The sequence below is a fragment of the Triticum urartu genome, chromosome 3, assembly GCF_003073215.2.
Source record: "Triticum urartu cultivar G1812 chromosome 3, Tu2.1, whole genome shotgun sequence".
NCBI lineage: Eukaryota > Viridiplantae > Streptophyta > Magnoliopsida > Poales > Poaceae > Triticum > Triticum urartu.
In genome coordinates this window covers 618,893,671-618,965,759 of record NC_053024.1, presented here as the reverse complement: position 1 = coordinate 618,965,759, position 72,089 = coordinate 618,893,671, and the positions used below count along the sequence as shown (strand labels likewise).

Genomic DNA, 72,089 nt, shown 5'->3' with positions numbered 1-72,089 from the left:
AAACCCTAACCGAATCGGTCCTACCGAGTTGCATGTCAGTCCCACCGAAATTCCTAACGGTCACTAGGTTTACTACTTCGGTCAGACCGAGTTTTCTGATTCGGTCCCACCGAGATTGGAAAACTGTGTAACGGTTGGATTTTGTGTGGAGGCTATATATACCCCTCCACCTCTTTCTCATTCAGTGAGAGAGCCATCAGAACACACACATCATTCCAACTCATTTGTTCTGAGAGAGAACCACCTACTCATGTGTTGAGATCAAGACATTCCATTCCTACCATATGAATCTTGATCTCTAGCCTTCCCAAGTTGCTTTCCACTCAAATCTTCTTTCCACCAAATCCAAATCCTATGAGAGAGAGTTGAGTGTTGGGGAGACTATCATTTGAAGCACAAGAGCAAGGAGTTCATTACCTACACACCATTTGTTACTTCTTGGAGAGTGGTGTCTCCTAGATTGGCTAGGTGTCACTTGGGAGCCTCCGACAAGATTGTGGAGTTGAACCAAGGAGTTTGTAAGGGCAAGGAAATCGCCTACTTCGTGAAGATCTACCGCTAGTGAAGCAAGTCCTTCGTGGGCGATGGCCATGGTGGGATAGACAAGGTTGCTTCTTCGTGGACCCTTTGTGGGTGGTTGCTTCTTCGTGGCCCCTGCGTGGGTGGAGCCCTTCGTGGACTCGCGCAACCGTTGCCCTTGGGTGGAGCCCTGTGTGGACTCACGCAACCGTTACCCTTCGTGGGTTGAAGTCTCCATCAACGTGGATGTAGGATAGCACCACCTATCCGAACCACGGGAAAAACATCCGTGTCTCCAATAGCGTTTGAATTCTCCAAACCCTTCCCTTTATATTCTTGCAAGTTGCATGCTTTACTTTCTGCTGCCCATAAACTCTTTGCATGCTTGCTTGAATTGTGTGATGATTGCTTGACTTGTCCTAAAATAGCTAAAATCTGCCAAGAACTAAAATTGGGAAAAGGTTAAGTTTTTATTTGGTCAAGTAGTCTAATCACCCCCCCTCTAGACATACTTTCGATCCTACAAAAACACGCTGCCAGTAGTTACATTAGCAGTAGCGCGGGAGTGAACAAACGCTGCAGCTATTTGCCCTACCAGTAGCGCGTGCGGGCACGCGTTACTGCTAAGTAATAGCTGTACCGCCTTATTAGTAGCACGCCTACCCGCGCTGCTGCTAGCCTTTTCCCTAGTAGTGAGTGACCGCAAGCAATATGTATATACCCACGCCCACAACTCCTTTGTGTTCTACTCATGCATATAACTTCTACGCATAAACCTGGCTCGGATGCCACTGTTGGGAACGTAGTAATTTCAAAAAAAATCCTATGCACATGCAAGATCATGGTGATGCATAGCAACGAGAGGGGAAGAGTGTTGTCCACGTACCGTCATAGACCGTAAGCGGAAGCGTTATGAAAACGCGGTTGATGTATCACGATCGACTGATCTTAGTACCGAAAGTACGGCACCTCCGTGATCTGCACACGTTTGGCACGGTGACGTCCCACAAACTCTCGATCCAGCTGAGTGTCGAGGGAGAGCTTCATCAGCACGACGGTGTGATGACGGTGATGATGATGCTACCGCCGCAGGGCTTCGCCTAAGCACTACGATGATATGACCGAGGTGGATTATGGTGGAGGGGCACTGCACACGGCTAAGGGATCAATGATCAACTTGTGTGTCCAACGGGTGCCCCCCTCCCCCGTATATAACGGAGTGGAGGAGGGGAGGGGCCGTCCCTCTCCATGGCGCGCCCTAGGGGAGTCCTACTCCCGGGAGTAGGATCCCCCCCCCTTCCCTAGTTGGAGTAGGAGAGGAAGGGAAGGAGGAGTAGGAGAGAAGGAAAGCCCCCATGTCGTGGTTCTAAGACTGACAATAGAATAGGGGGGGTAGGAATGTAGAGGAAAGATCCTAGCTATGGAGGAGTTGTACATGCGAGTTTTACGAGTTCAGGCCCTTCTCGGAGGAAGTAATAGCCCTACGTCTCGGAGCCCGGAGGCGGTCGACTGGATATATGCGTGTGAATTACAGAGGGTGCGAACCCTTGTCCCAGAGGAGGGGGTGGCTTATATAGAGTGCGCCAGGACCCCAGCTCCCCTCCGTTACACAGGGTTCAATGTCCATAAAGGAGGAGCGTTACTGGTAATGTCCGGAGTAAAGTGCTATAAATGTCCATAAAGCTATGACTTAAACCCCGACTGTTGCGGAGTGAAGGGCTTCACATCTTCTGGTGGTCGAGTGGTTGTTCGTATGGTCGAGTGTCTTCAAGGCTGTCGAGTGAGCATAGCTTCATGGTCGAGTGGGTGATAATTTCTCTTTGACTGCTTATGGTTCTTTGTAGAGATGTCCTTGGGGAGGGTATGTTGGACAGATCCATGACCCTACCCTAGGTACATAGCTTCATCATTAGCCCCCGAATGGATCAGGGTTTGAGTGAGGAAGGAGTTGGGAACACTTCCGACTCATTCTTTGTGCTATGAGTATACCTTGTTCTGGAACAATGAACTGAGGAGACAACGTCGACTCCTTTTTCAGTCGCCTTGGTCCATTCTTGGTTTTTGTCGAGTGAATTTTCACGGTAGGATTCCGAATGATAATGTAGAGGGCGTTCTCAGTCTGACAAGTTGCTCTGCTCTCCGCGGATTTCGTAGGATTCGAATTTTGGGAGGCACGCCAGACGGGGCGAGACCGTGGTAATCGGGAAGGATTAGGCAAGTCTCCTCGATCTCCGCGCCACCTTTTTCGCCACGTACTGCGCGCGTGACTGTTGCGGGATTTGTTTAGATCATGTGGGTCCACCAGTCAGTCACTCGGGGAACGACCTTATAAAAGGCATCGGGCCAGGCCTCTGCCCCGTGCGCTCCCATTCTCTTTTCTTCTTCCTCCGACCTCTCCGCCACGCTCGCTTCTGCTCTCGTCGCCGGACCCTCACTCGAACTCAATCCGTCGCCATGGGGAAAGAGAAGATGGTGGCGCTGGAGCGCGCGAAGAAGGCGACCGCCAAGGCGAAGGGCAAGCGGACCAGCCGGGGCGGATCCTCGTCGAGATCCGGCCTGCCGCCGGGCTGGATCCAGGGCGACTGGATCCGCTCGATGATCAGCCAGGACGACCTCGACGACCTGGTGGGGGGGGACCGATCCCCCACAAGTCGGCACGGCTCCCGGGGAACGAGACCGAGCCGCAGCCAAGGGAGGGTGAGTGTGTTCTCCTCGCCACCCACGTAGATCGCGGATTCTCACTGCCTCCCCATCCTTTCTTCTGGGCCTTTTTGAACTTCTTTGGGGCTCAGCTCCACCATTCTACTCCAAACACCATAGTCTATCTGGCTGCTTTCGTGTCAATGTGTGAAAAATTCTTGGGCTGTCGACCGCACTGGGGTCTTTTCAAACACATCTTCACCTGTCGCTCCCAGTCGGTCAAAAAGGCCAATCCGAGTGATGAGAGGACGCACGTGATCCAGATGTGCGGGGGCCTGGGGATCTAGATGAGGAACAAGAGCACCTTCCCAGCAATGATCCTTCTCGACTTGGTCCAGGGTTGGCAGTCGACTTGGTTTTACTGTAAGGACCAGCCGACCCCGGGTCAGTCGACTGGACTTCCTCCCTTTTCTTTGGCTCGAGTGGAGAAGCCCTCCCCCTGAAGGTGGTCCTAGAAGAGAAGGCGCAAGTCAAGGTGCTGGTCGATAGGCTCGTCCAACTCGTCCGCGACGGGGTGACTGGGATGGACCTGCTGGAGGTCTTTCTCGGTCGACGCATCCAACCGCTTCAGGCACGTGATCATCCGATGTGGATGTACTCTGGGCTCGAGGACTCCACTCGGATCCACCCAGAGGACGTCAGCGAGGACACCTTGGAGAAGTGGTTGATGGGAATCACCATCAACAAAGACAACCCTCGGGGGTCTAGGAGGGTGATTCCATTCGACCACTCGCGTCAACTGGAGCAGGTATGACTTTGTTTTATCAAGTATCTTTCCGATTCACTGTGTGACACCTTATTGACGGTCGACTGTACTCCTTTTGCTCGTTGTTCTTTCAGGCTCTCATTGACATGTACTCGATGCCCAACGGAGTGCAGGAGCAAGACGCCGAGGAGGGAGCGAGCGAGGGCGAGGGCGGCGAGTGGCACTCGGATGCAGAGAAGGACGAGGAGAGCGACGAATCGAGCGATGACGAAGAAGTCGACTCGCCTCCTCGCAGAGAAAGGAGATCCAAGCACGCACACGACCCGGCGAGCACCCCGGACCTGGCGACCGCGCCGACTGGGCAGTCTTCGAAGCGCCCCCGGACGTCTTCTCCAGCGCCGATTGAGAAGGCCCCAAAGTAGCCCAAGGTTGTGCTGCCTCCAGCTCCAAAAGCACCGAAGGCCACCTCCTCCAAACTGCCCAAGGCTTTGCCCAGGATCAAAGTGACCGTCCCTACCATCTCCGGTTAATCATCTGACTTGTTCTTTTTGTCGACTCGAGCAACAGAACGTAACCGACTGAGTACGGACACTTGCAGAGCTGCTACATCGGGGACCTCTTCCCTCCAGTATCGAGACGAGGAGATGGAAGACGCGGTTACCTCTAACCCAGGTAGAAACTCTTATGATCTTGTTCTTGATTCCTTGGTCGATTGCATTCTAGCGGTTCACTTGGGGTCGAATGATCTGTCTTGCAGCTCCACCCAACGTCATCGATCTTCCAGATGAAGATGAAGATGTGGCTCTTAAACCCAGGAAGAGCAAGAAGGTAGCAGCTGGCAAGATGTCTCGGCAAGGGCCAACAACAACACCACCCGTCCGTCAACCTGAAGACGCGGGCAGGGCCTCTGTAACCTTTGCTACTCCCTTGTCGAGTGAGCACCCCGCGCCGTCGACTGCACCGGTGATTCCTTCAGTCGTCCAACTCCACGCCACGGGAGCTCCAAGCTGCCACACCTGGGTCGTCTGCTCTCTTCTTCACCAGCTACCCCGTCCCGGATAACCAGTCGGAAGCGGTTGCGGAAGCCATCCGATAGGCTGACATGATGATGGAGCGGATGAAGACGGTGCATGAGAATAGCCAGGCTGCCTACAACGCCAGCGCTGCTCTCCGGGCCAATGTCCAGGTAAGTAGACTTTTCGACTGCTCTTGTTCTATCAGGATATGCTACCCGAAAAAATTTCTTCTACACAATCTCCTGTTGTTTGCGTCGAATCAGTGCATCCACTGGGTGTTTTATTGTCTTTGGTAGTTGTGTTCTTCCACTCAGTCTGGGCGAGTAGGATCTGAATCGGTGGGGGCATGCTAAGTGCACCCACTGGGTGTAGTCTCCGAGACCGCGGTCGACTGCTGGCAGTCGACTGGGGTCTGAGTTCTACCTTCCTTTCTTTTCTTCTACTCGACTCGGGCGGACCGGTCGAGTAGGATCTGAACCGGTGGGGGCACGCCAAGTGCACCCACTGGGTGTAGTCTCCGAGACCGCAGTCGACTGCTGGCAGTCGGCTGGGGTCTGAACAGCCTTCTTTTTTTTTACTTGTCCCAGGCGGACCGGTCGAGTTGGGTCTTAATCAGCGGGGGCACACCAAGTGCACCCGCTGGGTGTAGCCCCCGAGACTGCGGTCGACTGCGTGCAGTCGGCTGGGGTCTAAGCGAACTTCTTTAGGTTTTATTCACTCGAAAGTAAACAACCTTTGATCTTGTTAACTTACCCGTCTTTTGCCTTCTGCAGAAGTCTTGTACTCTTATTTCCAAGTTTGCTGAACTTGAGGAGAAGCAGAGGCAACTCAACCTCGGCTTGGAATTGGCCCAGCAGAATCTGAAGAAAGCTCAAGACGAAGTTGCTGGTATGGAAGGTAACTGCCTGTCGATTGTCTTTCAATATATTTCTTTGATCTCTTGTTTGATTCGATTGCTTCTTTTGCAGAGAAAATGAAGTTGGCTCTGGAGAAGGAGGACTTGGACCTCGCCGCCGCGCAAAAAGCAGCCCAAGATAAAACTACTCTCGCAGACCAGAAGCTGGCTTCAGTCAGAACGCTGGAAGGGGAGGTGAACAGGCTGAAATCCTGCCTCAATGAATCTAACCGTGAAGTGACTAGTCCGAAGAAGGACAAGGTTGCCCTGAATGAAAAGCTGGAGTCCGCGATCCGCAAGAGGAATGACATGGAAGCTTATCTGAGGACTCTTGCCAAGAAGCTCTATCTCACGCTGGAAGGTATTTCTTTTAAACCGACTGTGTTGATGCTTGCGAACGGATCCTGCTCGGTCGACTCACTAATTTTTGGCTGCAGAATTCTGCCAAGACTTCGATGAGGAAACTGGAAAGGTCGAGACGGGTCTGGACCCTATCGCTTCTCCAGTTTGCGACGAAACTGCAATGAACGTGCTCCGACTGGAGTCCCGTATCGCCAGCGCCACAAGCTATCTCGTGCGCCTGAAGGAGGTAGTCCCCCGAATCGACTCATCGGTTTGGCCAAGGGTGACGCTTCAAAATGACTTGGAATCCCTGATGGCTCGACTGAACGAGATCCCTGACCGAGTGCAAGAATAGAAGAAGTTCTCCGCCTGGTGTGGTGCTGACGTGGCGTTGTCCTTGGTGCGAGTCCATTGCAAGGAGGCTTGTGAAGACAAGCTGGCTGCGATCAAAGTCGCTAACACCAAAAAGCATGACTTCCAGTCCTTCATGGAAACTTTCATCGATGCTGCTACTCGGATCGCGGATGGGATCGACCTGGACGAATTCGTCGTGCCTGCCAGCCCTCCTCCTGCCGAGTGAACAAACTTATGAGACTTGAATCTGCTTTAAATTTGCCTCGGAATGTTGAGTGATTGTTGTAACCGTTAAACTCCTTCGGGCTTGATGCTCGAATACTTTTGATTTGCTACTTGGAACTTTAGGATTCATCCGAATTTGGTTTATCTCCGAATATGCTTGCGTTTTGCCTTAGAATGGACCTTGTTCACTGCTAGGTATAGTCTTTGCGCTGGAGATGCAGCTCTAAAGTGGTGGCTCCAGTCGACTTGCGCTTCGTCGTCTTTGCGGATAGGGATGGAGCGCACGTTGTACTTGTGCCGTAGCTCCGAAGGAGAAGGTTGCAGTCGACCTGCACCTCATCGTCCTTGCAGATAGGGATGGAGCGCACATTGTACTTGTGTCGTAGCTCCGAAGGAGAAGGTTGTAGTCGACCTGCACCTCGTCGTCCTTGCGGATAGGGATGGAGCGCACGTTGTACTTGTGCCATAGCTCCGAAGGAGAAGGTTGCAGTCGACCTGCACCTCGTTCTCCTTGCGGATAGGGACATGTTTCGAACTTAGGCGAGTACTAGACTGCAGCTAAGCCCCGAGTGGGAGGATTGCTCTCCACTCGGTAGGATTTTTTCAAACTTAGGCGAGTGCTGGACTGCAACTAAGCCCTCGAGTGGGAGGAATGCTCTCCACTCGGTAGGATTTTTTCAAACTTAGGCGAGTACTGGACTGCAGCTAAGCCTCCGAGTGAGAGAACTTAGGCGAGTACTGGACCGCGGCTAAGCCCCCGAGTGGGAAGATTGCTCTCCACTCGGTAGGATTTTTTCAAACTTAGGCGAGTACTGGACTGCAGCTAAGCCTCCGAGTGAGAGAACTTAGGCGAGTACTGGACCGCGGCTAAGCCCCCGAGTGGGAAGATTGCTCTCCACTCGGTAGGATTTTTTCAAACTTAGGCGAGTACTGGACTGCAGCTAAGCCTCCGAGTGAGAGAACTTAGGCGAGTACTGGACCGCGGCTAAGCCCCCGAGTGGGAGGATTGCTCTCCACTCGGTAGGATTTTTTCAAACTAAGCGAGTACCGGACTGCCGCTAAGCCCCCGAGTGGGAGGATTTCTCTCCACTCGGTAGGATTTTTTCAAACTTAGGCGAGTACCGGACTGCAGCTAAGTCTCCGAGTCAGAGAACTTAGGCGAGTACTGGACTGCAGCTAAGCCCCCAAGTGGGAGGATTGCTCTCCACTTGGTAGGATTTTTTCAAACTTAGGCGAGTACCGGACTGCAGCTAAGTCTCCGAGTGAGGGAACTTAGGCGAGTACTGGACTGCAGCTAAGCCCCCGAGTGGGAGGATTGCTCTCCACTCGGTACGATTTTTTCAAACTTAGGCGAGTACCGGACTGCAGCTAAGTCTCCGAGTGAGAGAACTTAGGCGAGTACTGGAGTGCAGCTAAGCCCCCGAGTGGGAGGATTGCTCTCCACTCGGTAGGATTTTTTCAAACTAAGCGAGTACCGGACTGCCGCTAAGCCCTCGAGTGGGAGGATTGCTCTCCACTCGGTAGGATTTTTTCAAACTTAGGCGAGTACCAGACTGCAGCTAAGTCTCCGAGTCAGAGAACTTAGGCGAGTACTGGACTGCAGCTAAGCCCCCAAGTGGGAGGATTGCTCTCCACTTGGTAGGATTTTTTCAAACTTAGGCGAGTATCGGACTGCAGCTAAGTCTCCGAGTGAGAGAACTTAGGCGAGTACTGGACTGCAGCTAAGCCCCCAAGTGGGAGGATTGCTCTCCACTCGGTAGGATTTTCTTTCGAACTTAGGCGAAACGGATTCGCGACTAAGCCCCCCCCACTGGGGGATTTCAGAAGTAAATAAGAACAACAACAATCATACGAGAGGACCGTAAGCTCTTGTCTTTCATAAACAAATTACAAAGGTGTTTCTTATTACATTTTATTCGAACGAGTGCTTAAGTATAAAAGGGGCGGAGCAGCTCCGCGTTCCAAGCCCGTGGCTCGTCTTTCTAATGCTCAACACTGTAAAGATGGTATGCTCCGTTGTGAAGAACTTTGGTGATGATGAAGGGGCCTTACCAAGCCGGGGCAAGCTTGTGCGGTTTCTGTTGATCCACTTGAAGAACCAGGTCTCCTTCTTGAAAGGCTCGACCCCTCACATTTCTAGCGTGGAATCGACGCAAGTCTTGCTGATAAATGGTCGACTGGATCAAGGCCATCTCTCTTTCCTCCTCTAAGAGATCGACTGAATCTTGCCGGGCCTGCTCTGCTTCCTCTTCGGAGAAGAGCTCGACTCGGGGTGCGTTGTGGAGCAGGTCACTTGGCAGAACAGCTTCGGCTCCATAGACTAAGAAGAAAAGAGTTCGTCCGGTCGACCGATTAGGAGTTGTCCTTAAACCCCACAGAACTGACGGAAGTTCATCAACCCAAGGGCCTGCTGCGTGTTTGAGATCACCCATCAGTCGGGGTTTCAGTCCTTTGAGAATTAGGCCATTGGCTCTTTCTGCTTGTCCGTTCGACTGTGGGTGAGCGACTGAAGCATAGTCGACTCGTGTGCCTTGAGAAGCGCAGAAACCTCTAAATGTTGGGGAACGTTGCAGAAAACAAAAATTTTCCTACTCGTTTCACCAAGATCCATCTAGGAGTTCAACTAGCAACGAGCCATCGGATGCATCTACATACCTTTGTAGATCGCGTGCGGAAGCGTTCAAAGAACGGTGATGATGTAGTCGTACACGACGTGATCCAAATCACCGATGACCAAGCGCCGAACGGACGGCACCTCCGCGTTCAACACACGTACGGGACGGGAGATGTCTCCTCCTTCTTGATCCAGCAAGGGGGAAGGAGAGGTTGAAGAAGATCCAGCAGCACGACGGCGTGGTGGTGGATGCAGGGCGTCACAGTAGCAGGGCTTCGCCTATACTAAGCTCTGAACTCATCGAGAATCGAAGTTTGACCCGTTGTCCGTGGTGATGCTGTGTGGAACTCCATATCTGAATGTCAATTCTCTGATAAAACTGACAGCGGTGCTGGCCTCAAGGTTCTTGATAGGTTTAGCTTCGATCCATTTGGTAAACTTGTCGACTGCAACGAGCACATGAGTGAAGCCGCTCCTGCCAGTTCTCAGTGGTCCAACCATATCCAGTCCCCAAATAGCAAAGGGCCAGATGAGGGGGATGGTCTTCAGGGCTGACGCTGGCTTGTGAGACATGTCGGAGTAAAACTGGCAGCCTTCACATCTGTCGACTATATCTTTCGCCATTTCATTTGCTCGTGGCCAATAGAATCCAGCTCGGTATGCTTTAGCCACGATGGCCCGAGAGGATGCATGGTGACCACAGGTCCCCGAGTGGATGTCATTGAGGATCATTCGACCTTCTTCTGGTGTTATGCATTTCTGATCGACTCCAGTCACGCTTTCCCTAAACAGTTGCCCTCTTATCACAGTAAAGGTCTTGGATCGACGGACGATCTGTCGAGCCTCTTCCTCATCCTCTGGGAGTTCTTTCCTGAGGATGTACGCAATGTACGACACTGTCTAGTCGGGAGTAATGGCCAGAACCTCCATGATCAGGTCGACCACGGCTGGGACCTCGACTTCAGTCGGGTCTATGGCGCTCTTAGGCTGTGGGGGCTCTTCAGTAAAAGGATCTTCCTGAACTATCGGCGTGTGAACATGCTCCAAAAACACATTGCTGGGAATGGCTTCTCTCTTGGAACCTATCTTTGCCAAGTCATCGGCTGCTTGATTTTTCAGTCGGGGTATGTGATGGAGCTCTAACCCCTCAAACTTCTTTTCCAGCTTCCTCACCGCGTTGCAGTAACCAGTCATGGCTGGGCTTCTGACATCCCACTCCTTCATCACTTGATTGACTACCAAATCTGAGTCACCGTAGACCATGAGGCGGCGGACGCCGAGTGAGATGGCCATGCGCAACCCATACAGGAGTACTTCATATTCTGCTTCATTGTTGGAGGAATCAAAGTGAATCTGGAGGACATATCTGAGCCTGTCTCCTCGGGGGGATACCAGTACTACCCCAGCACCAGAACCATTCAGCATTTTGGATCCATCAAAGAACATGGTCCAGTGCTCCGAGTGAACTTGAGTCGGCAGTTGCTGTTCGACCCACTCGGCGAGGAAATCTGCTATTGCTTGGGACTTGATAGCTTTCTTTGCCTCAAACTTGATATCTAAGGGAAGGAGTTCAATCGCCCATTTTGCCACTCGACCAGTTGCATCTCTGTTGTGCAGAATCTCTGAAAATGGAGCGTCGCTGACGACTGTAACAGAGTGATCAGAGAAATAGTGTGCAACCTTCTTCGTGGTCATGTAAATCCCATAGACGAGCTTCTGATAGTGCGGATATCTCTGCTTTGACGGAGTCAGGACTTCAGAAATATAATAAACTGGGCGCTGAACTTTATAGGCTTTTCCTTCCTCTTCCCGCTTGACCGTAAGTACTGTACTAACGACTTGTCCCATGGCTGCTATATAAAGCAGTAAAGGCTCTTTGCTGATTGGAGCAGCAAGCACCGGCTGGGTGGAAAGCAGGGCTTTTAGCTCTGCAAATGCTGCTTCAGCTTCTGGAGTCCACTCGAACTTATCTGATTTCTTCATCAGTCGGTAAAGAGGCAGCGCCTTTTCACCGAGGCGAGAAATGAATCGACTTAAGGCGGCCAAGCAACCAGTAAGCTTCTGGACATCATGCACACGCACAGGGCGTTTCATTCGGAGTATAGCGCCCACTTTCTCTGGGTTAGCATCGATCCCTCGTTCGGAAACGAGGAAACCGAGTAATTTTCCGCCCGGAACTCCAAACGTGCACTTTGATGGATTGAGCTTGATATCATACCTTCTGAGGCTGGCAAAGGTTTCAGCAGGGTCAGTCAGTAGGTCGGAACCTTTACGTGACTTGACCACAATGTCGTCCATGTATGCTTCCACATTCCGACTGATCTGAGTGAGCAGGCACTTCTGAATCATCCACATGAATGTGGCTAGCGTTCTTCAAACCGAATGGCATTGTGACATAACAGAAGCACCTAAACGGGGTGATGAAAGCCGTCTTTATCTCGTCGGGTCCGTACAGACGGATCTGGTGGTACCCGGAGTAGGCGTCCAAAAAGGACAAATGCTCGCACCCCGCAGTCGAGTCGACTATCTGGTCGAGAGGAAAGTGATCTTTCGGGCAGGCCCGATTGATATGCTTGAAATCAATGCACATGCGAAGTGAGTCATCCTTCTTTGGGACCATGACAACATTGGCTAACCACTCGGAGTGGTAAATCTCTCGGATAAACTCAGCTGCCAAAAGCCGAGCCACCTCTTCACCGATTGCCTTTCTCTTCTGTACGGCGGACCGTCGAAGATGTTCTTTGACTGGTTTCACTTTTGGGTCGACTCGCAAACGATGCTCAGCCAGTCCCCTGGGAACACCCGGCATGTCAGAAGGCTTCCATGCAAAGATGTCCCAGTTCTCACGGAGGAGCTGGATGAGCGCTTCTTCCTATTTGGACTCGAGTGTGGTTGAAATGTGAGTCGGAGCAGCATTGGGGTCTGTCGAGTGAATGTGAATCGACTTCGTTTCACCAGACGACTGGAATGCTGAATCTGTGGCCGGCTTCTTGGCACGCAATAAATCACTCGGATCTGCATTTTTCTGGTATTCTTGCAATTCTACCACGGCCATCTGAGCATCGGTGATCTTTGAGCCCTTCTGGAAGCACTCTTCTACCTTCTTCCGATTACCAGAGATAGTGATCACCCCTTTGGGACTAGGCATCTTCAATTTGAGGTACACGTAACATGGTCGAGCCATAAAACGTGCATAAACTGGCCTGCCCAGAATGGCATGATAGGCACTCTGGAAATTCACAACTTCAAATGTCAACTTTTCTTTGCGGTAATTTTTGGAATCACCGAAAACCACGTCGAGAGCAATCTGACCGAGGGATGCAGCCTTCTTGCCTGGAATGACCCCATGGAAACTCATATTGCTTTCACTGAGTCTGGACATCGGAATGCCCATTCCCTTCAACGTCTCTGCATATAGTATGTTCAGGCCACTGCCACCGTCCATAAAGACCTTTGTCAGTCGAGTGCCTTCGACCACCAGGTCGACCACCAGTGCTTGCCTCCCAGGGGTGGCTATGTGCGCTGGATAATCAGACTGGTCGAATGTAATGGCAGTCTGTGACCACTTCAAGTAACTGGGTGTCACCGGAGCGACCATGTCCACTTCTCTGTTGATGACATTCAATCGACTTTTGCTCTCAATGTCAGCAAAAATCATCAGAGTGGAATTCACGTGGGGATAACCATCATCATCCCCTTCCTCATCCTCAGCCTTGTTTGCTTCCTTCTCCTTTTCCATGGGCTGTTTCTCTCGGAATTGCTAGATTAGGAGCCGACACTGCCGAGTGGTGTGCTTCGGGTAAATGAAATTACCCTCTTCATCTTTTTTGGTGTGGATGTGGCACGGCAGATCCAACACGTCATTTCCATCTTGATCTTTTACTTTCTTGGGGTTCCACGGCCCTTTGGGATTCCCCTTGAACTTTCCTTGAACCACAGTCAAGGCTTCACCAGGAGCAGCTGGCTCGGCCTTGCGCTTCTGTTTCTGACTGGAGTTTCCTCCTCCGGCTTCATGGGCGACTGCTTTATGCTTGCCACTCCGGAGTCGCTCTTCTTCTTCACCATTGGCGTACTTGGTGACAATCTCCATCATCCGAGTCAGAGTCATATTTCCTGTCCGGCCGAATTTCAGATTCAACTCCCGATACCTGACACCTTCCTTAAAGGCACAAATTGCTTGATGATCAGACACATCCTCTACCGTGTGGTGCAGGGTGATCCATCTTTGGATATAATCCCTCAAAGTTTCATTCGGTTTCTGAACACAACACTGTAATTCTGTCAAACCTGTCGGTCGTTTGCATGTGCCCTCGAATGTTCTGACAAACACTCGGGCGAGATCTTCCCAAGTATAAATACTGCCAGGCGCCAACTGATTCAGCCATGCTCTAGCCGAGCCCTCCAACATCAGAGGAAGGTGTTTCATGGCCACTTCATCATTGCCGCCACCAATCTGGACAGCCACTCGGTAGTCTTCAAGCCAAGTGTCAGGCTTGGACTCACCAGTGAACTTACTGACTCCAGTCGCCAACCTGAAGTTGGGGGGAATCACTGCAGCTCTGATAGCTCTGCTGAAGCACTCTGGACCTGAGACATGCACCCTATTGCTGGTTTGCAGATCCCTGTCATGGCCCTCTCGGTGAGGTCTGTTTCTGTCGACCAAGCGTTGAATGAGAATAGATCTCGCATCAAAGCCTGACTCCCTGGGGTCGACTGGAATACCTCGCCAACACTGTGAGGGCGTCTGTCTTCATGTTGCCGAGGCACATACGACCCACTCCTTGGGGGAGGCGTGGGCACTCGACGATGATCATCACGATCGGCTCGGTGATCATACTGCTCATGGTTTCTGTACTGATCTAGTCGGTCTCCACGTCCCTCACGCCTCGGGGGTGATCTTGGGCTATGAGCCGACTGAACTGTGTCTGCAACCATGGATCTGTTATGGATCCTATTCCGTGACTGGGATACAACTGTATTCCGTTCTCCCGCCGCCCGGAGCAAGTCTCGGATCTGTACCAGACCTCGGCCAGCTTCTGACTGGGAAGGTTGGATCGACTCCGCTATCCGGGCAGCAGCTGCTAGATTCTGGACCGGGGTTCGGTATACCTGAGTCGGAGGAGGAAAAAGTTGGCGTCGACTGGATTCGGGAGCACGCTGCCGAGCGTGATCGTCGAGTGCGCGCTGGAGGTTCTCCAGTCGAGTGCGCTCAGCCAAGTTGGCGAAGCGCGCCTGCTCCAAGGCCTGGGCCTCAGGGGTTTCTCCAACTATAGGAGTATGCAGTGCATCCATGTTTCGGTGGCGAAGTTCCTCCCTCTACTGCGAAGAGAGGGGTTTGGTGCGGTACTCTTCATGAACGCGCGATGGATCGCCGTTCCCGTCGCTTCCGTCTTCACAGGTGAAGCCAGGAGGGCTGCGTGGTCCATTGACCATCAGAACTTCAGCCACTGGGTCGCTGCTGTCGCACTCGGATGCGGTCTCTACGAAGCCAGTCGATAGATCGAATAGGCCGTAGAGAGTTTCGTTGGGCTCGATCGCCGCGACTTGAGGGGTGGCCGACTAGCGGGCCACCTCATGCCTCACCCACCGCTGAAGCCTCGACCGACCGGAACGTTTGCTCCGGCGGGCCGCAGGGAGGGGGAAAACTGCTGGAGCCGACTGATACTGGGTCGACCGCTGCCGCAGGAGGACACCGCGGACGCACGCGCGAAAGTGCGTCGCCCCTGAAAGCACAAGTGCTCCCTAGGTGGTTTTGATAATTGATGACAACATATCTCTTGTTGGACTAACATTTCGATCTAGCATGTTTCAGATAAGTTCAACAATGGAGTGGCATGGACTAAAGGTTGTGGGAACTCCTTCAAGATGCTAAGGACAAAGGATTGGCTAAAGCTTCAAGCTCAAGACTCCTCATTTTACATTTTAGTGATCCAAGATCACATTGAGTAGGAAAAGCCAATACTATCAAGGAGGGATGAGGTGTTGCTTAATGAGCCTCTTGCTTCATGTGCTTAGTGATATGCTCCAAAACCCTCACTACTTTCCCATTCCACATATGACCTAAACCCTAAGCCAAACTCGGTCCTACCGATTCTTCCTATCCGGCGCCACCGAGTTTCACTTGTCATAAGCCACTGCCAAACCCTAAATCAGTTCTACCGATGGGATCTCGGTCTCACCGAGATGGGCTTGCAAACTCTCTGTTACCCATTGCAATATTCTCGGTCCCACCGAGATATGCAATCGGTTCCACCGAGTTTGCTTGGCCAAATCTCAGTTTCACTTATTACCCAAATCGGTCCCACCGAGTTTGAGTAATCGGTCAAACCGAGTTTTGGATTTACCCTAACCCTAGCACATCGGTCCCACCGAGTTGATCCAGTCGGTCCCACCGAAATCTCTAACGGTCACTAGGTTTACATTTTCGGTCCGACCGAGTTTGTTGATTCGGTCCCACCGAGATTGGAAAACTGTGTGTAACGGTTGGATTTTGTGTGGAGGCTATATATACCCCTCCACCTCCTCTTCATTCGAAGAGAGAGCCATCAGAACACATACACCATTCCAACTCATATGTTCTGAGAGAGAACCACCTACTCATGTGTTGAGACCAAGATATTCCATTCCTACCATATGAATCTTGATCTCTAGCCTTCCCAAGTTGCTTTCCACTCAAATCTTCTTTCCACCAAATCCAAATCCTATGAGAGAGAGTTGAGTGTTGGGGAGACTATCATTTGAAGCACAAGAGCAAGGAGTTCATTACCTACACACCATTTGTTACTTCTTGGAGAGTGGTGTCTCCTAGATTGGCTAGGTGTCACTTGGGAGCCTCCGACAAGATTGTGGAGTTGAACCAAGGAGTTTGTAAGGGCAAGGAGATCGCCTACTTCGTGAAGATCTACCGCTAGTGAGGCAAGTCCTTCGTGGCGATGGCCATGGTGGGATAGACAAGGTTGCTTCTTCGTGGACCCTTTGTGGGTGGTTGCTTCTTCGTGGACCCTTCGTGGGTGGAGCCCTGTGTGGACTCGCGCAACCGTTACCCTTTGTGGGTGGAGCCCTGTGTGGACTCTCGCAACCGTTACCCTTTGTGGGTTGAAGTCTCCATCAACGTGGATGTAGGATAGCACCACCTATCCGAACCACGGGAAAAACATCCGTGTCTCCCATTGCGTTTGATTTCTCCAAACCCTTCCCTTTACATTCTTGCAAGTTGCATGCTTTACATTCCGCTGCTCATATACTCTTTGCATGCTTGCTTGATATGTATCGTGTGTGTTGAAATTGTGCCTAAACTCCACTTAAACCGAAAAAGCTTAAAAATTGGAACTTTAGCATTAAGTGTCTAATCACCCCCCTCTAGACACATCTACTTCTAGATCCTACAAGTGGTATCAGAGCTTTGGTCTCCATTGCCTTGGTTTAATCACCATTGGAGGAAGATGGATGTGTCTACATTAGGGAGTCTTAGACATAGAGTGCCTATTCTTGATGGAGAGTATTTTCATGAGTGGAAAAATGAGATGCTTGTAATCTTCAATCAATATCATTTGCACAAGTATATTGCTAGCCCTTGTACATCTCATATCGATCCTTTGCATCCTACCCTAGATGAAGATATTGACATGATTCGCAATCTTAGAACTATTGAGCTCATCATTAGAGGATTGCCCAAAAACTTGATTGCTAGTTTGCCTACTCAAAATTGTGCCTATACTATATGGAAATTTCTTGAGGAACGATTTCCCGATCATTCCTTGAAAACTTTGGATGAAATTCTCCATAAATCTATTGCCTTGAGTAAGATGAACTCTAGTGATCCTAGTTTTGGTAAATGTCTATTTGAACTTACCAATCTTAAGCATGCTAAAGGAGATGTTGGAATCATTAATGATATCATATTCAAAGCTATAAGAATTCATAAAAGTGACCACTTTGATGATCATTTATCTAATGAATTACCCTCTCTAGGAAATGATGAGTCACAAGATCATGATGAACATGAATATTATGATGATTGATGATAGTGACTTCGATCTTGATGATGCAATGAGACATTTTGGTCTTATGGCAAATCTTCGGGGATATGAATCAGGAGGAAAGGAATGGGTTCTTGATAGTGGATGTACTGATCATATGACCGGAGATGAAGAGATGTTTCGTGAGCTTGCTGAAAATGACGGCCCTCGAAAATATGTCACCTTTGGTGATAATTCAAAGGGTAAAGTGGTTGGCCTTGGTAAGGTGGCCATCTCACATGATAGTTCCATTCAAAATGTCATGCTCGTTGAATCTCTTGGCTACAACTTACTTTCAGTATCTAGACTTGCTGATTTCGGTTTGAATGTCCTATTTACTGAGGTAGATTGCCAAGTATTTCGTCGAGACAATCATAAAATGGTCTTTACGGGTATGCGTAGAGGTGATCTTTACATTGTCGATTTCTCTAAAAAGGCACAACCTAAAACTTGCTTTGTTGCTAAATCCTCAAAAGGTTGGTTGTGGCATAGACGACTAGGTCACGTTGGCATGAGAAACCTTGACAAGCTTATTAAAGGAAATCATATCCTTGGAGTCAACGATGTCATATTTGATAAGGATAGACTTTGCAGTGCTTGTCAAGCAGGTAAACAGGTTGGAGGAAGACATCCCGTGAAGAACATCATGACCACAAGGAGGCCACTCGAGCTACTTCACATGGATCTTTTTGGTCCCAACGCCTACAAGAGTCTCAGTGGAAATTCTTTTGGTCTAGTTATAGTTGATGATTTTTCAAGATTTACATGGGTGTTCTTTCTTAATGACAAGTCGCAGGTCCAGAAGATCTTCAGAAACTTCGCTAGGAAGGCCCAAAATCAGTTTGATGTGAAGATCAAGAAGGTTCGGAGTGACAATGGAACGGAGTTCAAGAACGCAAATGTGGACACCTTTCTTGATGAAGAAGGGATTTCACACGAGTTCTCAACTACGTACACACCTCAACAAAATGGAGTTGTTGAGAGGAAGAACCGGACGCTCATCGAAATGGCAAGAACGATGCTTGATGAATACAAGACGCCAAAGCACTTTTGGGCAGAAGCGGTTGAGACAGCTTGTCACGCAACAAATCACTTATATCTTCACAAGCTACTCGGCAAGACGGCATACGAGCTTCTCACCGGTAACAAACCCCAAGTTGGATACTTTCGAGTATTCGGCTCAAAGTGCTACATTCTTGATAAGCATCGTCATTCAAAGTTTGCTCCTAAATCTCATGAAGGTTTTCTACTTGGTTATGGCTCAAACTCTCACACTTACCGTGTCTACAACAATTTCACCCGAAATGTTGAAGAGACGGTAGATGTGAAGTTTGATGAATCTAATGGCTCGCAAGTAGAGCAATTGCCAATTGATGTAGGAGACAAAGACCCTTCAGAAGCAATTCAAGACTTGTCCATTGGCAAAATTCGTCCAACGGAGGTGAAGGAGAGTACTTCATCCGTCCAAGTGGAAGCTTCTACTTCATGACAAGGTGAACCAAGAATCGACACGGAAGCATCCACAAGTGGGACACACCAAGATGAAGAAAACGAGGAAATACGTCAAGACGAACATCAACAACCTCCTTCTCCACCACGACAAGAGAACGACGACGTCAACAATGAAGAAGGCCAAGAAGAAGAACAAGATGAAGAAGATGTTCAACGAAGACCCAAGCAAAAGCTCTCATGAGTTCGAGCAAGAATTGCCAAAGATCATCCCGTCGAGCAAATCCTCAATGATATACAAACTGGGAGAATCACTCGCTCAAAAACTCGTTTAGCTAACTTTTGTGAAAACTATTCATTCATCTCTAGCATTGAACCTATGAAGGTTGAAGAAGCATTGGAAGATCCGGATTGGATAAACGCTATGCACGAAGAGCTACATAATTTTGAGAGAAACCAAGTTTGGACATTGGTCGAGAAGCCCGACAACAACCACAACATCATTGGTACCAAATGGGTGTTTCGCAACAAGCAAGATGAAGATGGACAAGTGGTTCGCAACAAAGCACGTCTCGTCGCCCAAGGGTACACACAAGTCGAAGGTATGGACTATGGTGAGACGTATGCTCCCGTTGCTAGACTTGAGTCCATTCGCATCTTACTTGCCTATGTTAATCACCATAATATCACCTTGTACCAAATGGACATTAAAAGTGCTTTTCTAAATGGTGAAATAGAGGGGGAAGTTTATGTCAAACAACCTCCCGGCTTTATCAACCCTAAGAAACCAAATCATGTTTACAAACTTCACAAAGCTCTTTATGGTCTTAAACAAGCTCCTATAGCATGGTATAAATGCTTGACCAAGTTCCTTACTACAAGTGGTTTTGAAATTGGTAAAAATGATTCTACTCTTTTTACTAAAAGGGTTAATGGAGAACTATTTGTATGCCAAATTTATGTTGATGATATCATATTTGGTTCAACTAACCCTCTCTTTAGTGAAAAGTTTGGAAAGCTAATGTCAGAGAAGTTTGAGATGTCTATGATGAGTGAACTCAAATTCTTTCTTGGGTTGCAAATCAAGCAAACTAAGGAAGGTACATTTGTCTCTCAAACAAAGTACACCAAGGACTTATTCAAGAAGTTCAATATGCAAGAATGCAAAGGTATGTCTACACCCATGCCTACTAGTGGACATAATGATTTAACCAAAGATGGTGAACCGGTTGATCAAAAGGTTTATCGCTCTATGATTGGTTCATTGTTATACCTATGTGCTTCACGTCCCGATATTATGCTAAGTGTGTGCATGTGTGCACGATATCAAGCTGCTCCTAAAGATTGTCATCTTAAGGCTTTCGAACTTGGAGTAGAAACTCCATTGGATACATGCAAGACATGAGCTTATGACTAATCCATGATATATCTCTTATGATAACTATCTTATGTCTTGGATATATTTGCACCTTGCATGTTGTCTAACCCATGTAGGTGCTTGGTTGAATCTAATTCCATGAGATTGCGACTCACTCACATCTTGAGCAATCTCTACAAGACCAAGACTCTACACAATAGTGGTTGAAGACAAGGAAGCACAAAACCATTCAAACATATCCTTTGACAAATTCTATGTTAAGCTTCATGATTGTCATTTTTGGATACACAAGTGCTCTTCCTTGCAAGAACTAACCCATGTAGGTAGATGAACTCAAACTCCAAGTGGTGCTCCCAACTCTTGATGAGCTACATCAACCTTGAGCACCCACACAAGTTCAACTACATGAGCAAGAACCACACCACCACCCAAGGTATGTTATTCCATCTTAGAGAAGCTTTACTCCAAGACATGAGTCAAAGCAACTCAACAAGATGTGAATACATCAAGATGCTTAAACGAAAAATGGTAACCCCATTTTGAGCTTAAACGATGAGTATGACCTATGATCAAGTGTTCTCACTTGACTCCTAAGTCAATATACTCTAACATAGGTGACTATGTCACCGCCCAACTCTAGATGAAGCTCTCTTGTGTTCTTTATTTGTGTTATTGCATTTGTCTCATGCATGTTTATTTTCTCTCTCCTTTTTCAAAAACAAAAAAAACTTCATCTAGATCTTTCAGTTTCTTCTCTTTTCTCTTTGTTTTTATTCTGCATTTTCTGCACTTAATTCCTTGCAAATCCTTCAGGAAATTCATTGCAAATCTTTGTGAGATCCTACATGTCTAGTGAGCTGAGGTGACAAGTGTTTTTCTCTATGTAAACTCGGTTTCACTGACTTGCAATTTTCGGTCCAACCGAATCTTTTTGGTACCACCGAAATGTGCCACTCGGTGCCACCGACTTTGCAATCAGAAAAACAAGATTGCCACTTGTTCTACATTTCTTCTAATCCAGCTCCACTCAATGAATCTTGTCCTCTACAAGCATCACAATTTTATCCTCTGCTTTGTGCTGAATCTCAAGGACCAAACCTAGTCGACAGATTCCAGGAAAAACCTTCTTGGAAATTGATGTCAAAGGGGGAGAAAGAGATCACATCAAAGCTCAAGGGGGAGAGAAAGTCTCAAGGATCCCAGATAGAGGGAGAGAGAAATCTCCAGGGGGAGAGAATACTCAAGGATCCCAGATGCTTGATGTTCAAGAGGAGAGATACCACATGTCCTTTTGGGGGAAAGACATGTTCATATGTACTCATTTGAATTAAGTTCCATTTGTATCTTTCAGCTCTGATTTTCTGTTCCCTATATTCTCCCAATATCCCATGTAAGATTCAGGGGGAGCAAGACACCTAAGGGAAAGAAATCAGTCAAATTCATTGCATATCTTTATTCTTGGGGACATGTTGAATTCAATGTGGTACCTTGTACTCACTCTCTACATGTCATCCCAGTCTTGGTATTTTTGTGGTTTCTTTTGTTTGCTCTGGCTAGTGGATGTACCTGTGTTATCTAACCTTGTTTGTGCAGGTTCATTCCATCCTAAGCCAACTCAAGACCACAAGGTAAGTATATGCATCAAAATCATGAGTATGAGGAGTTCTTGCTTATGTACATACTGTTTGCAAGAAGGACTCATGAGCATGAAGGTATTTTTCTTGATAATCTTTTGCTCTGATGCATATGGCCAAGATGCATGTAACACATTGCCTACTCTGTCATGGTTATGCTCTCACATGCCTCTATATTTCATATTTACATGAGTGCATACATGTAGGGGAGCCTATGCTTGTTACATGTCCTTCCAAAGCTTTACTTGCTGTTCTTTATATCTTTATCTAAAGCTTTGATGTATGTTGCCATCAATTACCAAAAAGGGGGAGATTGAAAGCACAGGTGCTTCCCTAGGTGGTTTTGATAATTGATGACAACATATCTCTTGTTGGACTAACATTTCGATCTAGCATGTTTAAGATAAGTTCAACAATGGAGTGGCATGGACTAAAGGTTGTGGGAACTCCTTCAAGATGCTAAGGACAAAGGATTGGCTAAAGCTTCAAGCTCAAGACTCCTCATTTTACATTTTAGTGATCCAAGATCACATTGAGTCTTTAGGAAAAGCCAATACTATCAAGGAGGGATGAGGTGGTGCTTAATGAGCCTCTTGCTTCATGTGCTTAGTGATATGCTCCAAAACCCTCAGCTACTTTCCCACTTCCACATATGACCTAAACCCTAAGCCAAACTCGGTCCTACCGATTCTTCCTATCCGGCGCCACCGAGTTTCACTTGTCATAAGCCACTGCCAAACCCTAGCAATTCGGTTCTACCGATAGGGATCTCGGTCTCACCGAGATGGGCTTGCAAACTCTCTGTTACCCATTGCAATATTCTCGGTCCCACCGAGATATGCAATCGGTTCCACCAAGTTTGCTTGGCCAAATCTCAGTTTCACTTATTACCCAAATCGGTCCCACCGAGTTTGAGTAATCGGTCAAACCGAGTTTTGGATTTACCCTAACCCTAGCACATCGGTCCCACCGAGTTGATCCAGTCGGTCCTACCAAAATCTCTAACGGTCACTAGGTTTACCTTTTCGGTCCGACCGAGTTTGTTGATTCGGTCCCACCGAGATTGGAAAACTGTGTGTAACGGTTGGATTTTGTGTGGAGGCTATATATACCCCTCCACCTCCTCTTCATTCGAAGAGAGAGCCATCAGAACACATACACCATTCCAACTCATATGTTCTGAGAGAGAACCACCTACTCATGTGTTGAGACCAAGATATTCCATTCCTACCATATGAATCTTGATCTCTAGCCTCTCCAAGTTGCTTTCCACTCAAATCTTCTTTCCATAAAATCCAAATCCTATGAGAGAGAGTTGAGTGCTGGGGAGACTATCATTTGAAGCACAAGAGCAAGGAGTTCATTATCTACACACCATTTGTTACTTCTTGGAGAGTGGTGTCTCCTAGATTGGCTAGGTGTCACTTGGGAGCCTCCGACAAGATTGTGGAGTTGAACCAAGGAGTTTGTAAGGGCAAGGAGATCGCCTACTTCGTGAAGGTCTACCGCTAGTGAGGCAAGTCCTGTGTGGGCGATGGCCATGGTGGGATAGACAAGGTTGCTTCTTCGTGGACCCTTTGTGGGTGGTTGCTTCTTCGTGGACCCTTCATGGGTGGAGCCCTATGTGGACTCGCGCAACCGTTACCCTTTGTGGGTGGAGCCCTGTGTGGACTCTCGCAACCGTTACCCTTTGTGGGTTGAAGTCTCCATCAACGTGGATGTAGGATAGCACCACCTATCCGAACCACGGGAAAAACATCCGTGTCTCCCATTGCGTTTGATTTCTCCAAACCCTTCCCTTTACATTCTTGCAAGTTGCATGCTTTACATTCCGCTGCTCATATACTCTTTGCATGCTTGCTTGATATGTATCGTGTGTGTTGAAATTGTGCCTAAACTCCACTTAAACCGAAAAAGCTTAAAAATTGGAACTTTAGCATTAAGTGTCTAATCACCCCCCTCTAGACACATCTACTTCTAGATCCTACAGCCCCGCAGGCGGGGAGTGCGTCGACGTCGAGTGGAGCCTCTTGAAGCCAAGCGGAGTCGTCGGCGACAAACTCGAGCGCGCCGAGACGGATCTCGCGGCCCTCAGCCAAACCTCTGCCTGAAACCATGATGAAGGGGATTAGAAAAATTGCAACTTCTCCAACAAGTCACTAAGACACCTGCCCCACGGTGGGCGCCAACTGTCGTGGTTCTAAGACTGACAGTAGAATAGGGGGGTAGGAATCTAGAGGCAAGATCCTAGCTATGGAGGAGTTGTACACGCGAGTTTTACGAGTTCAGGCCCTTCTCGGAGGAAGTAACAGCCCTATGTCTCGGAGCCTAGAGGCGGTCGACTCGATATATGCATGTGAATTACAGAGGGTGCGAACCCTTGTCCCAGAGGAGGGGGTGGCTTATATAGAGTGCCCTAGGACCCCAGCTCCCCTCCGTTACACAGGGTTCAATGTCCATAAAGGAGGAGCGTTACTGGTAACGTCCGAAGTAAAGTGCTATAAATGTCCATAAAGCTATGACTTAAACCCCGACCGTTGCGGAGTGAAGGGCTTCACATCTTCTGGTGGTCGAGTGGTTGTTCGTATGGTCGAGTGTCTTCAAGGTTGTCGAGTGAGCATAGCTTCATGGTCGAGTGGGTGATAATTTCTCTTTGACTGCTTCTGGTTCTTTGTAGAGATGTCCTTGGGGAGCGTATGTTGGACAGATCCATGACCCTACCCTAGGTACATAGCTTCATCACTAGGTATACAAGATTAATAATAAAATTCTCTTATGAGTGTGTTGAATGCTATGAGAAGTTTGATGCTTGATAATTGTTTTGAGATATGAAGATGGTGATATTAAAGTTGAGCTAGTTGAGTAGTTGTGAATTTGAGAAATACTTGGGTTAAAGTTTGTGATTCCCGTAGCATGCACGTATGGTGAACCGTTATGTGATGAAGTCGGAGCTTGATTTATTTATTGATTGTCTTCCTTATGAGTGGCGGTCGGGGACGAGCGATGGTCTTTTCCTACCAATCTATCCCCCTAGGACCATGCACGTAATACTTTGCTTTGATAACTTGTAGATTTTTTTCAATAAGTATATGAGTTCTTTATGACTAATGTTGAGTCCATGGATTATACACACTTTTCTTCATGCCACCATTGCTAGCCTCTCTAATACCGCGCACCTTTCGCCGGTATCATACACCCACCATATACCTTCCTCAAAACAGCCACCATACCTACCTATTATGGCATTTCCATAGCCATTCCGAGATATATTGCCATGCAACTTTCCACCGTTCCGTTTATCATGACACACTCCATCATTGTCATATTGCTTAGAATGATCATGTAGTTGACATCGTATTTGTGGCAAAGCCACCGTTCATAATTTTTTCATACATGTCACTCTTGATTCATTGCATATCCCGGTACACCGCCGGAGGCATTCATATGGAGTCATATTTTGTTCTAAGTATCGAGTTGTAATTGTTGAGTTGTAAAAAAATAAAAGTGTGATGATCATCATCATTAGAGCATTGTCCCAGTGAGGAAAGGATGATGGAGACTATGATTCCCCCACAAGTCGGGATGAGACTCCGGACGAAAAATAAAAAAAGAAAGAAAAGAGGCTATAAAAAAGAGAAAAGGCCCAAATAAAAAAAATGAGAGAAAAAGAGAGAAGGGGCAATGCTACTATCCTTTTACCACACTTGTGCTTCAAAGTAGTGATACGTCTCCAACGTATCTATAATTTTTGATTGCTCCATGCTATATTATCTACTGTTTTGAATGTTTATGGGCTTTATTATACACTTTTATATCATTTTTGGGACTAACCTATTAACCCAGAGCCCAGTGTGAGTTTCTGTTTTTACCCTGTTTTAGGGTTTCGAAGAAAAGGAAAATCAAGCGGAGTCCAATTGACCTGAAACTTCACGGAACTCATTTTTGGAAGGAAAGAAGCCCAGAAGACTTGGAGTGCACGTCGGGGGACCTGCGAGGAGGCCACAAGGCAGGGGGCGTGCCCACCCCCTGGGCGTACCCTCCAGCCTCGTGGGCCCCTCGTGGCCCTCCTGACGTACTTCTTCCGCCTATATATCCCCATATACCCTAAAAACATCCGTGAGCACATTAGATCGGGAGTTCCGCCGCCAGAAGCCTCCGTAGCCACCGAAAACCAATCTAGACCCGTTCCGGCACCCTGCCGGAGGGGGCAATCCCTCTCTGGTGGCCATCTTCATCATCCCGGTGCTCTCCATGACGAGGAGGGAGTGGTTCTCCCTCAGGGCCGAGGGCATGTACCAGTAGCTATGTGTTTGATCTCTCTCTCTCTATCTCTCTCGTGTTCTTGAGGTGATACGACCTTGATGTATCGCGAGCTTTGCTATTATATTTGGATCCTATGATTTTTCTTCCCCCCTCCACTCTCTTGTAATGAATTGAGTTTCCCCTTTGAAGTAATCTTATCGGATTGAGTCTTTAAAGATTTGAGAACACTTGATGTATGTCTTGCCGTGCGTATCTGTGGTGACAATGGGATACCACGTGATTCACTTGATGTATGTTTTGGTGATCAACTTGCGGGTTCCGCCCATGAACCTATGCATAGGGGTTGGCACACGTTCTTGTCGTGATTCTCCGGTAGAACTTTGGGGAACTCTTTGAGGTCCTTTGTGTTGGTTGAATAGATGAATATGAGATTGTGTGATGGATATCGTATTATCATACCCACAGATACTTGAGGTGGCATTGGAGTATCTAGGTTACATTAGGGTTTTGGTTGATTTGTGTCTTAAGGTGTTATTCTAGTACGAGCTCTAGGGTTGTTTGTGACACCTATAGGAATAGCCCAACGGATTGATTGGAAAACTAACTTTGAGGTGGTTTCGTACCCTACCATAATCTCTTCGTTCGTTGTCCGCTATTAGTGACTTTGGAGTGACTCTTTGTTGCATGTTGAGGGATAGTTATGTGATCCAATTATGTTAGTATTGTTGAGGGAACTTACACTAGCGAAAGTATGAACCCTAGGCCTTGTTTCCTATCATTGAATACCGTTTACGCTCACTTTTATCATTAGTTACCTTGCTGTTTTTATAATTTCAGATTACAAATACCTTTATCTACTATCCATATACCACTTGTATCACCATCTCTTCGCCGAACTAGTGCACCTATACAATTTACCATTGTATTGGGTGTGTTGGGGACACAAGAGACTCTTTGTTATTTGGTTGCAGGGTTGCTTGAGAGAGACCATCTTCATCCTACGCCTCCTACGGATTGATAAACCTTAGGTCATCCACTTGAGGGAAATTTGCTACTGTCCTACAAACCTCTGCACTTGGAGGCCCAACAACGTCTACAAGAAGAAGGTTGTGTAGTAGACATCAAGCTCTTTTCTGGCGCCGTTGCCGGGGAGGTGAGTGCTTGAAGGTATATCTTTAGATCTTGCAATCGAGTCTTTTTGTTTCTTGTTTTATCACTAGTTTAGTTTATAAAATAAAACTATATAAAAAATGGAATTGAGTTTGTCTCATACGCTTCACCTTTTTAATGTCTTTCGTGAGTATGATGGAAAGGATAATTGTGCTCAAGTGCTAGAAGAAGAAATCTATAAAATGTTTGGCACTAAATATTTGAATGATGAGCATGATTGCAATGTTGTTAGTATGAATTCCTTGAATATCCATGATGCTAATGATATGCAAAGCCACAAGCTTGGGGAAGCTATGTTTGATGAAGATGATATTTTTTGTCCCCCAAGTTTTGATGAGCAAATTTATTATGATGAAAGCATGCCTCCTATCTATGATGATTATTGTGATGACACGTATGCTTTAAAGAATAATAATAACAATGAAACTTGTCATCTTGATTTCAATTTTCAATCCCATGATAGTTACTTTGTTGAGTTTGCTCCCACTACTATTAATGAGAAGAATTTTGCTTGTGTGGAGAGTAATAAAATTTCTATGCTTGTAGATCATGAAAAGAATGCTTTAGGTGCTGGTTATATTTTTGAATTCATTCATGATGCTACTGAAAATTATTATGAGGGAGGAATATATGCTTGTAGGAATTGCAATAATATCAAGTTTCCTCTCTATGTGCTTAAAGTTTTGAAGTTATGCTTGCTTTACCTTCCTATGCAAGTTGATTCTTGTTCCCATAAATTGTTTTCTCACAAAATCCCTATGCATAGGAAGTGGGTTAGGCTTAAATATGCTAGTCATATTCTTCATGATGCTCTCTTTATGTTACAATTCTTATCCTTTATGTGAGCATCATTGAAATCATCATGCCTAGCTAGGGGCGTTAAACGATATCGCTTGTTGGGAGGCAACCAACTTTATTTTTGTTCCTTACTTTTTGCTCCTGTTTAGTAATAAATAATTTATCTAGCCTCTGTTATGATTGAGTTTTTATGTTTTAATTAAGTGTTTGTGCCAAGTAGAACCGTTGGGAAGACTTGGGGAAAGTCTTGTTGATCATGCTGTCAAAAACAGAAACTTTAGCGCTCACGAGAATTGCTGCCATTTTTTATTGGAGAGTGATATTTAGTTAATTATTTTTGCATATGATTAATATATAAATTCCTCAGGTCCATAAATTTATTTGAGAATTTTATGAGTTCCATAAATATACGTTTGATCCAGATTACTACAGACTGTTCTGTTTTTGACAGATTCTGTTTTTCATGTGTTGTTTACTTATTTTGATGAATCTATGGCTAGTAAAATAGTTTATAAACCATAGAGAAGTTGTAATACAGAAGGTTTAACACCAATATAAATAAATAATGAGTTCATTACAGTACCTTGAAGTGGTGATTTATTTTCTTATACTAACGGAGCTTACGAGTTTTCTATCAAGTTTTGTGTTGTGAAGTTTTCAAGTTTTGGGTAAGGATTCGACGGACTATGGAATAAGGAGTGGCAAGAGCCTAAGCTTGGGGATGCCCCGGAAGGCATCCCCTCTTTCGTCTTTGTTCATCGGTAACTTTACTTGGAGCTATATTTTTATTCACCACATGATATGTGTTTTGCTTGGAGCGTCATTTTATTTTATTTAGTTTTGCTTGCTGTTTGAATAAAATACCAAGATCTGAAATTATTAAATGTTAGAGAGTCTTCACATAGTTGCATAATTATTCGAATACTCATTGATCTTCACTTAGATCTTTCGGAGTAGTTTGTCATTTGCTCTAGTGTTTCACTTATATCTTTTAGAGCATGGTGGTAGTTTTATTTTGAAGAAATAGATGAACTCTCACGCTTCACTTAGATTATTTTGAGAGTCTTAAATAGCATGGTAATTTGCTTAAAATCCTAATATGCTAGGTATTCAAGAATAATAAAACTTTCTTATGAGTGTGTTGAATACTAAGAAAAGTTTGATGCTTGATGATTGTTTTGAGATATGGAGGTAATAATATCAAAGTCATGCTAGTTGAGTAGTTGTGAAATTGAGAAATACTTGTGCTGAAGTTTGCAAGTCCCGTAGCATGCATGTATGGTAAACGTTATGCAACAAATTTGAAACATGAGGTGTTATTTGATTGTCCTCCTTATGAGTGGCGGTCGGGGACGAGCGATGGTCTTTTCCTACCAATCTATCCCCCTAGGAGGACGCGCGTAGTACCGAGGTTTTTGATGACTTGTAGATTTTTGCAATAAGTATGTGAGTTCTTTATGACTAATGTTGAGTCCATGGATTATACGCACTCTCACCCTTCCATCCTTGCTAGCCTCTTCGGTACCGTGCATTGCCCTTTCTCACATTGAGAGTTGGCGCAAACTTCGCCGGTGCATCCAAACCCCGTGATATGATACGCTCTTTCACACATAAACCTCCTTATATATTCCTCAAAACAGCCACCATACCTACCTATTATGGCATTTCGATAGCCATTCTGAGATATATTGCCATGCAACTTTCCATCATTCCGTTCATCATGACACATTCATCATTGTCATATTGCTTAGCATGATCATGTAGTTGACATAGTATTTGTGGCAAAGCCACCGTTCATAATTCTTTCATACATGTCACTCTTGGTCCATTGCATATCCCGGTACACCGCCGGAGGCATTCATATAGAGTCATCTTTGTTCTAGTATAGAGTTGTAATCATTGAGTTGTAAATAAATATAAGTGTGATGACCATCATTATTAGAGCATTGTCCCAAGTGAGGAATAAAAAAAGAGAGAGGCCATAAAAAAATAGAAGGCCCAAAAAAAGAGAAAGGCCATAAAAAAGAAAAGGCCCAAAAAAATGAGAGAAAAAGAGAGAAGGGACAATGTTACTATCCTTTTACCACACTTGTGCTTCAAAGTAGCACCATGATCTTCATAGTAGAGAGTCTCTCATGTTATCACTTTCATATACTAGTGGGAAATTTTCATTATAGAACTTGGCTTGTATATTCCAACAATGGGCCTCCTGAAGTGCCCTAGGTCTTCGTGAGCAAGCAAGTTGGATGCACACCCCTTTAGTTTCTTTTGTTGAGCTTTCATACATTTATAGCTCTAGTGCATCCGTTGCATGGCAATCCCTACTCCTTGCATTAACATCAATCGATGGGCATCTCCATAGCCCATTGATTAGCCTCGTTGATGTGAGACTTTCTCCTTTTTGTCTTCTCCACATAACCCCCTCATTATCTTATTCCACCCATAGTGCTATATCCATGGCTCACGCTCATGTATTGCGTGAAAGTTTATGAGTTTGAGATTACTAAAGTATGAAACAATTGCTTGGCTTCTCATCGGGGTTGTGCATGATGAGAGCATTCTTGTGTGACGAAAATGAAACATGACTAAACTATATGATTTTGTAGGGATGAACTTTATTTGGCCATGTTATTTTGAGAAGACATAATTGCTTAGTTAGTATGCTTAAAGTATTATCATTTTTATGTCAATATGAACTTTTGTCTTGAATCTTTCGGATCTGAATATTCATGCCACAATTAAGAAGAATTACATTGAAATTATGCCAACTAGCATTCCACATCAAAAAAATTCTTTCTTTTATCATTTACCTACTCGAGGATGAGCAGGAATTAAGCTTGGGGATGCTGATACGTCTCCAACGTATCTATAATTTTTGATTGCTCCATGCTATATTATCTATTGTTTTGAATGTTTATGGGCTTTATTATACACTTTTATATCATTTTTGGGACTAACCTATTAACCCAGAGCCCAGTGCCAGTTTCTGTTTTTACCCTGTTTTAGGTTTTCGAAGAAAAGGAAAATCAAACGGAGTCCAATTGACCTGAAACTTCACGGAACTCATTTTTGGAAGGAAAGAAGCCCAGAAGACTTGGAGTGCACGTCGGGGTACCTGCGAGGAGGACATGAGGCAGGGGGCGCGCCCACCCCCTAGGCGCGCCCTCCACCCTCGTGGGCCCCTCGTGGCCCCCCTGACGTACTTCTTACGCCTATATATCTCCATATACCCTAAAAACATCCGTGAGCACATTAGATCGGGAGTTCCGCCGCCAGAAGCCTCCATAGCCACCGAAAACCAATCTAGACCCGTTCCGGCACCCTGCCGGAGGGGGCAATCCCTCTCTGGTGGCCATCTTCATCATCCCGGTGCTCTCCATGACGAGGAGGGAGTGGTTCTCCCTCAGGGCTGAGGGCATGTACCAGTAGCTATGTGTTTGATCTCTCTCTCTCTCTCTCTCGTGTTCTTGAGGTGATACGACCTTGATGTATCGCGAGCTTTGCTATTATATTTGGATCCTGTGATTTTTCTTCCCCCCTCCACTCTCTTGTAATGAATTGAGTTTCCCCTTTGAAGTAATCTTATCGGATTGAGTCTTTAAATATTTGAGAACACTTGATGTATGTCTTGCCGTGCGTATCTGTGGTGACAATGGGATACCACGTGATTCACTTGATGTATGTTTTGGTGATCAACTTGCGGGTTCCGCCCATGAACCTATGCATAGGGGTTGGCACACGTTCTCGTCGTGATTCTCCGGTAGAACTTTGGGGAACTCTTTGAGGTCCTTTGTGTTGGTTGAATAGATGAATCTGAGATTGTGTGATGCATATCGTATTATCATACCCACGGATACTTGAGGTGACATTTGAGTATCTAGGTGACATTAGGGTTTTGGTTGATTTGTGTCTTAAGGTGTTATTCTAGTACGAACTCTACGGTTGTTTGTGACACCTATAGGAATAGCCCAACGGATTGATTGGAAAGAATAACTTTGAGGTGGTTTCGTACCCTACCATAATCTCTTCGTTTGTTGTTCGCTATTAGTGACTTTGGAGTGACTCTTTGTTGCATGTTGAGGGATAGTTATGTGATCCAATTATGTTAGTATTGTTGAGGGAACTTACACTAGCGAAAGTATGAACCCTAGGCCTTGTTTCCTATCATTGCAATACCGTTTACGCTCACCTTAATCATTAGTTACCTTGCTGTTTTTATAATTTCAGATTACAAATACCTTTATCTACTATCCATATACCACTTGTATCACCATCTCTTCGCCGAACTAGTGCACCTATACAATTTACCATTGTATTGGGTGTGTTGGGGACACAAGAGACTCTTTGTTATTTGGTTGTAGGGTTGCTTGAGAGAGACCATCTTCATCCTACGCCTCCCACGGATTGATAAACCTTAGGTCATCCACTTGAGGGAAATTTGCTACTGTCCTACAAACCTCTGCACTTGGAGGCCCAACAACGTCTACAAGAAGAAGGTTGTGTAGTAGACATCAAGTAGCACCATGATATTCATGATAGAGAGTCTCTCATTTCGTCACTTTCATATACTAGCGGGAACTTTTCATTATAGAACTTGGCTTGTATATTCCAATGATGGGCTTCCTCAAAATGCCCTAGGTCTTCATGAGCAAGCAAGTTGGATGCACACCCACTTAGTTTCTTGTTGAGCTTTCATATACTTATAGCTCTAGTGTATCCGTTGCATGGCAATCCCTACTCACTCACATTGATATCTATTGATGGGCATCTCCATAGCCCGTTGATATGCCTAGTTGATGTGAGACTATCTTCTCCCTTTTTGTCTTCTCCACAACCACCATTCTATTCCACCTATAGTGCTATATCCATGGCTCACGCTCATGTATTGCGTGAAGATTGAAAAAGTTTTGAGAATGTCAAAATTATGAAACAATTGCTTGGCTTGTCATCGGGGTTGTGCATGATTTAAATACTTTGTGTGGTGAAGATAGAGCATAGCCAGACTATACGATTTTGTAGGGATAACTTTCTTTGGCCATGTTATTTTGAGAAGACATAATTGCTTTGTTAGTATGCTTGAATTATTTTTATGTCAATATTAAACTTTTATCTTGAATCTTTCGGATCTGAATATTCATACCACAATTAAGAAGAATTACATTAAAATTATGCCAAGTAGCATTCCACATCAAAAATTCTGTTTTTATCATTTACCTACTCGAGGACGAGCAGGAATTAAGCTTGGGGATGCTTGATACGTCTCCAACGTATCTATAATTTTTGATTGCTCCATGCTATATTATCTACTGTTTTGGACATTATTGGGCTTTATTATCCACTTTTATATTATTTTTGGGACTAACTTATTAACCGGAGGCCCAGCCTAGAATTGTTGTTTTTTTTTGCCTGTTTTAGGGTTTCGAAGAAAAGGAATATCAAACGGAGTCCAAACGGAATGAAACCTTCGGGAACGTGATTTTCTCACTGAACATGATCCAGGAGACTTGGACCCTACGTCAAGAAACAAAGGAGGAGGCCACGAGGTAGGGGGTGAAGGAAATATGCCCTAGAGGCAATAATAAAGTTATTATTTATTTCCTTATATCATGATAAATGTTTATTATTCATGCTAGAATTGTATTAACCGGAAACATAATACATGTGTGAATACATAGACAAACAAAGTGTCACTAGTATGCCTCTACTTGACTAGCTCGTTAATCAAAGATGGTTATGTTTCCTAACCATGAACAATGAGTTGTTATTTGATTAACAGGATCACATCATTGAGTGAATGATCTGATTGACATGACCCATTCCATTAGCTTAGCACCCGATCGTTTAGTATGTTGCTATTGCTTTCTTCATGACTTATACATGTTCCTATGACTATGAGATTATGCAACTCCCGTTTGCCGGAGGAACACTTTGTGTGCTACCAAACGTCACAACGTAACTGGGTGATTATAAAGGAGCTCTACAGGTGTCTCCAAAGGTACATGTTGGGTTGGCGTATTTCGAGATTAGGATTTGTCACTCCGATTGTCGGAGAGGTATCTCTGGGCCCTGTCGGTAATGCACATCACTTAAGCCTTGTAAGCATTGCGACTAATGAGTTAGTTGCGGGATGATGTATTACAGAACGAGTAAAGAGACTTGCCGGTAACGATATTGAACTAGGTATTGGAATACCGACGATCGAATCTCGGGCAAGTAACATACCGATGACAAAGGGAACAACGTATGTTGTTATGCGGTCTGACCGATAAAGATCTTAGTAGAATATGTAGGAGCCAATATGAGCATCCAGGTTCCGCTATTGGTTATTGACCGGAGACATGTCTCGGTCATGTCTACATTGTTCTCGAACCCGTAGGGTCCGCACGCTTAAGGTTACGATGACAGTTATATTATGAGTTTATGCATTTTGATGTACCGAAGTTTGTTCGGAGTCCCGGATGTGATCACGGACATGACGAGGAGTCTCGAAATGGTCGAGACATAAAGATTGATATATTGGAAGCCTATGTTTGGATATCGGAAGTGTTCCGGGTGAAATCGGGATTTTACCGGAGTACCGGGAGGTTACCGGAACCCCCCGGGAGCTATATGGGCCATGATGGGCCTTAGTGGAAAAGAGAAGAGGCAGCCCCTCATGGGCCGCGCGCCCCTCCCCTCCCTTGGTCCGAATAGGACAAGGAGAGGGGGCCGGCCCCTCTCTCTCCTTTCCCCCCCTCCGCGAATCCTATTCCAACTAGGATTGGGGGGGGAATCCTACTCCCAGAGGGAGTAGGACTCTCCTGGCACGCCCTCCTTGGCCGGCCAGCACCCTCCCTTTAGTCCTTTATATACGGAGGCAGGGGCACCCCAGAAACACACAAGTTGATCCACGTGATCATATTCTTAGCCGTGTGCGGTGCCCCCTTCCACCATAGTCCTCGATAATATTGTAGCGGAGTTTAGGCGAAGCCCTGCTGCAGTAGTACATCAAGATCGTCACCACGCCGTCGTGCTGACGGAACTCTTCCCCGACACTTTGCTGGATCGGAGTCCGGGGATCGTCATCGAGCTGAACGTGTGCTAAAACTCGGAGGTGCCGTAGTTTCGGTGCTTGATCGGTCGGGTCGTGAAGATGTACGACTACATCAACCAAACGCTTCCGTTGTCGGTCTACCAAGGGTACGTAGATCATACTCTCCCCTCTCGTTGCTATGCATCACCATGATCTTGCGTGTGCGTAGGAATTTTTTTGAAATTACTACGTTCCCCAACAGGGGGCACGCCTACCCCCCCCCCGGACCCCTTTCGGCACTCCCGGTACAATACCGATAATGCGCGAAACTTTTCCCGTGACCAAAACAAGACTTCCTATATATAAATCTTTACCTCCGAACCATTTCGGAACTCCTCGTGATGTCCGGGATCTCATTCGGGACTCTGAACAACTTTCGGGTTACCGCATACTAATATCTCTATAACCCTAGCGCCACCGAACCTTAAGTGTGTAGACCCTACGGGTTCGGGAACCATGCAGACATGACCGAGACGTTCTCCGGTCAATAACAAACAGCGGGATCTGGATACCCATGTTGGTTTCCACATGTTCCACGATGATCTCATCGAATGAACCATGATGTCGAGGATTCGATCAATCCCGTATTCAATTCCCTTTGTCTAGCGGTATTGTACTTGCCTGAGATTCAATCGTCGGTATCCGATACCTTGTTCAATCTCGTTACCGGCAAGTCTCTTTACTCGTTCCGTAACACATCATCCCGTGATCAACTCCTTGATCACATTGTGCACATTATGATGATGTCCTACCGAGTGGGCCCAAGATACCTCTCCGTTTACACGGAGTGACAAATCCCAGTCTCGATTCGCGCCAACCCAACAGACACTTTCGGAGATACCTGTAGTGTACCTTTATAGCCACCCAGTTACGTTGTGACGTTTGGCACACCCAAAGCACTCCTACGGTATCCGGGAGTTGCACAATCTCATGGTCTAAGGAAATGATACTTGACATTAGAAAAGCTTTAGCATACGAACTACATGATCTTGTGCTAGGCTTAGGATTGGGTCTTGTCCATCACATCATTCTCCTAATGATGTGATCCCGTTATCAACGACATCCAATGTCCATGGCCAGGAAACCGTAACCATCTATTGATCAACGAGCTAGTCAACTAGAGGCTTACTAGGGACATGGTGTTGTCTATGTATCCACACATGTATCTGAGTTTCCTATCAATACAATTATAGCATGGATAATAAACGATTATCATGAACAAGGAAATATAATAATAATAACTAATTTATTATTGCCTCTAGGGCATATTTCCAACAGTCTCCCACTTGCACTAGAGTCAATAATCTAGTTCATATCATCATGTGATTAACACTCACAGGTCACATCGCCATGTGACCAACATCCAAAGAGTTTACTAGTGTCGCTAAACTAGTTCACATCATCATGTGATTAAGACTCAATGAGTTCTGGGGTTTGATCATGTTTTGCTTGTGAGAGAGGTTTTAGTCAACGGGTCTGCAACAATCAGATCCGTATGTACTTTGCAAATCTCTAGGTCATATTATAAATGCTGCTTCCACGCTCCACTTGGATCTATTCCAAATGGTTGCTCCACTATACGTATCCGGTTTGCTACTCAGAGTCATTCGGATAAGTGTTAAAGCTTGCATCGATGTAACCTTTTACGCCGAACTCTTTATCACCTCCATAATCGAGAAACATGTCCTTATTACTCCAAGGATAATTTTGACCGCTATCTAGTGATCCACTCCTGGATCACCTTTGTACCCTCTTGCCAGACATGTGGCAAGGCACACATCAGGTGCGGTACTCAGCATGGCATACCGTATAGAGCCTATGACAAAAGCATAGGGGACGACATTCGTCCTTTCTCTTTCTTCTGCCGCGGTCGAGCTTTAAGTCTTAACTTCATACCTTACAACTCAGGCAAGAACTCCTTCTTTGACTGATCCATCTCGAACACCTTCAAGATCATGTCAAGGTATGTGCTCATTTGAAAGTACCATTAAGCGTTTTGATCTATCCTTATAGATCTTGATGCTCAATGTTCAAGTAGCTTAATCCAGGCTTTCCATTGAAAAACACTTTCAAATAACCCTATATGCTTTCCAGAAATTCTACATCATTTCTGATCCATAATATGTCAACAACATATACTCATCAGAAATTCTATAGTGCTCCCCACTCACTTCTTTGGAAATACAAGTTTCTCATAAACTTTGTATAAACCCAAAATCTTTGATCATCTCATCAAAGCATACATTCCAACTCCGAGATGCTTACTCCAGTCCTTAGAAGGATTGCTGGAGCTTTGCATACTTATTAGCATCTTTCAGGATTGACAAAACCTTCCGGTTGTATCACATACAACCTTTCCTCAAGAAAATCGTCGAGGAAACAATGTTTTGACATCCTATCTGCAAGATTTCATAAATAATGCAGTAATCGCTAATATAATTCCAACAGACTCTTAGCATCGCTACGAGTGAGAAAGTCTCATCATAGTCAACTCCTTGAACTTGTCGAAAAAATCTTAACGACAAGTCGAGCTTTCTTAATGGTGATACTTATCATCATTGTCCGTCTTCCTTTTAAAATCCATCTGTACTCAACAGCCTTACGACCATCGAGCCGTTCTGCCAAAGTCTACACTATGTTTTCATACATGGATCCTCTCTCGGATTTTATGGCCTCGAGCCATTTATCGGAATCCGGGCCCACCATCGCTTCTCCATGGCTCGTAGGTTCATTGTTGTCTAGCAACATGACTTCCAAGACAGGATTACGTACCACTCTGAAGTAGTACGCATCCTTGTCATCCCACGAGGTTTGGGAGTGACTTGATCCGAAGTCTCATGATCAATATCATAAGCTTCCACTTCAATTGGTGTAGGTGCCACAGGAACAACTCTTTGTGCCCTGCTATACACTAGTTGAAGTGACGGTTCAATAACCTCATCAAGTCTCCCCATCCTCCCACTCAATTCTTTTGAGAGAAACTTTTCCTCGAGAAAGGACCCGATTCTAGAAACAATCCCTTATTGCTTTCGGATCTGAGACAGGAGGTATACCCAACTGTTTTGGGTGTCCTATGAAGATGCATTTATCCGCTTTGGGCTCGAGCTTATCAGCCTGAAACTTTTTTCACATAAGCGTCGCAGCCCCAAACTTTTAAGAAATGACAGCTTAGGTTTCTCTAAACCATAGTTCATACGGTGTCATCTCATCGGAATTACGTGGTGCCCTATTTAAAGTAAATATGGTTGTCTCTAATGCCTAACCCATAAACTATCGTGGTAATTCGGTAAGAGACATCATGGTATGCATCATATCCAATAGGGTGCAGTTATGATGTTCGGACACACCATCACACTATGGTGTTCCAGGCTGTATTAGTTGTGAAACAATTTCCACAATGTCTTAATTCTGTGCCAAACTCGTAATTCAGATATTCATCTCTATGATCATATCATAGATCTTCTATCCTCTTGTCACGACGATCTTTCAACTTCACCCTGAATTACTTGAACCTTTCAATAATTCAGACTCGTGATTCATCAAGTAAATATACTCAACATCTACTCAAATCATCTGTGAAGTAAGAACATAACGATATCCACTACATGCCTCAGCACTCATTGGACTGCACACATCAAAATGTATTACTTCCAACAAGTTGCTTTCTAGTTCCATTTTACTGAAAATGAGGCTTTCAGTCATCTTGCCCATGTGGTATGATTTGCATGTCTCAAGTGATTCAAAATCAAGTGAGTCCAAACGATCCATCTGTATAGAGTTTCTTCATGCATATCTACCAACAAACATGGTTCGCATGTCTCAATCCTTTCAAAAATGAGTGAGTCCAAAGATCCATCAACATGGAGCTTCTTCATGCGTTTTATACCGATATGACTTAAGTGGCAGTGCCACAAGTAGGTGGTACTATCATTACTATCTTATATCTTTTGGCATGAACATGTGTATCACTACGATCGAGATTCAATAAACCATTCATTTTGGGTGCAAGACCATTGAAGGTATTATTCAAATAAACAGAGTAACCGTTATTCTCCTTAAATGAATAATCGTATTGCGATAGACATAATCCAATCATGTCTATGCTCAATGCAAACACCAATCTCGATGGTAGAGGGAGCGTGCGATGCTTGATCATATCAACATTGGAAACACTTCCAACACATATCGTCAGCTCACCTTTAGCTAGTCTCCGTTTATTCCGTAGCTTTTATTTCGAGTTACTAACACTTAGCAACCGAACCGGTATCTAATACCCTGGTGCTACTAGGAGTACTAGTAAAGTACACATCAACACAATATATATCCAATATACTTCTATCGACCTTGCCAACCTTCTTATCTACCAAGTATCTAGGGTAATTCTGCTCCAGTGGCTGTTCCCCTTATTACAGAAGCACTTAGTCTCGGGTTTGGGTTCAACATTGGGTTTCTTCACTAGAGCAGCAGCTGAATTGCCGTTTCATGAAGTATCCCTTCGTGCCCTTGCCCTTCTTGAAACTAGTGGTTTCACCAACCATCAACAATTGATGCTCCTTCTTGATTACTACTTTTGTGGTGTCAAACATCGCGAATATCTCAAGGATCATCATATATGTCCCTGATATATTATAGTTCATCACGAAGCTCTAGCAGCTTGGTGGTAATGACTTCGGAGAAACATCACTTTCTCATCTGGAAGATCAACTCCCACTCGATTCAAATGATTGTTGTACTCAGACAATCTGAGCACAAGCTCAACAATTGAGCTTTTCTCCCTTAGTTTGCAGGCTAAGAAAATCGTCGGAGGTCTTATACCTCTTGACGTGGGCACGAGCCTGAAATCCCAATTTCAGCCCTCGAAACATCTCATATGTTTCGCGACGTTTCAAAACCGTCTTCGGTGCCTCAATTCTAAACCGTTTAACTGAACTATCACGTAGTTATCAAAATGCGTATGTCAGATGTTCGCAACATCCACAGACGATGTTCGAGGTTCAGCACACTGAGCGGTGCATTAAGGACATAAGCCTTCTATGAAGCAATGAGGACAATCCCCAGTTTACGGACCTAGTCCGCATAATTGCTACTACCAACTCTCAACTAAATTTTCTCTAGGAACATATCTAAACAGTGGAACTAAAGCGCGAGCTTCGACATAATTTGCGAAGACCTTCTGACTATGTTCAAGATAATTAAGTTCATCTTATGAACTCCCACTCAGATAGACATCCCTCTAGTCATCTAAGTGATTACATGATCCGAGTCAACTAGGCCGTGTCTGATCATCACGTGAGACGGACTAGTCATCATCGGTGAACATCTTCATGTTGATCGTATCTACCATACGACTCATGCTCGACCTTTCGGTCTCTTGTGTTCCGAGGCCATGTTTGTACATGCTAGACTCGTCAAGTCAACCTAAGTGTTTTGCATGTGTTCCGAGGCCATGTCTGTACATGCTAGGCTCGTCAACACCCGTTGTATTCGAACGTAAGAATCTATCACACCCGATCATCATGTGGTGCTTCGAAACGACGAACTTTCGCAACGGTGCACAGTTAGGGGGAACACTTTCTTGAAATTTTAATGAGGGATCATCTTATTTACTACCGTCGTTCTAAGCAAATAAGATGTATAAACATGATGAACATCATATGCAATCAAATAGTGACATGATATGGCCAATATCATATTGCTCCTTTTGATCTCCATCTTCGGGGCTCCATGATCATCATCGTCACCGGCATGACACCATGATCTCCATCATCATGATCTCCATCATCGTGTCTTCATGAAGTTGTCTCGCCAACTATTACTTCTACTTCTATGGCTACTGGTTAGCAATAAAGTAAAGTAATTACATGACGTTTATGTTGACACGCAGGTCATAAATAAATAAAGACAACTCCTATGGCTCCTGCCGGTTGTCATACTCATCGACATGCAAGTCGTGATTCCTATTACAAGAACATGATCAATCTCATACATCACATATCATTCATCACATTCTTCTTGGCCATATCACATCACATAGCATACCCTGCAAAAACAAGTTAGACGTCCTCTAATTGTTGTTTGCATGTTTTACGTGGCTGCTATGGGTTTCTAGCAAGAACGTCTCTTACCTACGCAAAAACCACAACGTGATATGCCAATTGCTATTTACCCTTCATAAGGACCCTTTTCATCGAATCCGATCCGACTAAAGTGGGAGAGACAGACACCCGCTAGCCACCTTATGCAACTAGTGCATGTCAGTCGGTGGAACCAGTCTCACGTAAGAGTACGTGTAAGGTCGGTCCGGGCCGCTTCATCCCACAATGCCACTGAATCAAGATTGGACTAGTAACGGTAAGCATATTGAACAAAATCAACGCCCACAACTACTTTGTGTTCTACTCGTGCATAGAAACTACGCATAGACCTAGCTCATGATGCCACTGTTGGGGAACGTAGCATAAATTCAAAATTTTCCTATGTGTCACCAAGATCTATCTATGGAGTCATCTAGCAACGAGGGAGGAGTGGATCTACATACCCTTGTAGATCGCGCGCGGAAGCGTTCAAGAGAACGGGGTTGATGGAGTCGTACTCGTCGTGATCCAAATCACCGATGATCCTAGCGCCGAACGGACGGCACCTCCGCGTTCAACACACGTACGGAGCAGCGATGTCTCCTCCTTCTTGATCCAGCAAGGGGGAAGGAGAGGTTGATGGAGATCCAGCAGCACGAGTGGTGGTGGAAGTAGCGGGATTCCAACAGGGCTTCGCCAAGCGCTGCGGGAGGAGGGAGATGTGTCATGGGAGGGAGAGGGAGGCGCCAGGGCTTAGGTGTGGCTGCCCTCCCTTCCCCCCACTATATATAGGGCCAAGGGAGAGGGGGGGGCGCAGCCTTGGCCCTTCCTCCAAGGAAGGGTGCGGCCAGGGAGGAGTCCATCCTCCCCAAGGCACCTAGGAGGTGCCTTCCCCCTTTAGGGACTCTGTCTTTCCCTTATCTCTTGGCGCATGGGTCTCTTGGGGCTGGTGCCGTTGGCCCATATAGGCAAGGCGCACACCCCTACAGCCCATGTGGCCCCCCGGGGCAGGTGGACCCCTTGGTGGACCCCCGGACCCCTTTCGTCACTCCCGGTACAATACCGATAATGCGCGAAACTTTTCCGGCGACCAAAACAAGACTTCCTATATATAAATCTTTACCTCCGGACCATTCCGGAACTCCTCGTGACGTCCGGGATCTCATCCGGGACTCCGAACAACTTTCGGGTTACCGCATACTAATATCTCTATAACCCTAGCATCACCGAACCTTAAGTGTGTAGACCCTACGGGTTCGGGAACCATGCAGACATGACCGAGACGTTCTCCGGTCAATAACAAACAGCGGGATCTGGATACCCATGTTGGTTTCCACATGTTCCACGATGATCTCATCGGATGAACCACGATGTCGAGGATTCGATCAATCCCGTATTCAATTCCCTTTGTCTAGCGGTATTGTACTTGCCCGAGATTCGATCGTCGGTATCCGATACCTTGTTCAATCTCGTTACCGCCAAGTCTCTTTACTCGTTCCGTAACACATCATCCCGTGATCAACTCCTTGATCACACTGTGCACATTATGATGATGTCCTACCGAGTGGGCCCAGAGATACCTCTCCGTTTACACAGAGTGACAAATCCCAGTCTCGATTCGTGCCAACCCAACAGACACTTTCGGAGATACCTGTAGTGTACCTTTATAGCCACCCAGTTACGTTGTGACGTTTGGCACACCCAAAGCACTCCTACGGTATCCGGGAGTTGCACAATCTCATGGTCTAAGGAAACGATACTTGACATTAGAAAAGCTTTAGCATACGAACTACATGATCTTGTGCTAGGCTTAGGATCGGGTCTTGTCCATCACATCATTCTCCTAATGATGTGATCCCGTTATCAACGACATCCAATGTCCATGGCCAGGAAACCGTAACCATCTATTGATCAACGAGCTAGTCAACTAGAGGCTTACTAGGGACATGGTGTTGTCTATGTATCCACACATGTATCTGAGTTTCCTATCAATACACTTATAGCATGGATAATAAACGATTATCATGAACAAGGAAATATAATAATAATAACTAATTTATTATTGCCTCTAGGGCATATTTCCAACACCCATATTGTCTGAACCCACTCTAATATTTTGCTCTTTAAAGCTTCATTTTCAATTGTCTCCATGCTATGGACGAAGTCAACATCATCAGTCATCACTTTTTCCGGCACAATACTCATCAAGACCCTAGTCTAAGATCCAACTATGGAGAATATGAAGAAAAAAAAATTTAGTCTGCATGGGGGAAGGGATGGAATGCCTTCTAACCATGGATCTTAATTTTTTTTTGCGGTTGCTTAAATCTATTATTCAAAGCACCAAATGTCCTCTTAATCGTAACTCTAAGGCTGGAGTATGTGAGACCAAACAATTCGACAACAGTCTTAGAATAGTTCCTAGCAGAGAACTCATTGAGATGGTGCTTGGTTTTCCTAAAGGGTGGAAGAACCCCATGCCAACATGTATATCCAACATCTCCTAGATAGAGGGATATTGATCACATCAGGTCGATCCATGTTGTTAGCAAGAATGCTAACATCATGAGTCGATGCTTCCCAACCAAGTAAAACGTATGTAAACTTAAGATCGAAATCAACAACAACAAGCACATTCTGACTTGTGTAGTGCTTTTCTACTCCTGTATGTTGTAGCATGGGATCTTGATGCTCTAACGGTCAAATTCTTCGCACACAGGTGACCGCTTGAAATTTCCATTGACCACTAGGTTCATCTCGTTGTTTCACACGACTTTTGTGTTGTATGCTTTTTGTTTCGATGGTTGTAGACGAGTAGATCCATGTCTCCCTACTAGACTGTACATATATGTGCATGTTTCTTTGGACGAATTTCAGTAGATTCTTCACACACAATCGACCGTTTGAAATTCTCTTTAACCATTGGCTTCATCTCGCCGTTTCACATGAATTCCGCGTTGTAAGTTCTCTATTTCGACACACGTGTTCACCTATTGTATTGTGCTATAAGGGACTAGCTAGGTGTTAGTCACCTTTTGTGACCGTTAGATGCGCATAAGAGGGTTGTTACACCTTCTACCTCGAGCCGACCTTTCTCTTCTTCCTTCAACACCTGATCTCATGTGAAGTAAGTTTATCACGTGAATAAGAGGTGATATTAATCATCTGTGCGCACGTAATCAAACAACATAACGTGCATCTGGGGAGCAAATATTTGCAACCAAACATCATGCGTGTGTTTCTTCTCAGCCATGTTGGGGAGGATGCATGCAACCAAACTAAGTGAAAACATGCTTTTTTTGCCCTCATTACCTTTCAACCATAGTGCAGGGTGGCCAAAAAACGATGCAGACAACCAAACATGCTTGTAGTACGTCACGTGAGGCACCAAACTCCTTGTTCATGAAAAAGCGTTGAGCTTGACTTGTTTGGACACCGGCCGGCGAAAATTGCTTTTGGAGGTCGAGCTCCATGGAGGTTGTTTTATGAAAAATGCAAAATTCATTTTTTATGTTTAAAAATTATAAAAAACTATAGATATACTACATGGAGGCATAATGTACATATGTGTAATTTTTCACAATAAAATACGTTGAAACGAGGGTTATGCAAAAAAACCATGCCTTTTTTTCGCGAATACGCAAAAGGCTTGCGTATCATTGCATTGATAGGTAGAGATATCAATTATAGTACAAGTTTGAGACGAGAGGGGAGGTTTGCCTAGCTAGTACACATGGATGGCATGCAGCGGCAGCCATGGTGCACATGGAGAAGTGGGTGCGCCGACCACAAAGTCCCTAGGCTACGTCTCGGGCATGATAAGCGCGAGACATGTGGCACCCACGCGTCCCATAGTCTTGCCTCCTCCAGGATGTCGTTGACAGCTCGGCTGACAGAAGGGTTGCCGCCGTGGAAGATGCAACCATTGCGGTGCTTGCAAAGCCACCAATCCGTGAGGATGGTGATGGAGGTGAGCCTACGCCGAAGACAGCGCGGTGTGGCGGCGATGGCTGAGGTGAGCCAGGCAATGAACTCGTCATTTTGGCCCGGGAGCGCGGCGGTGGAGTGGCACCAAGGGAGCACCTCATGCCAAACTTGGTGGGAGAAGGAACAGCCTGCGAGGAGGTGTTGCATCGTCTCGGGCTATTGGTCGCAGAGGAGACATGTAGGCTCATGGAGTAGAGCATGTCGCGCGAGGCGGTTGGCCATCCAACATCGGCCGAGGAGGGCCAGCCAGATGAAGAACTTGATGTGCAGCGGCGCCCAAGATCGCTAGGTGATGCGCCAGTGGGGGTCTTCTGTGGAACCAATGAAGAGGGATTGGTAGCTTGAGCGCGCGGTGTAGGAGCCGGATGTCCGAGCGTGCCCTGGATGTCCATGATCCAGGCGCGGTTGTGAAGGTCGTCGCACACAGATAGCGACTTGCGCCGCCGCTTGGGGCCCTGGCATGGACAACGGACGCGATCTCAACAATGGACTGTCCATCGAGCCAATGGTCCTTCCAGAATTTGCATGTGCACCCGTCGCCGAGTGACCAAGAGGTGGAGGCCAGAAAGAAGGCCTGGACGTAAGGGCAATGTAGGATATGGAGGTGCTGCCATGGGCGAGAAGCAGTGGCGAAACTAGCAGCCAGTCACGCCTAGGGCTGAGCAAGTTTGAACTACAAATTCTTGAAATTTCGAGTACTTTGTAGAAAGAAATTACAAGGGATCTTGGTACTGAGCCTAGGGCTATAGCCCTAGTTGCCCTAGGCTTGTCTCCGCCACTGGCGAGAAGGGTCGGTCCTCTGGAGCCACAACCAGCGGGTATGGAGGGAGATGCCCACACGCCGGAGATCGGGGATGCCAAGGCCACCAAGGACGACGGGCCGGCACACCCGTCGCCAACTGACAAGGCAGTCGCCACTGCTCGCGTACTTGCACCCATAACAAAATCCATGGTTTTTCAGCATATGATACCGTTCATCCCCAAAGTTAACTATTTTGTTTTTTTGTAAAGGTCGTAATTCAAGGTATTTCGCCGTGAATTTCTACACACATACATTTCATCCTTACATACATGCATTTTTAGAATTTTTTTAAACCAAAATGTTTTCTTTTTAAAATCGGCCACCATGAAGCTGGGTCACCAAAACACCCTCCTCACCGGCGGGCTTCATGTCTCCTCCTGGAGAGCTGCCCCAGTTGCAACTTGCGAGACGTGCATTATTCGCCGCAGTTGCCAAGATCGAGAACATGCGATGGTCGAGCGGAGGCACTCGTTCACCATGGGTTGGTTCGCTGGGGACGGCCTCATCCACACAGGAGACAGCCCATGCAATCGTTGAACAAGACGAGTGGGGATGCCGCCATGGAGACAGACATATTCCTCTCCAAGCAGTAGAGACAATATGTATGCGGATGGCGTCAAAGAAGAAAAGTACGTGATCGGCCTTTTCATTAATGGCCGCTGCCCGCCTTGTCTCGACATCTCAGTCTTGGATCCATCTTTTTAGTTTCTTGCCGGAAACCCTCAACTCAAATTCTGTGTGCCAACATGCACTCTCAAAGTTACACAGCAGTAGTGCCAGTACACTCCGGTTTACGCTCGATAATGATACTATTACAGTGGAGCAGTTTACTACAGGAGTACGTAATCTGCATGCCAAAACGCACGCGATTATTCGTCTGACGGGAAATTTAAAATTACGATGCGTGCGATAAACAGAATAGGTTCAGGCGGGATCAAGGGGGCTGTGGCAGGCTAGGCGAGGAGCGTGATGATGTCGATGACGACGGTGCAGAGGTGCTCCAGCGCCTGCTCCCGCCGGGCCAACTCCACGGGGTAGGGCACCCGCTTCCTCCGGAACAGCGTCCGGCACACCGCGGGGTACTCGGCGGCGGCGCCCACGTGCACGAACGCGTAGTCGTACGCCTCCTCGCCCACCGACTCCCGGGCCTCCAGCAGCGCCTCCCGCGCCTCGCCGTACTTGCCGGCGCAGGTCCGCGTCAGGAGCGCCGGCACCTGCTGCGCGCGCCCGTCGCTGCCCGTCTCCGGGGCGCCCGAGGCGGCCCAGGTGGTGTTGGCGAGCGCCGACGCGGTGGCGGAGGCGTTGGCGGCCGCCGCGGAGACGGCGATGGCGCACAGGCCGCGGAGGTCGGCGGTGGAGCTGGCCGGGTCCGCCACGAGCGCGGCCACGCACAGGTCGTAGTAGGTGGTGGCGTTGCAGGTGGACTGCACCAGCGCGCGCACCGCCGGCCCCAGCGGCGCGCCCCCCTGCTTCTGCTTGTTGTTCGAGTTCGGCTTGCCGGGCTGGGATGGTATCGTTGGTACCGTTGCTGTTGCTGCCGGTGCTGCGCCTGCAGTACATGCGACGGAGAGGAGAAGCAGGGGCAGGAGCAGGAGCAGTGGTAGCAGAGCAGATGAGGGCGCCATTGTTGCCATACTGTCTCTCAGTCACTGTCAGTGGTGTGTGCACTGTGCAGTGGTGAAGAGCTTACACATGAATGGATGGGTGTAACTCAGCCAGATTTGGCATGTATATATACAGATGCTCCGGGTCCGGGATGAGACATGCATGCTTGCTTCGATCGATCTTTTGCTGTTGGAGCGATCGAATTTGATGAGCATCGGTTCACGGACGAACGGGCGCCACTTGCTTTTGGATGTCGCTTAGCTCGCTTCACGTGAATCGGTGATCTTGCACATCTCATCGTCCATCCAAGGACAATAAGAGAGAGGCGATTGGAGGAGGCAGCTCTTTTTTTTTTGGAAAACAAGGAGGCACCTCAACATACGCATAAAGCCTGGCCCAGCCCAGCCCAGCCCAAAGGCCGGTTCGACGGTCGTTTTGCCGGTCGGCTGCAATGGTGGTGGATCCCGCGAATGATATGTATCGTGAAATAGGAACCTTTCAAAGATCTTCCATTTTCTCTAGTGATGGTCAAGGGCGGATCCAGCCCAGCCCAGCGCCCCGGCCCCCCTTCGTATACTGCAACTAGTTAACGAGCGCTCCTTCGGAAGGCTCGTAACGATCAGCGTCACTTGACGCGCTCTCAGCCGTTCATCACGTGTCGCGCTCTGGACGCTTCCTTCGGATTTTGTTTTTTATTTTTCCGCACGCGTTTTTGGCTTTTAAACGGTTTTTCTCTGGGTTTTTTCGACGTTTTGGTTTTCCCTCGGTCTTCCTTAGCTTTTTGATCAAATTTTTTTTTGAAAAAAATAATATTTTTTGCACGAAAAAAACATGTTTTTTTTTCACGAAAGTCACGGTTTTTTTTTCGCGAGAGGCACGGTTGTGCTTTAGCGAGAGTCACGGCCGTGCCTTTCGGAAACGAAAAAAACAGGTTTTCTGTTTTAATTTTCTTTCATGAGAGTCACAATTTTGCTTCCGCGAGAGGCACGGTTGTGCTTTTGCGGGAGTCACAGCCGTGCCTCTCGGAAAGGGAAAAACAAAAGGCGTTTTCTGTTTTTTTTTTCTTTCGCGAGAGTCACGGTTTTGCTTCCGCGAGAGGCACGGTTGTGCTTTTGCAAGGGTCATGGCCGTGCCTTTCAGAAAGGGGAAAATACGCATTTTCTGTTTTTTCTTTCGCGAGAGTCACGGTTTTGCTTCTGCGAGAGGCACGGTTGTGCTTTCGCGAGAGCCACGGCCGTGCCTCTCGGAAACAAAAAAAACGTGTTTTCTGTTTTTTCCTTCCACGAGAGTCACGGTTTGCTTCCACGAGAGGCACGGGTGTGATTTCGCGAGAGGCACAGTCGTGCCTCTTTCGGAAAGAGAAAAAAACCATGCTTCCGATTCGATTTTTTCGCCTGGTTTTTTTCATTCGGTTTTTTCATGGAAAAAAGTTCGTCAAAACCTATCAACATGGATCTAGTTTTCAAGATCTCGATACGAGAAATCCGATGATAAAAACGGTTCAAGATTTGAAGCACTGTTTAAAAGTGCGCCACTTGTCGCGACCTGGGAAAGTGGAGTGTTCTTTGCAACGAGTACTCCGTAATTAGTGATTTCGGTATTTTCGCTACAGCCCACAAAGGAAATGGGCCTCACGCCCCAGGCCTGCCCCCCGGCCTGGGGCCTAGATCCGCCACCGATGGTGACAAATGACGCATTGTGTGTACTCCCTCCCTTTCTAAATACTAGTAAGTATGCATGTGCAAATGCATGTTTCGACTAATATTACAAACATATCTAAGAAAGAACATAGACAGGCAAAAAAGAGCACTGAATACATTTTCCCAGTGGAGCACGTCATTCATCATAACCAACTCCATATTCTAAGAACAAATCAAAAAGGCTGGTAACATAAACCAATGCATCCATCCACAAAACAAGCTCTGCTTCTTCACATCAGACATCCACAAGCATATAAACCAACGATTAAAAATGAATTATTACGATCACATTCAGTTAACAGGAGAGTATATTGGGTTGCAAAATACACAACATCATAGCACAAGGATTCTAAATTTCTAAATACCACACTGAATTACGATAACAATGAAAATAAAGATAGAGGCATTGAGAAATGCAAGACCGTTGCACTATATCACTCCAGTATTGTTCCATGGACAGGGATGCTCCTAGGCTTTATTGTTATCTTGAAAGAAAATCTAGCATGAAAGTCATCTTTACTCGGAAAAAGCATAGGAGCTCCCTGAACCTACAGATTGCACCCTTTGTGTTAGTCAAGTCCGAAAAATAGCTAGGCATTGATAGTCACGATTGTACCTTGTAATCAAGTTCTTTGCTTCATCGATGTCTTGGTTGAAGTGTTCCCTAAAAATCTAAACTATACTGGGGAAAAAAATCAAAGTCTTTATATTCCTAGATGATAGGAAACAATGTAGTTGTTGCTGAATTTCACTGGAAACGATGTAGTTGTTGAAAGTCACTGGAAACAGTGTTGTTGTTGATTCACGAAATCATCATGTTCCAAACAGGGTCTTGCAGTATAGGAAAAGACCTTTCGGAATTCCACACAATGTTTTAGATCCTTATAGCTGGACTTGTACGCAGCAGTCAGAGTCGTTCAGATGTTGGTCAGCTAGCTTTAGGAGAAACATAATCACACACTATCTGAGTCGACTGTTATTCATCTTAACAGTAAGGCACAGTATTCATAAAATTCCTATTATGTTTCTTCGTGCCAACACTTCAACCTAGAACAGTAAAAAAGATATTATGTATAGTCCTTACATTCAAATAGTCCAAAAAAACATAAAAAGGCAGGAAACCATTGGCATAAATGACCTGCATACAATCCTCTGAAGTCTGCAATATAATACCAATTGGCAGGCCAACATTCAGAGAAGCATGTACCGAATTTAGGTTGTAGTTCATAGAACCATGCACTGAACTTAGCTTGTAGAGATTCAAAGAAGCATGAGTGGAGGAGCCGAGTCTACCTTTTCCTATTATCACTTGGGATGTCTCTATTTTTCTGTTAGGGTCAAGACGTGCTCAGGGTCTTGTTGATCTAGAACATGTTGACTATCCGACTTCCATGCTGCAAAAGATAGGCATCTCCCAAATTATGTTGCCAAAATTTATTTATTTTTGAACCAAGATGGATATCAATCCTCCCAATCATGTGCTTACTTATATAACATAAGAGATTAGAGGTATGTTCAGTGCCATGCATTCAGTTTCATGCAAAGCACATAAGCTCTATATTGTAGGTCATTGTATTTACTTTCACTCGGTATATTAAGCAATAGGAGCACAATTGCAGTCCTTTTCTTTGTTACACCCTGTTTCCAGTCAATCACAACTTGAAGAGACAAACCTCAAGAATCTGAATTCATGAGGTCAACTGAATTTAAAATATTGGAACTAACAAATATTCAGCCTGGTGATATTGTTAATTTGTTATAAATGTGTTAACCTATAGAAAGAAAGTGAATAAGCAGCATACTTGTCCATTGTTTTCTTTTGAGGGCAAGAAAGTAGAAATACCTCTACTGGACCCCTCAAGTGCTAAAAGTGATCACTGCCCTTGTGTTTGGACTTCTTATACTCACGGTTATTGTGCAAGTACGCATCCCTTTGTTCAGCTGTCATCATTGAGTATCATTCTCTATCACAGAGTCATTCCTTCTCAGAAGATGCATTTAGTTGCTTTGATGCTATTCAGTGCTGCTCATCTGAAACCAAATATTCACCACATGTTAGGTACAAAGTCGATCATTGTCAGTAATTTTATGTGGATAAAAGTACTTGTCATTGTACCTGTCATCTGAACGGAGCAGCCTGAGATATTATTTGTTGGATTGTGCAGATGCAAACACTTTGCATATTTCTTTTGTTGGATTGTGCAGATCCAGTTGAGCAATCCCTATAGCAGTCCCTAAAGTTGCAAGTAATATAGGTGGGAAAATACCTGGAGGTAACAACGAGGGTGTGTCAACCGACGGCAAGAGGCACGACGTGGTCGGACAGGGCGGGGCGGCGAGTCGCTAGGCAGACCAGGCGTTGCGGATGCTGGCGGTAGCTCATATGCGGGGACGGAGATTTCCTGCTCCCCTGATTAACTTTTTCAACCATGTCACCAACAATCAGAGGCTGGCCATTGTAGTAGGAATCCCTGGCTTGCGATGAAGGATCATACAAGATTATACAGGTAGTCATGATGATGAAATCGGCTCACATAATGTTCAGTTGGTTCTAGCTTCGTGTTATGAAGGTGAATCAGAATATATTTTTTGCACTTAATTTCAGATTAATAGTGAAGTATAGTTGAAGCTACTAAAAAGCCAAGTGTGCAATCTGATGGAATGGACATGAGCAGGAGCTAAGTGGATCGAACCTGGCGGTAGAGTATTTATAGGCCCGACGGCCCCTCCCACGCGGTCGCCGCACCAACCCCACAGCCCATCTAGGGCGCCCGCGGCCGGCCGAGGCGTCCGTTTCCGGGGGCGACTGGGGCGGGGAAGCGCGTCCCTGGCCGGCCAGGGTGTTGTGGCTCTCGCGAGCTGAGCTCTGGCTATCGGGCGGTGCTCCAGGGATGCGTCTCCGGCAGCGGGGCGGGGCGGGGACGAGCCAAACCTCAGGCCTCAGCGGCTGGGGCGGGGCTGCGGTGGCGGTTCCTCATTCGTTTCCAATAGGACGTCGGGGCCAACAGTGAGGGGCGGCGTGTGGGGCGGACGGCATGCCAGGGGTGGGATGTGGGCGCCAGGGAGGGCGACGATGAGGGGAGGAGGCAGTGGGGCACCGGGGAGGTGAGGCACCAAGCGGGAGAGGAGGTTGGTTGGGGATGGAGAGCTCCTATGCGTGCGAACGTGAGAGGAGGGGAAGTTGTGCGCGGCAGGGGATAAGAATCGTGCGTGAGATCGGGATAGCAGTTTTTCAGAAAGGGAAGCAGGAGTTTAGGAGTGGCAGGGGGGGTAATTAAAGTGTAAAACGTGTTTGATGTTGTTGGGGTGGTTTAGTCCATCCGATTCTATGATTCGACGGATGAGATGATTTGGTTCTCCGCCCTCTCGTCCTTTTATAGGAGTAGTAGATAATCCATTTTAGAGATTTTAATATGGACTACATACGCGGAAATTCCTTTTGGAGCTCGGCCTCCAGTGAGGCCTCCAAATTCAAAATTGCAATTTCATTAAAATTCATATTTTTACATTTCAAAAAATTCTAAAGAAAAATATAGATATACATGAAGGTTAACACACATGTGTATAAATTTTCAGTTCAAAATACATTGAAACGGGGGCTGTGCAAAAAAGACAAATCTGAGGTTATTTAACACATGATACTATTCATTTTCTCAGGCCATGAATTTGTCTTTTTTGTATAGGTCGCAACTCAAGGTTGTAAGTGCATCTAGCGCACCTTAATGATTTTAGTGTATTGGAGACTTATAGGTTAAGGGACTGATGCGTTTGTGAGTGTACACAGGTCTATAAGTCTATGAGGAGTTTGATATTTATAGAGAAAGTCGACCCCTAAAAATGAAGTTCTTCGACTGAATACTTTGTATTTTTAAAGACTTTCTGAAGACTTTAAAAGTGAAGAAATTGATGTGATCCTGAAGACTTGATATTCATTCGAGGAACATGAAGCGCGAATACTTTTGTTTTCGTAGTTTCATTTTCTCTTTCTTGAATCATAGGAAACACCGTACTGTTAAAGGGGATCGAGGAAATACTAAGGAAAATTTTTCAAGTGATACTCAACTCAAATCCTACACCTATCAATTCCTTCGAGTAAAGCCATTGGAAATCTCATACAGCTCAGTCAATTTCTTTAGTGACAGAGATGAAGTTCTTCTGGTCTCTGAGGCATTTGTTCTGACTGAGGAGTTAGGAATTCGCCAGTGCAGATTGCCTACACAGTGAGGAACATGATAACACTGAGGAATTTGATACTCAAAATTCCGACCGTTGCTGTGCTATGCGCCAGCTGTTCCAAAATATCTACCCACCTAACGGTCATATCATTGAAGGGCATTTATGTCTTATCATGTCGGGCTGCTCCCTAGGCTATAAATAGCCGCCCCCTACAACCACTAGCTGGCTGGCTGCTCCGAGAGAAACTGACATTTGTCATTTGAGAGCATTCCATCCTCCGAGGACTTTGAGTGAAAATCATCAAGTGAGGAAAACCCAAACCCAAACACTTACAAACCCAAAGTGATTGAGCATCACTGAAGAGATTGATCCTGCGTGGATCCGACGCTTGTTACCTTTGAAGACCGTGCATCTTCCAGACGGTTAGGCGTCATAGTCTAGAGCATCCAAGAGGAAATTGTGGATCACCGAGTGACCAAGTCTGTGAAGGTTTGGAAGTCACCTGAAGACTTACCATGAGTGATTGGGCGAGGTCTGTGTGACCTTAGCTCAAGGGAATACAGTGAGGACTAAGTGTCCTGAGCTGCGTGTTCAGGACTGTGTGTCCGGGACTGTGTGTCCTCAGGTTTAAATACCTAGCCGCCCTAACCAGACGTACAATTGTCACAACAGTTGGAACTGGTCTACCAAATCATTGTCTTCACCGAGCTAACTGGTTCCATTTCCTCATCCCTTCCATTTCCTCATTTCTGTGTTATGTGCTTGTTCATATCTGTTTGAAGACTTTGATTGAAAACTTTCTCTATTTCCTCAGCTCAATTTCTTCAGTTTGTTCGTCTTCATTCTATTTATCCTGTGTTTACGCTTTCTGTACTCTGTGCTTGTTTTCATTTCATCATGAAGACCATGCTTATGTTCTGTTATGTTTACATCTGAGTACTTATTCTGCTGCAAGTAGTTCTTCACTCAGGAATTTCCTCACCCTGAAATTCCTCAGTGAAGAATTCATAAAATTCGCCTATTCACCCCCCTCTAGTCGACTTAACGCACTTTCAATTGGTATCAGAGTAAGGTACTCCCTTATTCTGTGTGATTTTGGTTTAACCACCTGGAGTTTTAGTTATGTCGACCGCAGGTATGATTAAGGTTTCTGCTAGGTGTCCTACCTTCGATGGGACGATCTACCCCTACTCGAAAAACAAGACGCGCATGCATCTTGAGGCAATTGATAACGATCTCTGGTGCGTTGTGGAGAATGGTGTTCCCTCTGTCACTCCCACCATCAACGCTGCTGATGTGAAGAGATTCAAGCAACTCGACTCTCAAGCGAAGAAAATCATATGTGTCCATCTGAGTAAAGGGCAGTATGGCAGAGTGAGTGCTTTGGAGACAGCAAAGCCTATCTAGGACAGGCTGTCCAAGGTCAATGAGGGAGTCTCAACACAGCGTGACTCTCGAGTTGACGTTCTTTGCAATCTCTTCAACCGCTTCAAAAGACTCGACAATGAAAATGTTCAGCAAACCTTCGATCGCCTCACTGACATCTCAAATGAGCTTCAAGCACTTGGTGCCACTGATATCACCGATCATGAGGTGGTGAATAAATTGCTGAGATCGCTTGATTCCTCATTTGATACCTTGGCATTGATGATACAAGAACGTGGAGACTATAAGTCACTTGATCCCGCTGATATTCTCGAGAGACTAAACACTCATGAGTTCCATCTTGCTGAGAAGAGAGATCTTGATGGACCAAGTTATGGCAGATCATGGGCTCTGAAGGCCAAGGCAGTGTCTGAATCTGAAGGTGAAGATTCTGGTAGCAGCCTTGGTGACCCTGAAGAACTGAGCTAGGAGCTAGCAATGCTCGCGAGGAAATTCCAGAAGTTCTCAAGACGTGGTCGCTTTGGAAAATCCTCAAGAAGTGGTGACTTGAGATCAGATTCCTCATCCCATGATTACAAGAAGAGACTCTGTCACAAATGCAAGAAACCCGGACATTACATTCAAGACTGTCCTCAATGGGAAAAGGAATCAAAGAAGAAGAAGTATAAGGATTACAGTTCTGATGATTCAAAGAAGAAGAAATCTTCAAAGTCCTCTTCATCAAAACCTTCAAGGTCCTCATCTCACAAGAAGAGCAGCTCCAAGAAGGCTCGGACATTCATTGGCAAGGAAATGGACTCTGAGGCTGAATATGAGGAAAATGAGGAAGAGGAGGAATCTAAGGAGTCAGACTCTGGTGTGGCGAGCCTAGCCCTCGCTACCGCGTTCGTCAGCAAGTCCATCTTCAACTTTGAGGAAAAGGACCTCCCCAACACTACTGATGACGGCGATGAGGACTACACTCCCACCTATTGCTTCATGACAAAAGGCTCAAAGGTACTCAAATATCCCTCCTCTGAATCTAGTGAGGATGAATCTGATGAAAACCTCAAACCCAGCTATTCTAAACTTGCTAAGATTGCTGTGAAATTGCAAAAGGCTCTGGAAAAGGTTCAAAATATGCTAGATAAAAGCAATGATATGTTGGGCGAGGAAATGGATCACACTAAAATTTTGACTGAAAATCTTCAGAGACTTCAGTCCAAGTTTGACAATCTTCAAGGTCATCATAACACTCTCCTATCTGATCATGAGAAGTTTTCTTACGAATTTCTTCAAAGAAAGCAAAACCTTGAGCAGTTAAGAGTGAGTTATGAAGATCTTCAGAAGGAGCGTGATTCATTACTTGCTCAACAAATCAGCGCTACTCAGGATAAATTTGTCCCTCCATGTTTGAAGTGCATTGAACGTGAAACTGTTAATTCTTCACCTGAATGCTCAAATACTTCCATTGCTGCAAATTCTTCAACTGCATCTGCTATCACTAATTCATCATCTAAGGACATTTCTAGTATCACTGATGATGCAGGGCTGAAGGAATTGTATATGACAGGCATGTACAAAAGCCTCAAAGGGCATCAGGCTCTTTGTGACATGCTTAAAAGGCAGATCCTCAACAGGAACCCTAGGAAAGAGGGTATTGCCTTTGAGAAGAAACTTAATGCTGATGGGACCTACTGGAAACCTGAGCAGTATCCCAAAACTTCATGGGTTGCTACAAAGGGACCTTCAGTGGATCCATCTACATTATCTGGCTTTACATGTGAATCTTCATATTCGTCTGATGAGTCATTTGACTCCAATTATAAACTGTTCAAAAATCAGAATGGTGAAGTATTTGCTAGATATGTTGGCACTAACTGTAGGAACGGTTCTCCTATGAAGAAAATCTGGGTTTCCAAAAGGTACCTTGAAAATCTTTAGGTGAATGTCATCATGACACCACCTGTGAAGAATAAGAACCCCAGATCAAATTCTTCATATGGATCCAAGTCCTCATACGGACCAAACTCCTCATGAGGATCAAATTCCTCAAAAGGATCAAAGTCCTCATATGAGCATCATCGTGCTAACCCGTCTGTTTCGCAGGGAAGATCTAAGGATTGTGGATATGTGCATTATTCTTCAAATCATTATGTTCATAAATCCTCGAAGAATTTCTCTGCTTACTCTTATGCTTACCCTAACCCCTATTATGTGAAACGAAGTGGATTGTCATCTATGCCATGATGACCCACAAGTATAGGGGATCTATCATAGTCCTTTCGATAAGTAAGAGTGTCGAACCCAACAAGGAGCAGAAGGAAATGATAAGCGGTTTTCAGCAAGGTATTCTCTGCAAGCACTGAAATTATAGGTAACAGATAGTTTTGTGATAGGATAATTTGTAACGAGCAACAAGTAACAAAAGTAAATAAAGTGCAGCAAGGTGGCCCAATCCTTTTTGTAGCAAAGGACAAGCCTGGACAAACTCTTATATATAAGAAAGTGCTCCCGAGGACACATGGGAATATCGTCAAGCTAGTTTTCATCACGTTCATATGATTCGCGTTCGGTACTTTGATAATTTGATATGTGGGTGGACCAGTGATTGGGTGCTGCCCTTACTTGGACAAGCATCCCACTTATGATTAACCCCCATTGCAAGCATCCGCAACTACAACAAAAGTATTAAGGTAAACCTAACCATAGCATGAAACATATGGATCCAAATCAGCCCCTTACGAAACAGCGCATAAACTAGGGTTTAAGCTTCTGTCACTCTAGCAACCCACCATCTACTTATTACTTCCCAATGCCTTCCTCTAGGCCCAAATAATGGTGAAGTGTCATGTAGTCGACGTTCACATAACACCACTAGAGGAGAGACAACATACATCTCATCAAAATTCGAACGAATACCAAATTCACATGACTACTAATAGCAAGACTTCTCCCATGTCCTCAGGAACAAACGTAACTACTCACAAAGCATATTCATGTTCATAATCAGAGGGGTATTAATATGCATAATGGATCTGAACATATGATCTTCCACCAAGTAAACCAACTAGCATTAACTACAAGGAGTAATCAACACTACTAGCAACCCACAGGTACCAATCTGAGGTTTGGATACAAAGATTGGATACAAGAGATGAACTAGGGTTTGAGAGGAGATGGTGTTGGTGAAGATGTTGATGGATATTGACCCCCTCCCGATGAGAGGATCATTGGTGATGACGATGGTGACGATTTTCCCCTCCCGGAGGGAAGTTTCCCCGGCAGAACAGCTCCGCCAGAGCCCTAGATTGGTTCCGCCAAGGTTCCGCCTCGTGGCAGCGGAGTCTCGTCCCGAAAGCTTGCTTATGATTTTTTCCTCAACGAAAGACTCCATATAGCAGAAGATGGGCATCAGAGGGCCACCAGGGGGCCCATGAGGCAGGGGGCACGCCTAGGGGGGTAGGGCGCACCCCACCCTCGTGGCCTGGGTGTGGGCCCCCTCTGGAACTTCTTGCGCTCAGTATTTTTTATATATTCTGAAAATAGCTTCCGTGAAGTTTCAGGACTTTTGGAGCTGTGCAGAATAGGTCTCTAATATTTGCTCCTTTTCCAGCCCAGAATCCCAGCTGCCGGCATTCTCCCTCTTTATGTAAACCTTGTAAAATAAGAGAGAACAGGCATACATATTGTGACATAATGTGTAATAACAACCCATAATGCAATAAATATCGATATAAAAGCATGATGCAAAATGGACGTATAACCCCCCCCCCCCAAGCTTAGATCTCGCTTGACCTCAAGCGAAAGCCGAAATCGAAAAATATGTCCACATGTTTAGAGATAGAGGTGTCGATAAAAATAAAATACGGACATGAGGGCATCATGATCATTCTTAGAACATCAACTTATATAATTATTGTCATATGATCTCTTATGCTAGAGTAACAATTCAATCACAATTTCAAGTATGAATCATAAACTTCATTGAAAACTAACAAACTATAATATCAGTCATTGAAGCAATTGCAATTTATCATAACATAGGAAAGAGTCAATATAAGAGCTTTTCAGCAAGTCCACATACTCAACCATCATGTAGCCTTTCACAATTTCTAACACTCACACAATACTTATGGGTATGGAGTTTTAATCGGACACACAGAAAGATAGGGGCTTATAGTTTTGCCTCCCAACGTTTTACCTCAAGGGTAATGTCAACAATAATAGTTCATGAAAACTCACATCCAATTAGCCATATATACTAGGATCTTTCCAACATATTGTGCTTGCCAAAACATAAAATGTAAAAAGGAAAGGTGAAGATCACCATGACTCTTATCTAAGGTACGAGATAAAAGTAAAAGATAGGCCCTTCGTAGAGGGAAGCAGAGGTTGTCTTGCATTTTTATGGTTGGATGCACAAAATCTTAATGCGAAAGAACATCACTTTATATTGCCACTTGTGATATAGACCTTGCTACCTCTTGAGCACTGCGTTGGTTTTCCCCGAAGAGGAAGGGATGATGCAGCAAAGTAGCGTAAGTATTTCCCTCAGTTTTTGAGAACCAAGGTATCAATCCAGTAGGAGGTTAAGTGCGAGTCCCTCGCACCTGCACAAAACAAATAAATCCTCGCAACCAACGCAAATAGGGGTTGTCAATCCCTATAGGGCCACTTACGAGAGTGAGATCTGATAGATATGATAAGATAATATTTTTGGTATTTTTATGATAAAAGATGCAAAGTAAAATAAAGGCAAAGTAAATAGTAAAGGAAATAACTAAGTAGTAGGAGATCAATATGATAAAGATAGACCCCGGGGCCATAGGTTTCACTAGTGGCTTCTCTCAAGAGCAAAAGTATTCTACGGTGGGTGAACAAATTACTGTTGAGCAATTGACAGAATTGAGCATAGTTATGAGAATATCTAGGTATGATCATTTATATAGGCATCACGTCTGAGAAAAGTAGACCGACTCCTGCCTGCATCTACTACTATTACTCCACTCATCGACCGCTATCCAGCATGCATCTAGAGTATTAAGTTAAAAACAGAGTAATGCCTTAAGCAAGATGACATGATGTAGAGGGATAGACTCATGCAATATGAAGAAAACCCCATCTTGTTATCCTCGATGGCAACAATACAATACGTGCCTTGCCGCCCTTACTGTCACCGGGAAAGGACACCGCAAGATTGAACCCAAAGCTAAGCACTTCTCCCATTGCAAGAAAGATCAATCTAGTAGGCCAAACCAAACTGATAATTCGAAGAGACTTGCAAAGATAACCAATCATACATAAAAGAATTCAGAGAAGATTCAAATATTATTCATAGATAGACTTGATCATAAACCCACAATTCATCGATCTCAACAAACACGCCGCAAAAATAAGATTACATTGAATAGATCTCCACAAGGGAGAACATTATATTGAGATCCAAAAAGAGAGAAGAAGTCATCTAGCTACTAACTATGGACCCGTAGGTCTGAGGTGAACTACTCACACTTCATCGGAGGGGCTATGGTGTTGATGTAGAAGCCCTCCGTGATCGATGCCCCCTCTGGCGGAGCTCCGGAACAGGCCCTAAGATGGGATCTCGTGGATACAGAAAGTTACGGCGGTGGAATTAGGGTTTTGGCTCCGTTTATGATCGTTTGGGGGTACATGGATATATATATAGGAGGAAGGAGTATGTCGGTGGAGCAACAGGGGGCCCACGAGGGTGGAGGGCGCGCCTGGTGGGGGTGGGCGTGCCCCCCTACCTCGTGGCCTCCTGTTTTATTTCTTGACGTAGGGTCCAAGTCTCCCTGATCTTATTCGTTGAGAAAATCACGTTCCCGAATGTTTCATTCCGTTTGGACTCCATTTGATATTCCTTTTCTTCGAAACCCTAAAACAGGCAAACAACAGCAATTCTGAGCTGGGCCTCCGGTTAATAGGTTAGTCCCAAAAATAATATAAAATTGGATAATAAAGCCCAATAATGTCCAAAACAATAGATAATATAGCATGGAGCAATCAAAAGTTATAGATACGTTGGAGACGTATCAATCATCCCCAAGCTTAACTCCTGCTCGTCCTCGAGTAGGTAAATGATAAAAACAGAATTTTTGATGCGGAGTGCTACTTGGCATAATTTTAATGTAATTCTTCTTAATTGTGGTATGAATATTCAGATCCGAAAGATTCAAGACAAAAGTTCATATTGACATAAAAATAATAATGCTTCAAGCATACTAACTAAGCAATTATGTCTTCTCAAAATAACATGGCCAAAGAAAGTTCATCCCTACAAAATCATATGGTTTAGTCATGTTTCATTTCGTCACACAAGAATGCTCTCATCATGCACAACCCCGATGACAAGCCAAGAAATTGTTTCATACTTTAGTAATCTCAAACCCATAAACTTTCACGCAATATATGAGCGCGAGCCATGGACATAGCACTATGGGTGGAATAGAATATAATGAGGGGGGTTATGTGGAGAAGACAAAAGAGGAGAAAGTCTCACATCAACGAGGCTAATCAATGGGCTATGGAGATGCCCACCGATTGATGTTAATGCAAGGAGTAGGGATTGCCATGCAACGGATGCACTAGAGCTATAAATGTATGAAAGCTCAACAAAAGAAACTAGTGGGTGTGCATCCAACTTGCTTGCTCACGAAGACCTAGGGCACTTGAGGAGGCCCATTGTTGGAATATACAAGCCAAGTTCTATAATGAAAAAAAATTCCCACTAGTATATGAAAGTGCCAAAACAAGATACTCTCTAACATGAAGATCAAGGTGCTACTTTGAAGCACAAGTGTGGCAAAGGATAGTAACATTGTCCCTTTTCTCTTTTTCTCTCATTTTTTTCTTTTTTTGGGCCTTTTCTATTTTTTATGGCCTTTCTATTTTTTGGGCCTTCTCCCTTTTTTTATGGCCTTTATCTTTTTTATTCCTCACTTGGGACAATGCTCTAGAAAATGATGATCATCACACTTCTATTTATTTACAACTCAATGATTACAACTTGATACTAGAACAAAAGATGACTCTATATGAATGCCTCCGGCGGTGTACCGAGATATGCAATGGACCAAGAGTGACATGTATGAAAGAATTATGAACGGTGGCTTTGCCACAAATACTATGTCAACTACATGATGATGCTAAGCAATATGACAATGATGAATGTGTCATGATGAACGGAATGATGGAAAGTTGCATGGCAATATATCTCGGAATGGCTATGGAAATGCCATAATAGGTAGGTATGGTGGCTATTTTGAGGAAGATATAAGGAGGTTTATGTGTGAAAGAGCGTATCATATCACGGGGTTTGGATGCACCGGCGAAGTTTGCGCCAACTCTCAATGTGAGAAAGGGCAATGCACGATACCGAAGAGGCTAGCAAGGATGGAAGGGTGAGAGTGCGTATAATCCATGGACTCAACATTAGTCATAAAGAATTCACATACTTATTGCAAAAATCTACAAGTCATCAAAAACCTCGGTACTACGCGCATGCTCCTAGGGGGATAGATTGGTAGGAAAAGACCATCGCTCGTCCCCGACCGCCACTCATAAGGAAGACAATCAAATAACACCTCATGTTTCAAATTTGTTGCATAACGTTTACCATACGTGCATGCTACAGGACTTGCAAACTTCAACACAAGTATTTCTCAATTTCACAACTACTCAACTAGCACGACTTTCATATTATTACCTCCATATCTCAAAACAATCATCAAGCATCAAACTTCTCTTAGTATTCAGAACACTCTTAAGAAAATTTTACTAACTTTGAATACCTAGCATATTAGGATTTTAAGAAAATTACCATGCTATTAAGACTCTCAAAATAATCTAAGTGAAGCATGAGAGATCAATAGTTTCTATAAAACAAATCCACCACCGTACTCTAAAAGATATAAGTGAAGTACTAGAGCAAAATTATATAACTCAAAAGATATAAGCGAAGCACATAGAGCATTCTAACAAATTCCAAATAATGTATGGCTCTCTCAAAAGGTGTGTACAGCAAGGATTATTGTGGTAGACTAAAAAGCAAAGACTCAAATAATACAAGACGCTCCAAGCAAAACACATATCATGTGGCGAATAAAAATATAGCTCCAAGTAAAGTTACCGATGAAGTAGACGAAAGAGGGGATGCCTTCCGGGGCATCCCCAAGCTTTGGCTTTTAGGTATCCTTAGATTATCTTGGGGGTGCCATGGGCATCCCCAAGCTTAGGCTCTTGCCACTCCTTGTTCCATAATCCATCAAATCTTTACCCAAAACTTGAAAACTTCACAACACAAAACTTAAAGTAGAAAATCTCGTGAGCTGCGTTAGCGAAAGAAAACAAAAGATCACTTCAAGGTACTGTAATGAACTCATTATTTATTTATATCGGTGTTATACCTACTGTATTCCAACTTCTCTATGGTTCATAAACTATTTTACTAGCCATAGATTCATCAAAATAACCAAACAACACACGAAAAACAGAATCTGTCAAAAACAGAACAGTCTGTAGTAATCTGTAGCTAGCGCAAGATCTGGAACCCCAAAAATTCTAAAATAAATTTCTGGACGTGAGGAATTTATCTATTAATAATCTTCAAAAATAATTAACTAAATATCACTTTCCAAATAAAAATGACAGCAGTTCTTGTGAGCACTAAAGTTTCTGTTTTTTACAGCAAGTTCAACAAGACTTTCCCCAAGTCTTCCCAACGGTTCTACTTGGCATAAACACTAATTAAACACAACCAAAACAGATTCTAGACAAATTATTTATTAATAAACAGGAGCAAAAGGCAAGGAATAAAAATAAAATTAGGTTGCCTCCCAACAAGCGCTATCGTTTCGCGCCCCTAGCTAGGCATAACAAGCAAGAATAGATCTAGGTATTGCCATCTTTGGTAGGCAATTCTTCGATGAGGCATCTAACATATTTAGGAATTTCTTTATTTTTATTAATTATCAAACTTTTAGGCACAAGATCGAAAAATTCATTTGTAACAAATGGTTCCTTAATGATTGCAAAAAGATTGGGATGAACACTTATAGATTTGAGATCCGCATTTTCCTTACTAGATGATTCACCCTTATTTTTAGGAACGTACATACGCTTGGCAACTTTAGTGGAAGGACTTGGAGTATTCTTTACGAAAGAAAAAGCGGTTCCCAAGTTGGTAATAATATTCTCAAGTTTATCGATCCTAACGGAATCGTGATTTATTCACTCATTAACTATGGGTTCCTTTTCTTTAATATCTTTCAAAGTAACTCCTACTTTAGATCCATATTGAGAGATTTGGCTGTGGATCTTTTTATCCAAATTTTCTATTAACTCTACGGTAGCAACCTTATTTTCAATAATCTCAAGCCTTTGCATTACATGCTCCAAAGTTAATATAGTTCCATTAACCAAGAGAGGGGGTGAGCCAAATAAATCTAACATAGCATTATAAGAATAAAAAGTTCCCTCCGGTAATAGTATCAAGAACATAACGGTGCCAAGGAGTAATGCCTACATAAAAATTGCGAAGGAGAATGGTAGTAGATTGCTTCCTAGTAGATTTATTTTGAGCATTGCAAATTCTATACCAAGCATCTTTTAGATTTTCACCCTCCCTTTGCTTAAAATTTAGAATTTCATTCTCGGGAGACAAGGGAGAAGATAAGGAACTAGCCATAACGACAAGCAAACAGACTAACACACAAGCAAATAGAAAGCAAGCGGGCAAAAAGAGGCAAATAGAGAAAGAGAGGGAGGATAGAGAGAGATAGAGGGCGAATAAAACGGCAAGGGTGAAGTGGGGGAGAGGAAAACGAGAGGCAAATGGCAAATAATGTAATGCGGGACATAAGGGTATGTGATGGGTACCTGGTATGATGACTTTTGCGTAGACCTCCCCGGCAACAGCGCCAGAAATCCTTCTTGCTACTTCTTGAGCACTGCGTTGGTTTTCCCCGAAGAGGAAGGGATGATGCAGCAAAGTAGCATAAGTATTTCCCTCAGTTTTTGAGAACCAAAGCATCAATCCAGTAGGAGGCTACGCGCGAGTCCCTCGCACCTACACAAAACAAATAAATCCTCGCAACCAATGCAAATAGGGGTTGTCAATCTCTATAGGTCCACTTACGAGAGTGAGATCTGATAGATATGATAAGATAATATATTTGCTATTTTTATGATAAAAGATGCAAAGTAAAATAAAGGCAAATTAAATAGCAAAGGAAATAACTAAGTAGTAGGAGATCAATATGATAAAGATAGACCCGGGGGCCATAGGTTTCACTAGTGGCTTCTCTCAAGAGCAAAAGTATTCTACGGTGGGTGAACAAATTACTCTTGAGCAATTGATAGAATTGAGCATAGTTGTGAGAATATCTAGGTATGATCATGTATATAGGCATCACGTCCGAGACAAGTAGACCGACTCCTGCCTGCATCTACTACTATTACTCCACTCATCGACTGCTATCCAGCATGCATCTAGAGTATTAAGTTAAAAACAGAGTAACACCTTAAGCAAGATGACATGATGTAGAGGGATAGACTTGTGCAATATGAAGAAAACCCCATCTTGTTATCCTCGATGGCAACAATACAATATGTGCCTTGCTGCCCTTACTGTCACCGGGAAAGGACACCGCAAGATTGAACTCAAAGCTAAGCACTTCTCCCATTGCAAGAAAGATCAATCTAGTAGGCTAAACCAAACTGATAATTCGAAGAGACTTGCAAAGATAACCAATCATACATAAAAGAATTCAGAGAAGATTCAAATATTATTCATAGATAGACTTGATCATAAACCCACAATTCATCGGTCTCAACAAACACACCGTAAAAAGAAGATTACATCGAATAGATCTCCACAAGAGAGGGGGAGAACATTGTATTGAGATCCAAAAAGAGAGAAGAAGCCATCTAGCTACTAATATGGACCCGTAGGTCTGAGGTGAACTACTCACACTTCATCGGAGGGGCTATGGTGTTGATGTAGAAGCCCTCCGTGATCGATGCCCCCTCCAGCGGAGCTACGGAACAGGCCCTAAGATGGGATCTCGTGGATACAAAAAGTTACAGCGGTGGAATTATGGTTTTGGCTCCGTTTCTGATCGTTTGTGGGTACGTGGATATATATAGGAGGAAGGAGTACGTCGGTGGAGCAACATGGGCCCCACGAGGGTGGAGGGCGTGCCTGGTGGGGGTGGGCGTGTCCCCCTACCCCGTGGCCTCCTGTTTTATTTCTTGATGTAGGGTCCAAGTCTCCCTGATCTTATTCGTTGATAAAATCACGTTCCCGAAGGTTTCATTCCGTTTGGATTCCGTTTGATATTCCTTTTCTTCGAAACCCTAAAACAGGCAAACAACAACAATTCTAGGCTGGGCCTCCGGTTAATAGGTTAGTCCCAAAAATAATATAAAGTGGATAATAAAGCCCAATAATGTCCAAAACAGTAGATAATATAGCATGGAGCAATCAAAAGTTATAGATACGTTGGAGACGTATCAGACCTTTATTATGTAGTCCGCCACTTTTATTTCTTCCACATCACAAGATCGTATAAACCTTATTTCCTCCACACCAATCAGTCATACATATTTAGAGAGCAATTTTTATTGCTTGCACTGATGACAACTTACTTGAAGGATCTTACTCAATCCATAGGTAGATATGGTGGACTCTCATGGTAAAACTGGGTTTAAGGGTATTTGGAGGCACAAGTAGTATCTCTACTTGGTGCAAAGAATTTGGTTGGCATGAGGGGAAAGACAAGCTCAATCATATTGGATGATCCATGACAATATAATTTATCTCAGATGTAAGAAAACATAACCCATTACATTGTCTTCCTTGTCCAACGTCAACTCTTTAGCATGTCATATTTTAATGAGTGCTCACAATCATAAAAGATGTCCAAGATAGTGTATTTATATGTGAAGACCTCTCTTTCTTTATTACTTCCTATTAATTTCAACGATGACCAAAACTATGTTTGTCAACTCTCAACAACTTTTAATCATCATACTCTTTATATGTGAGCTCATTACTCCCCATAAGATCCATATGTTCTCTTTTATTTCTTTTATTCTTTCTCTTTTCTTTTGTTCACTCAAGATCATGGCAAAATAATCAAACCCTTGACTCAACACTACTCTTTATTATATAGCTCACGGACTCGATTACATAGAGGGATCATAAAGCAAAACTCAAAACTTAGATCATACCAAAAACCTTATTCTACTAGATCAAAATATTATCAAAAGGATCGAACTAAGAAAAATGGTAAAGATAAAAGTGATGGTGATACGATACTGGGGCACCTGCCAACGGGAGTGCCCATACCCATGTGATTATATCTCTTTTGCCGGTGAAGGAGTTGGATTTGTTGATGATGTAGGCTTGTCCTCCCTCTTCCAAGGCATATGCTCACCATCATAGAAGGATGATCGAGTCTCCTGAGTCCTCAAATCCGCAGCCAAAATCATCCTTTTGAATCCATATTCATACTCACAGTTTTGATTTTGCAGGTCATAGATCTGGGCTTGGAGGTGCTCGATTTTCTCATGAAGCTTGAAGATGGCCACCCCAATGTCCTTGACGTCCAGCTTGTGGTTGTTGGTGAACTCTGTGATCATAATGTGATTGGAGTCGAGTCCACGCTCCACCATCTCCTGACACTTGAAAACTTGTTGCTCCAATGCCTCGAGCTTTGCCTCCGTGCTTCCAGTCTTCCTTGGTCCATCAACATCGCGGATGTGCAACAACCATTCACGCATATCAATGGTTTGAGGATGTTGCAGCACCTTCGCGAGGTAGGGGTTGATGACCTTTTCAAAGAACTTGTCCTTGGGGGCACTTGAAGATGACATGACAACCTAGATCTGTCAGAAAAACAGCTTGAAACAAAGACGAGAGATATTTGTGTGATATGTTGGGTTTCGTAGTAATTTCAAAAAAATTCCTACGCACACGCAAGATCATGATGATGCACAGCAACGAGAGGGGAGAGTGTTGTCTACGTACCCACGTAGACCGACTGCGGAAGCGTTGACACAACGTAGAGGAAGTAGTCGTACGTCTTCCCGATCCGACCGATCCAAGCACCGTTACTCCGGCACCTCCGAGTTCTTAGCACACGTACAGCTCGATGACAATCCCCGGGCTCCGATCCAGCAAAGTGTCGGGGAGGAGTTCCGTCAGCACGACGGCGTGGTGACGATCTTGATGTTCTACCGTCGCAGGGCTTCGCCTAAGCACCGCTACAATATGATCGAGGTGGAATATGGTGGCAGGGGGCACCGCACACGGCTAAGGAACGATCTCAAGGATCAACTTGTGTGTCCTAGGGTGCCCCCTGCCTCCGTATATAAAGGAGCCAAGGGGGAGGGGGCGGCCGGCCAAGGAGGGCGCGCCAAGGGAGTCCTACTCCCTCCGGGAGTAGGATTCCCCCCCCCCCAATCCTAGTTGGAATAGGATTCCTTGAGGGGGGAAAGGGAGAGAGGGGGCTGGCCACCTCTCCTTGTCCTAATAGGACTAGGGGAGGGGGGAGGCGCGTGGCCCACCTTGGGCTGCCCCTTTCTCCTTTCCACTAAAGCCCACTAAGGCCCATAGAGCTCCCGGGGGGTTCCGGTAACCTCCCGGCACTCCGGTAAAATCCCGATTTCACCCGGAACACTTCCGATATCCAAACATAGGCTTCCAATATATCAATCTTTATGTCTCGACCATTTCGAGACTCCTCGTCATGTCCATGATCACATCCGGGACTCCGAACAATCTTCGGTACATCAAAATGCATAAACTCATAATAACTATCATCGTAATGTTAAGCGTGCGGACCCTACGGTTCGAGAACAATGTAGACATGACCGAGACACGTCTCCGGTCAATAACCAATAGCGGGACCTGGATGCCCATATTGGCTCCTACATATTCTATGAAGATCTTTATCGGTCAGACCGCATAACAACATACGTTGTTCCCTTTGTCATCGGTATGTTACTTGCCCGAGATTCGATCATCGGTATCCAATACCTAGTTCAATCTCGTTACTGGCAAGTCTCTTTACTCGTTCCGTAATACATCATCCCACAACTAACTCATTAGTTGCAATGCTTGCAAGGCTTATGTGATGTGCATTACCGAGAGGGCCCAGAGATACCTCTCCGACAATCGGAGTGACAAATCCTATTCTCGAAATACGCCAACCCAACATCTACCATTGGAGACACCTGTAGAGCTCCTTTATAATCACCCAGTTACGTTGTGACGTTTGGTAGCACACAAAGTGTTCCTCCGGCAAACGGGAGTTGCATAATCTCATAGTCATAGAACATGTATAAGTCATGAAGAAAGCAATAGCAACATACTAAACGATCGGTGCTAAGCTAATGGAATGGGTCATGTCAATCAGATCATTCAACCTAATGATGTGATCCCGTTAATCAAATAACAACTCTTTTGTTTATGGTTAGGAAACATAACCATCTCCGATTAACGAGCTAGTCAAGTAGAGGCATACTAGTGACACTTTGTTTGTCTATGTATTCACACAAGTATTATGTTTCCGGTTAATACAATTCTAGCATGAATAATAAACATTTATCATGATATAAGGAAATAAATAATAACTTTATTATTGCCTCTAGGGCATATTTCCTTCAGTCTCCCACTTGCACTAGAGTCAATAATCTAGTTCACATCGCCATGTGATTTAACAGCAATAGTTCACATCACCATGTGATTAACACCCATAGTTCACATCGATATGTGATCAACACCCAAAAGGGTTTACTAGAGTCAGTAATCTAGTTCACATCGTTATGTGATTAACACCCAAAGAGTACTAAGGTGTGATCATGTTTTGCTTGTGAGATAATTTTAGTCAACGGGTCTGCCATATTCAGATCCGTAAGTATTTTGCGAATTTCTATGTCAACAATGCTCTGCACGGAGCTACTCTAGCTTATTGCTCCCACTTTCAATATGTATCTAGATCGAGACTTAGAGTCATCCAGATCTATGTCAAAATTTGCATCGACGTAACTTTTTACGACAAACCTTTTTGTCACCTCCATAATTGAGAAATATTTCCTTATTCCACTAACGATAATTTTGACCGCTGTCCAGTGATCTACTCTTAGATCACTATTGTACTCCCTTTCTTAACACAGTGTAGGGTATACAATAGATCTGGTACACAGTATGGCATACTTTATAGAACCTATGGCTGAGGCATAGGGAATGACTTTCATTCTATTTCTATCTTCTGTCGTGGTCGGGCTTTGAGTCTTACTCAATTTCACACCTTGCAACACAGGCAATAACTCTTTCTTTGACTGTTCCATTTTGAACTACTTCAAAATCTTGTCAAGGTATGTACTCATTGAAAAACTTATCAAGCGTCTTGATCTATCTCTATAGATCTTGATGCTCAATATGTAAGTAGCTTTACCGAGGTCTTTCTTTGAAAAACTCCTTTCAAATATTCCTTTATGCTTTCCAGAAAATTATACATTATTTCCGATCAACAATATGTTGTTCACATATACTTATCAGAAATGTTGTAGTGCTCCCACTCACTTTCTTGTAAATACAGGCTTCACCGCAAGTCTGTATAAAACTATATGCTTTGATCAACTTATCAAAGCGTATATTCCAACTCCGAGATTCTTGCACCAGTCCGTAGATGGATCGCTGGAGCTTGCATATTTAGTTAACACCTTTAGGATCGACAAAACCTTCTAGTTGCATCGTATACAACTCTTCTTTAGTAAATCCATTAAGGAATGCAGTTTTATTTATCCATTTGCCAGATTTCATAAAATGCGGCAATTGCTAACATGATTCGGACAGACTTAAGCATAGATACGAGTGAGAAATCTCATCATAGTCAACACCTTGAACTTGTCGAAAACCTTTTGCGACAATTCTAGCTTTGTAGATAGTAACACTACTATCAGCGTCCGTCTTCCTCTTGAAGATCCATTTATTTTCTATGGCTTGCCGATCATCGGGCAAATCCATCAAAGTCCATACTTTGTTCTCATACATGGATCATATCTCAGATTTCATGGCCTCAAACCATTTCGCGGAATCTGGGCTCATCATCGCTTCCTCATAGTTCGCAAGTTCGTCATGGTCTAGTAACATGACTTCCAGAATAGGATTACCGTACCACTCTGGTGTGGATCTCACTCTGGTTTACCTACGAGATTTGGTAGTAACTTGATCTGAAGTTACATGATCATCATCATTAGCTTCCTCACTAATTGGTGTAGTACTCACAGGAACAGATTTTTGTGATGAACTACTTTCCAATAAGGGAGCAGGTACAGTTACCTCATCAAGTTCTACTTTCCTCCCACTCACTTCTTTCGAGAGAAACTCCTTCTCTAGAAAGGATCCATTCTTAGCAACGAATGTCTTGCCTTCGGATCTGTGATAGAAGGTGTACCCAACAGTCTCCTTTGGGTATCCTATGAAGACACATTTCTCCGATTTGGGTTTGAGCTTATCAGGATGAAACTTTTTCATGTAAGCATCGCAACCCCAAACTTTAAGAAACGACAACTTTGGTTTCTTGCCAAACCATAGTTCATACGGTGTCATCTCAACAGATTTAGATGGTGCCCTTTTAACGTGAATGCAGCTGTCTCTAATGCATAACCCCAAAATGATAGTGGTAGATCGGTAAGAGACATCATAGATCGCACCATATCTAATAAAGTACGGTTATGACGTTCGGACACACCATTACATTGTGGTGTTCCAGGTGGCGTGAGTAGTGAAACTATTTCACATTGTTTTAAACTAAAGGCCAAACTCGTAACTCAAATACTCTTCTCTACGATCAGATCGTAGAAACTTTATTTTCTTGTTACGATGATTTTTCACTTCACTCTGAAATTCTTTGAACTTTTCAAATGTTTCAGACTTATGTTTCATCAAGTAGATATACTCATATCTGCTCAAATCATCTGTGAAGATCAGAAAATAATGATACTTGTCGCGAGCCTCAATATTTATCGGACCACATACATCAGTATGTATGATTTCCAACAAATCTGTTGCTCGCTCCATTGTTCCGAAGAACAGAGTCTTAGTCATCTTGCCCATGAGGCATGGTTCGCAAGCATCAACTGATTCATAATCAAGTGATTCCAAAAGCCCATCGGCATGGAGTTTCTTCATGCG

The 72,089-nt window shown here is 44.8% G+C and overlaps 1 protein-coding gene and 1 long non-coding RNA gene across 4 annotated transcripts; both read right to left on the bottom strand.

Annotated features, from left to right (window-relative positions):
* Positions 1–46,714: 46,714 nt before the first annotated feature.
* LOC125545397 (pectinesterase inhibitor 28-like) lies at positions 46,715–47,777 on the bottom strand. Its single transcript, XM_048709318.1, has one exon. The coding sequence runs from the start codon at positions 47,648–47,650 to the stop codon at positions 46,970–46,972; it is 681 nt and encodes a 226-aa protein (XP_048565275.1). The 5' UTR covers positions 47,651–47,777; the 3' UTR covers positions 46,715–46,969.
* A 1,798-nt stretch (positions 47,778–49,575) lies between these two features.
* LOC125545396 lies at positions 49,576–52,528 on the bottom strand. Of its 3 annotated transcripts, none has more exons than XR_007300010.1 (5): positions 52,015–52,528; positions 51,438–51,792; positions 50,615–51,352; positions 49,938–50,368; positions 49,576–49,869 (listed from the first exon to the last, which is right to left on the bottom strand). It is a non-coding gene; the product is annotated as an uncharacterized LOC125545396 (long non-coding RNA). The 3 variants fall into 3 exon arrangements; XR_007300011.1 differs by having other exon boundaries at positions 49,938–50,715; positions 51,165–51,352; XR_007300009.1 differs by having other exon boundaries at positions 49,938–51,352.
* Between the last annotated feature and the right edge of the window lie 19,561 nt (positions 52,529–72,089).

Bases quoted from the DNA above. Each gene is read 5' to 3' on its own strand.
- LOC125545397 (XM_048709318.1), bottom strand. From the start codon at position 47,650: ATGGCAACAATGGCGCCCTCATCTGCTCTGCTACCACTGCTCCTGCTC.